The 72,089-nt window shown below is 45.1% G+C and overlaps 1 protein-coding gene across 3 annotated transcripts; it reads right to left on the bottom strand.

The window, feature by feature from the left end:
- Window positions 1–19,152: 19,152 nt before the first annotated feature.
- Window positions 19,153–56,457, bottom strand: Bach1 (BTB domain and CNC homolog 1). 3 transcript variants are annotated; one of them, XM_050138574.1, is made up of 6 exons: window positions 39,699–42,039; window positions 38,488–38,623; window positions 36,624–36,917; window positions 32,259–33,605; window positions 29,755–29,961; window positions 19,153–22,835 (listed from the first exon to the last, which is right to left on the bottom strand). In XM_050138574.1, exons 3-6 carry the CDS (start codon window positions 36,855–36,857, stop codon window positions 22,407–22,409), a joined length of 2,217 nt encoding a protein of 738 aa, XP_049994531.1. In that variant the 5' UTR covers window positions 36,858–36,917; window positions 38,488–38,623; window positions 39,699–42,039; the 3' UTR covers window positions 19,153–22,406. The 3 variants fall into 3 exon arrangements, with proteins under 3 accessions (XP_049994531.1, XP_049994532.1, XP_049994533.1); XM_050138575.1 differs by lacking the exons at window positions 38,488–38,623; window positions 39,699–42,039 and adding an exon at window positions 56,326–56,457; XM_050138576.1 differs by lacking the exon at window positions 39,699–42,039 and having other exon boundaries at window positions 38,488–39,180.
- Window positions 56,458–72,089: the final 15,632 nt, after the last annotated feature.

The raw sequence follows: 72,089 nt of genomic DNA, 5'->3' as shown, positions 1-72,089 counted from the left end.
GCCCATATGTCACGTGGAAGGAAGTGAATTCTCCTTCCTCCACTTCCTGTTCAGTTCATGGCACTGGTAGGTCGACTGAAGGCCCCATTTGGTCAGAGAAAGTAGTCTAGTTTACTGAGTCACTCATCCCACGCTCAGGTCACCTGTCAGCGTCCTCACAGACATACGTAGAGACAACATGCAGGGGGTGATATGACCCGAGCATGAGCAAATGCAAACGACACATACAACTAACCATCATAGTCTCACCACATGCCAAGTTAAAGTAGCCCTGGCTTGCATAGGTGAGAAAGAGGGGGGGCAGAGAGGGACAGCACCATGTTCTTGGTGAGTCTGTGCATTTGTTATCCACTTCTAGTCAAACGGCCTTTGCTGGGTTTACACGAGTAAGAAAGAATGGCCCACCTATAGCAAGAGGTGAAGGAAAAGTAAAATACTCGGCAAGGACATACTGTTTAACATACCACTAGTAATTCTCATTCTGAGCCATTTGCTTCAGAGATGCCCAGTCACCCTAAGTCACCGCTATAGCCTTGCTGTGCAATCAATCCATGTTCTGGTCTTAGCTAAGAATAATAACAGGTAATAATAACTTTACTCTCAAAAGTACAGAAAATACTTGATGCTCGTGTAAAACAGTTAACTAAGTGTTTGATGATAAAAAAAGAGGATTATAGTAGAGACCAAGAGCAAACTCAGCACAACCATCAGCCATGCCCCTTTACTGGCTTTTGACCCATTACTTCCTCTAGCCCAGTCATGGCCATGTACCACCACTATACACCCTCCAGTCCTTCTAAGAATCCACCACTGTCTCACCCAGAGGCAATGCCCTCATAGCAATACAGGTGTGCAAGCCTTCACACAGTGTGCTCAGTCCTCCTAGAAAGCTTTATTCATAGCTAGTTAGCACATGTGGGTCAGATTTTTGATTCTAGGAGGGGTCTTTGGCATCGTGTAAACAGGGGACTTGTTAGACGATTGGTAATTTCACTGAGAGGCAATGAGTGTCTCCTGTCTCCAAAAGAACAAATTACAAGGAAGTTCAAAATAAAATTTTTCTACTTCACACAAGAAGGAAGGGAGGGAGGTGTGTTCTATGTGTATATATGAATAAAATGAGCATTTGGGGGAGGGATCTTTATACGTGATTTAGATATTCATGTAAGTACAGATTTACACGGTGCCATAGGGATATTTCAATATTTTATGTAATTCCTTAATTAACATAGTTAAAGACGGCATCTTAGTATGCTGACATAATTTGTTACAGCATTCTCGTCATTGGCTGTTTCCCTTTAGTGTAATGAATGAGGTTATCATAAAATACTTCATGCATATGGATCTTGCTTCTATTAGACTGTTTTATGGAAACAAATTCCTAAGGATAAAATTCCTGGGCCAAAACTATGATTATTTTTACCTTGTACTAACTTAGTTTATATCTCTAGTCCCAATGTATAACAATCATTTATAAATATATAATAACTTTAGATGTGTAACATTTTTTATTTTATTAGCCCAGTTTAATTTGATGACAAATATGTGAAATATGGGTGATGTTTTCTTCTAACATGAAAGAAATTATTCCCCAAATAAACTTAAAAGCTTTGCATTAGGATGAGGAGACTTCTTTATAATATCAAAGTGCTATTATCTAGAAACAAAGTATGAATGGGTCATAATCCTTTGTCTGCATTTATGCTAACTTATGAAAGAGATAGTCCCCTTTCATTGTTAGCTTCAGCTGCCAACTTGATAGAAACCTGAAGTCACCTATAAGAGGGAGCCTCAGCTAAAGGATTTCCTCCATCAGCTCGGCCTGTGGGTGCCTCTGAGGTATTAGTTTCTAATTGATAAAGGAGAACCCGGAGAACTGGGGCAGTGCCATTCCTAGGTACTGGGCTCCAGAAGAAAGCTACCTAGCAAGCCAGATGGAGCAAGCCAGTAGAGCTGCCCTTCTGTTTTCTGCTCCAGATCTCTGACTCGTCTTGGCTTCTCTCAACAATGGCCTGAAATCTGTAAAATGAAATAAACCTTGTCCTATTCAGGTTTCTTTTGGTCATATTGTTGAGCACAAGAATAGAAACCAAACTAGGACCCCATCACAAAGCAAAGAAAGGTGATCAATTATACCTCAGAAGGAAAGCTGACCAACTAGACCTGAGAAGTAAAGCTGTCTGAACTCACCAATGGTGTTCGGAGAATTGGGGGATTATCGGATTACAGTCTCTCTACAGTATACATGGAGTTCATTCCTTACAGCTCTAGGTCTAAGGAAGGGGGCTATGGGAAATTGGAGGACTGGTACCAATCTTCCATTCTTCTACAAGGCTACACTCTACACCCAGAGCCTTTGGGTGGGTGTCTTGGCATTGAATTTGTCTATATGACTCATGTCAATGACACATGTAGAATCATAATATGTCATGGTCGACCTTGCAAGTTTTCACAAGTTCTCATGGAATGTTGATGGAGCTGCGGGCCTGCTTTTCATTTCGCCCGGCTCCCGCATGGCTAGCTTTACACCAGAAATAACAATATACAAATTGTATTCATTTAAACACTGCTTGCCCATTATATCTAGCCTCTTCTCGGCTAACTCTCGCACCTGGACTAGCCCATTTCTAATAATGTGTGTAAGCACCCCAAGGTGTGCTTACCGGGAAGATTCTAGCCTACGACCATCCTGGGTTGGAGCTTCATCATGTGTGTCCTGCTCTGAGAGGAGCTGCGTGAAATCTGAGCTCACTTCCTCTTCCTCCCAGCATCCTGTTCTGTTTACTCCTCCCACCTATGTTTTAACCTATCAGGGCAAGCAGTTTCTTTATTTAATTAACCAATGACATTCCTCCATCAATGGAACACACCCTAACCAGTCTGCTGTACGGCAAGAGGAATATACAAGAGAGACACAAACCTTCAGTGTAGACTACAGGCATGGACAGCCAGGCTTCCACAACTAAGCCAACCTATTGTCATCTTATACATATGTAAGTAGCATTGCTGAGGCCAACTCAGCCCAACCATAAGATCTGCAGGTGCGAAACTGACACCAAGATCAATGCAGTATAAATGGGAAGAGCATCCAAGGAAATGCCAGTTCCAGAGGGAAGGAGATGCCAGCTCCCGCCTTAGGAGAGGCCGCGTCAGTGAAACCTAAACACCCCAGGGGACTAGGTAAAGAGAGCCTTGGTAAGTAACCACCTGGTACCCTGAGAAGAAAGTCCGAAAATCCATAACTTTCAACTAGAAAACAAATAAAAATCACTGCTACCTGTCATTATTTGGGAAGGAGTATTTTATTGATACATGATCCCCACAACCTGTTCTTGGTCCCAGAATGAATTTAATTAACCTGAAGATAATTGTGAACTCTGGAGAAACAATTGGGTTAGAGTTATCACAGAACAAAGACTGAAAATCCTTTAAAATTTTAGCTCCTAAGAAAATAACGTCACATCTTTATAGCTACAGGCATATTGATCTAACTTTTGATATCTGTGGTAGGAAATGGGGTTAAGTGCCAAGAGTCTTCCCTTGCTTGTTTCATTAAAAGCAGTTAGGACCACTACAAAGTGATTCCACTTTCTTTGAATTAGTAAGAACAATGGACAAGTTCTCATATGTGTATGGAAGGCTTAAGCCTACAAATGGTGTGCAAAAATATATATTTCACTGTGTATTGAATGAGAAAAAGATTATTTGGGAAATGAAACTCAGTCAGGCTTGGCCACTCTACCAGAACGTTTTCTATTACTGCCACAAACACCTAACATAATCGGTTTGCTAAAAGAAAGCGCTTGGAATTGGGGCCTGGAGAGCTGACTCAGTGGCTAAGAGCACTGGTTGATCTTGCAAGGGACATTGGTCCAATTTCCCACCACCCACATAGCTCACACGCATCTGTAATTTCAGGCCCAGAGGATATGATGCCCTCTTCTGGCCTCAAGGGCCATTGCACATATGTGGTAAACGGATGTACGGGCAAAACATCTTCCAAACATAAAACATTAAAAACAGGTACACAAGCACCTGAGTCTGAACCTCGGAGCCCACAGAAAAGCTGAGCCCCAGAGCACCCACAGAATGGGAAGTGGAGACAGAAGACTCTCCAGAGGCTTGCAGTCCAGCGAACCTGGAACACTCAGGGCACAGCAAAAGAGCCTGCCTCACACAAGGGAGAAAGTGAGGGCTGATGCTGAAGGCTGACCTCTGACCTCTAGAAAATACCAATATGTGCATTATATTTTTATAAATATATATCTTTTACAGGTTCAAGTATCTCCCAGTCACTCCCTGAGGCTACAACCAAGCCCCAGTAGCCTTTAGGGTTTTTAAAATTCAAACCATAACAACATGTAACTCATACTTGGGGCCCACTTGACATATCTGCTCGACAAAACGTATTGAGACGCATGTGTTCGCTGAGCCCTTGACAGACACCTGTTCATTTGTTGAGAATGGACTTGCTGCATTGTTCTCTGACAATGGCAAAATTAGCTATGCAGGTCACCTAGAATGTGGCATCTGGATAGAGCAGAACCCAAACCTCGCACCTGCGTACTTTTAACAGCGCCAACTTTCATCAGCCTAGGTGCCAATCATATTTAATGGATAAGATCTTCCTTCAGCTTAGAACACAGGGCACAATATCATCTCGAAAGAGTGGCTTCTTTTTGCAATTATTACTTTCACTTACCTTATGTGGGAAAACAGAGGCAACATATGGAAAGCAACTTTTATTAATAATTATATAAGAGGAGAACCAGTCCTGAGGGGGACAATCTTGCACATGCGCCCTGCAGATAAATCACCAGGCCCACGGTGACACTACCTAAGTGTGGCCGGGCTTTAATTTAATAAATCCCTTGAGTTATAAATACCCTGACCTTATTTATAAAGGAAGCGGGTTTGTTCACTCAATGAAGACATCAATTTGCCATTCAGCTTGGGCTGACTGCTCATTATCTGCTTACCCCACCCCACCCCACCAACAGCTCTGACTTAGCAACGCAGCCTTTGTAGACACCGTAGGCAGTGGTGTGCTGCCACCTATAGTCATAGAGGAAAAGATGCTGTTCTGCACCTTCTGTGCTCAGAGCCACAGCTACCGACAAGAATACAGTACAGGATGCCACTGCCGATGAAGATGATGATTAAAACAAAATATATACAACCCCATGTTCACGACTGTGGTCCTTTCACCATGTTAAAATCAGTGTAAAATGCTGGTTACAAGTGCAATGAAACAGATAAACCAAGAAATATCTAATTGCAGCTGCAAAGTCTTGCCCGGTGACCATAATACTGAGAACTCAGATGTCACCAGAGCTGCAAGAGTTATTTCCAAGTAGAACCCTGCCTTGTGTTTTCTCTGAATTCATGCCAGGGATTTTTTTTTTCTCACTTTCTTCAGTGTTTTCCCTATTCTGGGATGCCACTATCAGCAACAGTGTGCTGCCTAGTTTTATGCCAACTTGACACAAGCTGGAGTCATCGGGGAGGAAGGAGCCTCAATTGAGAAATGCCTCCATGAAATCTGCTGCAGGGTATTTTCTTAATTAATCCTTGATTGGGGAGCATTTGGCCCACTGTGGGTGGTTCCATCCCTGGGCTGGTGATCCTCTGCCACTTAAGGAAGCCGGCTGAGCAAGCCTGTAAGCAGCACTCCCCCATGGCCTCTGCATCAGCTCCTGCCTCCAAATTCCTGCCTTTTTGACTTCCTATCCTGACTTCCTTTAATGATGGATTAAGGTGTAGACATGTAAGTCAAATGAAGCCTTTCCTCCCCAGGTTGCTTTTGGTCATGATGTTTCATCACAGCAATAGAAGCCCTAACTAAGGCAAACATTCACTGCCTTTTTTGAGACCTTCTTGGGTTCCTGGAATCCTAGATACCAAGATGTAACATGGACAAAACAATTCTCTTGCTTTTGAGATGCTTATATTTACTGGCATCAGACAGATCTACACAGACTATGAACTGTACAAAATAAAACACCCAATCTATAGCATGCAGAATAGTGGGAGACATCATGGAAAGACAAGGAAGTGAATAGGGCTGGAGGCAGGACTTCGTAACAATTGAAGAATGGAGTTGTAGGAATTCATTCCGCCAATAGCTTTGGGGTAATGGCCTTAAGGCATGGTTTCTTATCTGTGGTTGTGATCTCTTAAAGGAGAGAAAGAAGTATGTGGGGGGGGGGGTGTTTTCTTTGTGTTTTGCTACGTGGAGTCTTAATCAGGGTAGTGAGGAGAGCTTTACTGAGAAAGTAACAATGTACAAAAATCCCCTGGAAGGCAGCAAGTGGAATCTGCAGGGAAAACAAAAGGTCACTGACAAATGTTCCATAGAGAGACTGTACCTAGAGTGCTGGAAGAGCCTGGAGTCCCTGGGGGCATAGGCTTGAGAGACAGAGAGGAAGCCTGTGGCCTTGGAGGTCACTGACAATGTATCAGCTTCTAGTTTAGAGAAATGAAGCTTGCTTTTAGATACAGGCAGATGTACCTATAGCCTTTTCTCATTTTCTAGAACTAAATGGATACTTTCATTAGGATGTCTCAAGAATCACAAGCACACAGAACACATTTTAACCAATCAGTCTATTTGTGGACTTTATTTCAACACACAGATTCATAGATAGCTTGGAATGTACCTGGTTATCATCACACTGGATACATAAGCATCTGGATTTTATATTTAGCATTTATCATAGTCACTTATCATGAGCATTTTAATGCTATTTTGTGTTTGTCATAAACATTTTACTGACTGCATAAGACTCTTCAAGAGGGGCATTTGGCTTTTGATGTTACTGTGAAAATTAAGTGAAAAAAAAAAAACAGGAGTTCAGTTCAGTGTTTAGTATAAGATGAGCCCTCTATAAACCATAGTAAGTGGATGTACAGTGATGTGCTAAAAGTTTGTGGCCATTTGCTATGAGAAATGATACTATAATGAAAGTCTTGGTAGAAAAGCATTTTATTGATTAATCTTCAATATACACTCCAAGGATTATGGTTCCTGGGTTAAGAGATACAGTAGTTGCATTATTTCACTTTTTTGTGGCTGTGATAAAATACCATGACCAAAGCAACCCAGAGAAGAAAGGGTTGCTTTTTGAAAGTACTTTGGGTTATGATTCTGGAGGGTTAGAGTCTGTTAACTGAAGTTTCTGTCCTGCCTGGTCCTGTAGCCATTCAGTCCCAAATAAACACATAGAGGCTTATATTAATCAGAAGCTGTTTGGTCTATTCGCTCAGGCTTATTATCAACTAGCTCTTACAACTTAAATTAACCCGTAATTCTTGTCTATGTTTAGCCATGTGATTTGGTACCTTTTCTCAGTTAGGCATTCTCATCTTGCTTCCTCTGGGTCTGGCTGGTGGCTGACTCTCTGCCTTTCCTTTTCTCAGAATTCTACTAGTCTGATTGATCTACCTTCCTGCCTGGCTCCTAGCCAATCAACATTTTATTAAACCAATATGAGTAACAAATCTTTTCAGTGTACAAGAACATTATCACAAGAGTATAATGGCAAGGATAGCATGGCATTTAGGTAGGAAAAGGAAGCTCAGTGGTTATATTTTTATTCACATACCAGAAGCAGAGAGAGAACAGGAAGTGGGGTGGAGCTATAAACCCCAGAGCCCATTCTTAGCAATGCACTTCTTCCAGGAAAGCTCTACTTCCTAAATGTCCCACAGACTAATGAAAACAGTGCAAAAGACATGATGTTCTGGAATTTTCTCTACTAAAAAAAAATCAATCTAGTACATTAAATTTAGCCTCAGGCAGGTTCTCAGGACATGAGCAGAACTCATGTAGATTGTCACAATATCACACAAATGGCCCCCAGCGCCATTGTTAACAGAAATCTCTCTTCCCTTTGAAACCTCATAAGCCTGGCCTCTGCTTTCTGCATTACTCATACCACCGTCATCTTCTAGGCTTCTACTAGAACCAATAAATGGGACTGATTGAGTCTGAAAAGCTCTACATGATGGGGAGGGGGACTGATCATTGGAATTAGAAACAATCCACAGACAGGAAAATGTCTTTTAAAACTTCATGTAAGACGGTATTAATGTAGTCAGTTAGTGCTCTCCATGTAAGCCCAAAGACCTGAGTTCAGATCCCTATCACCCATAGATGAATGAGCTACTGCAGCATCTTGTAGTCCCAGCCAATACAGACAGAGGAAGAGAGCCACAAAAAGTTAACATACAATGCCCAATCCATCAATCAATGAGTTAATAGAGTAAATAAAACACTCTCTAAAGAAGAAATACAAATAGACAATAAATACTTTTAAAAACTGAATATATATACATATATATAATCATTAGCCATCAGGAAAATGCACAAACTTTTTTTTTTTTTTTTTTGGTTTTTCGAGACAGGGTTTCTCTGTAGCTTTGGTGCCTGTCCTGGAACTAGCTCTTGTAGACCAGGCTGGTCTCGAACTCCCAGAGATCCGCCTGCCTCTGCCTCCCGAGTGCTGGGATTAAAGACGTGCGCCACCACCGCCCGGCTCACAAACTGTTTTTATATTCATTAAGAATCGCTATCATCAAGAAAACAAATGACAACAACTGCCAGTGATTATGTGGAGAAAGAGTGGTCTTCCGTACCACCGATGGGAGTGTAAACTGCACTAAGGAAGTCAATGTGGCCACCCCTCAGAAAACTCAAAGTAGTAGCACTGCTGACCAGCTATAGCGCTCCTGGGAACAGTCAATGTACCTCAAAGATGCTTGCACCTCCATGATTACTGCTATAGTATTCACTAGCATATGGTGTTGTGTAGTATTGCACTAGGAAGTGCAACCAGCCTCCACATCCATCAGCAGGTGAATGGATAAAAAAAATGTGGACAGATACACAATGGAATTGTGTTCTGCTGAAACAAAAAAAAAATGAAATCATGATATTGGCAAGAGAACAGGCAGAACTGGAAACCAAAATGCCAGGAACAGAAAGACAAATCCCGTGTGTTGTCTCTCATAAGCAGAATCTAGATTTAAATTGTGTGTTTGCATGTGCATGCATACATGAGTGTGTGTGTGTGTGTTGCGTATGTGAGTGTGTGTGTGCAAGTATGTTTAGGGGTGTACACGGGTGTGATAAAAGCATGGAGAGAGCTACACATGGGGAGGGGGAGACCTCCAGGAGGCGGTGGGAAGGCATTGGAATCAGTGTGACACGGAAGCACTGTTTGTAGTGAGAAAGAAGACCAGCAAGAGTGAGTGCACTGGAGAATGGAGCTGTAAAAGAAAACCATGATTACGTTTATATATTAAAATGTCATGAGGAAACATCACCTTGTATGCTTACTTTAAAATAAATCAGTAAAGAGGAAGCTAAGTCCAGTGTGACAGGCTCATCATCCTAACACTCAGGAGTCTGAGGCAGGAGGATAGTATGTTTAATGCCTGGATGGGCTTTGAGTTCAGAGCCAGCCTGTGTAACTTACCTTCTCAAAAGAAAAGGAAGAGGAGGGGGGCTAGGAATATCGTCAGTGGTAGAGCACTTTCCTACTATGCAGAAGGTGTGGGTCCAGTCCCCACAGACAAATTAAGAATAAACCAGTCATGAGGGTTTGGAGAGTAAAATTAAAACCTAAAGAATATTTAAACACATTGTTCTTCAACATTCCATGTAGCTAGGCATAACTGTCCAATCTCCGTACTCCTAAGCAGAAGGACAAAGCAGGACACATGGTCACTAGTGGTCCCAGCGAGCAATACCGCTCTTACTCATTCTTCATGCTTCTCAAGTCTTTCCGCCCACTGCAAAGCCATTTGCCTCACGCAGCCACATAAAGGGGGCACAGAGAACTCACAAAAGGGCCACTGTGTTATTTACTAGCTATGACTTGAACATGTTGACCCTTCGGACAAAAGAGCTGCAGTGTGTGACAGAAATCTTGGAGTCTCAAGTGAAGAGTTTAGCTCTGAATCTTCATAGGGTGCCTAGAACGGCAGACACACACATGACCACAGTTTCTCCGCTGCAGTCGTTTAGCTGCAGCGTGCCACACGGATATCCAAATCAGCTAATTACTACACCTAGATCATCCTGTCCACACTTCACTTGCTTTCTCCTGGGATCCTGCCAGTGAACCCATCCCACCAACTCCCTAAGACCACAACTGTATGCTCACCCCTAGGTTCTGATAGGGACCTCAAAGATGAGGCTCTGAGTTTGCAGCCAGGCTCAGTGGGTATTGTCAGTGGGTGGGGTGCATACACATGGCCCTTCCACATGGCTTTCTCACAGCATGATGACCTCAAGACATCCCTGCTTGCTCATCATGACTCAAGGTTCCAAGAACAAGTGTTCTGGAGCGGAACAAAAGCACGAATAGCCTTCTGTGCCATCTCTCCCATAGGACTGCTCCCTACCGATCAAAGCAGACATGAGATAGCCAGGATATGGAGGATGGAAGGGCACCATTGCCTCTAAAGTATCTCAGGCATCAAGCCGGTGAGGTGCAGACCAGAAGGCCAGGAGTTGAAGGCCAGCCTGGGCTACACGCGACCCTGCAGGGGGTATCCCTGCATGTGATAAAGAAAATGGGAAAGATTCCTGAGTTTAAGAGGCTTGCTTCATGGTCAGCCTAGAGGTGTAGCTTACAACTCCAGCCACTTCAGATCCTGAGGCAGGAGGATCCCAAATTTGAAGGCTGCTAGGCTACAGAGTGAGTTCAAGGCCAATCCAGTCTACTTAGTAAGATACTCTCTACAAATAAAAACTAGAAGAAGGACTGAGGATAAAGTTCAGTAGAGTATTTGTTTAGCAAGCAGAACCCAGAGTTCCATCCACAGTACTGCAAGAAATGAAAAAGGAAGGCCAGTGGAAAGAAGGGAGGCCAGGCGGGAAAGGGAAGAGCAGCTTCATATGAGAAAGATCAGGCAGAAGGAGACGCAAGGCAGCTTAACTTGCAGTGACCTCAGACTAACAATGCACACGGACACTGAAAACAACGTTTGTTTTACGCTGCATACCTGGCCGGTAAGATCAACCAAATGCAGAAGATACAATGAGGTCATGGTTTGGTAGATAGTCACTTCCTGCCTCTTGGGGGGTGTAGCTGCAGCAAATCTCAAAACCCCAGCTTTTAATAAGTGTGTAAGGACAGTCTTATTTTCAATTCATTAAAAACACAAAACAGGATGTTTAAAATACGCGCAAGTTTTGGAAATTGGATCGCGTCCCATGGAAACTCAACATTCCAGCTGCCTTTGAAATTCTATTTTTTTTTTTTTTAACTACAGCAGATATCTGGAGCCCAGCAACACACTGCACACCTGTTTTTCTCCCTTTGTGAACCCCATTCCCTTCTGCTTGGTCTCCGGACCCTGGGATCAGCCCAGGGACAGCGCGGGGTCATTTCTCTCTGTCCTGGCACCACAGTCCCCCTTCACCAGTCAGTCTCAGTCTTTGCTGCTGTTGATCCCTCCTACTGAGGCAGGCCATCGAATGACACCCTCTGCTGCAGCACAGAGAGGCATCTTGTAACCGACATCGGGCCATTCCGCCCAGGCTCTTACCTGTACAAACACAGACTTTGTCCCTTGACATTTAAGGCAGGTGGTTTATATGGCTTTGGACTGGCTGGCCCGTGAGGCACACTTACAGTTCACTTCTCTGTGGGCACCTCCAGAGTGCTATGCATGGCAATGCAGGCTGCTTCTCCACCTGCCTCTCCTCCACCTGTTCCCACAGGCCGCTCTGCCGGCCTCTCTGATGTTACATTTCTCCAAGAATATGCAGGATTTCTGGCTCGGTAGAGACCTGTGTCTCAAATTACATATCGGAGGAGGTAAGGAGAAGCTTCGGCAGGTCAGGAGTGCTTGCTCTGCACGCATGAGGATCTGAGTTCAAATCCCAAGCATTCACATAAAGTGCCAGGCATAACTCTGCATGCCTGCAAGAGGAGGGAGGGCAGAGACAGGCAAATCCTGAAAGCTCATTGGCCAGACAACCAGTCTGAATCCCTGTGTTTCCAGTTCAGCAAGAGATCCTGTCTCAAAGGAATAAGGTGGAGAGCCACAGGGGCAGACACCTTCCATCCTTCCTTGGCCTCCACACAAGAGAGGAAGATAAGATAGTCTGTCCTCCTCTGCTCTTTGTTTACACCTGCGTGAACATATGTAAATGTATGCAACACACAGAGACATGCACATGGGCCAACATGAACACACACACACACATGGAATCACATACCAGTCTCATCCAAGGACCACTCAAGGAACAGAAGGTTCACTCAAGTTCACCGAGATCACACAAGTCTAACAAAGAGTAAGATGCCAAATTCCTGTCCCTAGACAAGGCCTTCTGTGTAAGGGGCTCCCTGGAGGTGGCTCTACTATTACTCCACAGACTCTCTACTCCTAGGAACCCAGGTAAAACTCTCTCTTCCTCCTTCCCTCCCGCCCCCCTCTGTGTGTGTGTGTCTGTATGTGTGTGTGTGCACACGCACATGCCTGTCTTGTCTGTCACCTCCCTTTCCGCCCTCTCCTTTCCTTTTTCTCTCTGTTTCTTTCTGTTTGTCTCACTCAGCCACCAAAGCTATCCTGGAAGTCTCTATGTAGTCCAGGCTGCCCGGGATCCTGTGGCAGTTCCCCTGTCCCCATGTCTCAAGTACAGGGATTGTAGGTGTATACCACCACACTCCACTGACATTTCTAGAACGTGGCGACACTTGTCTCCAGCTGCCCAAAGTTTTGAGGCTTGTACTGAAATTCCAAGGTGGTGGAGCCCCAGCGCACCTCTCTTCTATATACAATTACATTTCCTTGATATGGCAGTGCTACACATCCTAATCAGCGCTGCCAACAGAACTCAGCACGGTGATGACGGTGTTCTCAGTGTGGATGCCAGCGGGACTCAGCACAGTGACTAGTGTTCTCAGTGTGCACTGTGCACACCAGAGCCCTGTGAGCTCTTGAAGTGTAGCCAGCAACACTGAAAATTTATATCATGTTACCAATCTTAATTAATACATGTTTATTCTTCTTAGGTAACTCTTATCATCCAATAGGTGCATGATTTATTCTTCAATTAGTTGTTCCTCTATCTCAGTTACAACATAAGATTGACGAAGACATAGATTTTGTCTTTCTCTAAGGCAGTGCTTCTCAATCTCCCCAACCACAAAACTGTTTTCGTTGCTACTTCATAACTATAATTTTGCTTCTCCACCTGCCTCTCCTCCACCTGTTCCCACAGGCCGCTCTGCCAGGCTCTTTGATGTTACATTTCTCCAAGGAGATGCAGGATTTCTAACTCGGTAGAGACCTGTGTCTCAAATTACATATCAGAGGAACTAGGGAGAAGGTTCAGCATGTTAAGAGTGCTTGCTTTGCACGCATGAGGATCTGAGTTCAAATCCCAAGCATTCACATAAAGTGCTAGGCATAACTCTGCATGCCTGCAAGAGGAGGAAGGGCAGAGACAGGCAAATCCTGAAAGCTCATTGGCCAGACAACCAGTCTGAATCCCTGTGTTTCCAGTTCAGCAAGAGATCCTGTCTCAAAGGAATAAGATGGAGAGCCACAGGGGCAGACACCTTCTGTCCTTTTTTGTAAATATCTGAGGTGCAGGACATATGATATGTGACCCTGCTCTATATTTTTGGAGCCCAGAGTGACTTTTGGGGGGGGGGGGATAGACAGTGTCCTTCTGCATGAATGACTAAGGTATTCTACAGATTGGGCAGGCACTCCAAGGAAGGAACGCCAAATCCTCTGAACCCTGGGTGGATCTCTGAGAGGGGCCTGAAGCCAATGTCAGAGGAAAAGGGGAGGTGCCAGTGTGTCAGCACACAGCTAAGGCAGCGTGTGAGATGGGCAGACCACGGAGCCCCTAATGCAGCAGCATTCAGATTGAAGCTGCCTGAATTGCTGAGATGTAAACACAGTTCTGCCCACATTCTCCGTGAGTCTTATCCAATCAGAGAATGACCTCTTTACTCACCTAATCTCCAAGCACGTGATGGAGAGGCATGCCCCCGCCAATGCTAAACATAGAATGAGACAACTGAGAACCTGAATGGGTTTGATGGAATCAGGGACCCAGACACTCAGGGTGGCCATGGCACGCTAAGCCAGGCATAGTAATAACACCCGTACGTGCCACAGAAATATCACCTGTCCTGCCTCCAACACTGACAGTGAACATGGAAGGAGACTATGTCCTAGAGAAATGCATTTTCTTTGAGCTGCACAGCTGTCAGGCACCAGACCCAGGCTCCAGAACCCCGTGTCTCTGGAGGCCAGGACCAAGCCCTTTTATTCCTCACAGTCCCTTTAACGGGGACTTGGACTTATGCCTGAGCATTGCCTAAACCCGTGTCATTCCTTGAGTTCTTAAGCACATAACTTCACACTGACTCTATTTCAAGCATGCCAGAGCTGTCCGCCCTACCAGACCCGGATGAACACAATCTCCTGAGTGCTTTGGCTGGCCAGCGTCTCCCTCCTTATCAGAGCACCAACGGGCTCCACTCCTCATTCCTATAAAAATCACAGACTCGGTGTGCGGCTGCACCCTGAACTCCACTCACACATGCTACTCCTCAGCGAGGCTGAGACAGAGCAGTCTGAGCAGACTTCCTGCACTCAAGGAAAGATGTCTTGCAGAATAAACTTCCCACTGCTCCCTGAAAGACACCCCTCAAGTGCTGAGAGCTTGTAGACACCAGATTAAAAAAAAAAAATCAAACAAGGCCAAAACAGGTTTTCCAAAAGTGCCCTTCTGCAGAAATCTTTGCATTAAAGGCACTAATGGATAACCCTGTGTCCACCATTTAAAGCTATCATTTAAATCAACACAAATGAAGCCTTCTGCATGATTGCACCACAAAGCAAGATTCTAGCAGCATCTCCTTTTGCATGATGAATTTCACCATGCTACTGAGACAGCAACTAGAAAATTGTCTGGGTCCCAGTGCTCAGAAGGGAAATTAACTATTCAGGAAAGCACCGACTTTCTAAGAACAATTAAAAGTAAACTTAAAGCTGCAAACAGTAAACGCAGAAAAGATGGCCATGTTTAAATGATGAAGAAATGCGCTCTGCTTGGTTCTCACCTTTTCATTTAGACCCGAAGAGCAACATCCATAATAGAGATGAGAGAGACGGAGGTAGTGTCTCAGAAGTGAATACTTTGATTTTAAACCTTTCAGAAGATGGGAGGGTGAGTTTGGGGCTTTTATTGGGGTCTACCCCTCATGAGGGTACCCTGCTGTTTCCCTCAAACTTCTTGAAGCTTCCTGATTTATGACTCCATGTAACATAACCTCCCCCTGACCTCCAGTCTTCTGTAAGTTTCCCCTTAACCTCACTCCACCTTGAGAGGTGGAGTGCCCCGGATAACCGATGAATAAGGGAAGAAAGCTGGCAGCCCTCATGTCTCCTCAGTAACTTCCCTCCTTGGAATAATGTTCCTCCCACCAGAAGCAGTATAGACCATGCTGTGCTGATGAGAGGAAACCTTCCCTCCGCGAAAATGAATACAGGGAAATTATTCCCATCCAACAAGAAGCAAACCACTACTGAATGTCTATTTGCCCAATTCTGGAGCCCGCCACTCGACACCTCCTGGCGCCATCAACCAGGTTTAATTTGGTCTTTCTTCTAACATCATTTTCTGTCTCTAACTTTAACTCCAGAGTAGGAATATGAAAGACATTTGAGAGGCACTGCAGAGAGGTGTGAGAAGCAGGATTTGGAAAGCGAAACATGTATGACTACCATCTGTGAGCCGTTGCGTGCTGGGCTAGCTCAGAGCAGGCGTGCGGGTTGCTTTGGTAATGAAGTTGGGCTAGGTGTGCATTTTTAATCTGGAAGGTTGCCATAGTGTAGTGTTTTAGCCAGCAAACGTGATTTCCTGTAGTTATTGCTTCCTGCCTTCCTTGGGCCTTAGAAAGGACCATTTAGAGACTTTTAAGCCTAAGCCACTAGAATCTCAGCAGAAATGTGGCCGTCACTCACAGGAGAGTCCTTCAGGGGTTCCATCGTATTAGCCCAACGCTAAGAGTCTGAAGTGACTGTTAACAATGACACACACACACACACACACACAGGTGACCATAGCCCTGTGCCACCTGTGGTGAAAACATGTAAACATGCAGGAGCTAATGGCAAGTATGCCAGGAAAAGCAGTATTACCAGAATGCAGCACCAGGCATGCTCAGTACTCTGCAGAAGACACTCGACAGTGTGCCTGAAGGAAGGAAAGTCAACAGGGAATGCCATTTTATCAGCCTTGCCTTGACTTCTGCCAGCCATTTTCTTCTCTGGGGAATCTATTACCTATGGTCCTTAAGCAGTAAGTAGAAACCCTCCTCCATCTCCAACCCTGAGGACTTCAGGCCTTTGGAAAAAGTGTGCAATGCAACCCAAGTTAAAATGTGAGCAGCAGGCTTGTGGGAGTCCTCTCCAGCTCCAGCAACTGTACAAGGCACAGCAACACCCGAGCAGCAAGCTCTGTGGGGGGGGGGGGGGGTGGCGTAGATGCTGCAGCTGCAGTCCTCGAAGAAAGAGCAATGCTCGAAGACTTCTTAGTATAAATGGAAAGAATATGTACTACTTCTGCAGTTCCCACGGCAACTGGGTTCCAAGGCAGAGTACTCTTTAAAGGTTCTAGCTTCTAAGAGAGAATTTCAGGCCAGTAGGACACACTAAACTTCACATTAGTCAAGGAGTGAGCAGCGGAGATTCCAGCCTTGGATACAAGCGGCTTCTCTTTAGTAGACTTTGTGTTTTTTAAAGCTACTTAGAGACCACCCAATCCTGGGATAGCCACTTTCTTAGGCCACATCCCAGCAGCCCTGGCCTGACCACATCTGTGCTACAGGAAGTGGGCTCAAGCCCTGAGAGAGCTTGCTCAGGCCCCCTTAGCCCCCAAACTGTCCTGTTGGAACAAGAAGTAAAAATCTAGGCATCACACAACATTGGGTCTGTCTCCTAGTGTGCTTATAGTCAGAACCAAGCTGTATCTAAGTAGTCCCAAGAGAGATTCTGAGCACAGGTTCTGAGTTCCACAACAAATGCATCTCTAAGAAGTAGAAACCAGGGGCTGGAGAGATGGCTCAGAGGTTAAGAGCATTGCCTGATCTTCCAAAGGTCCTGAGTTGGCTCACAACCATCTGTAATCGGGTCTGGTGCCCTCTTCTGGCCTGCAGTCATACACACAGACAGAATATTGTATACATTATATATATGTGCGTGTGTGTGTGTGTGTGTGTGTGTGTGTGTGTAGAAACCAGAACTTTTCCCCCCATATATCATTGAATCCTCTTATTACATGGGCAGTACTAGGTACTGAGTTCAGGGACTCTAGCTCTATCTGGGACAAGTGATTTACAGCTTGGGAATTAGCTTACTTCAAATAAATATGGCTGTGGGACCACAGTTGAGATGTTATAACCCCTCATACTCTAAACCAGTGGTTCCCAACCTGTAGGTCATGATCCCTTTGGGGTCAAACAACCCTTTCATAGAGGTGACGTAAAACCACTAGAAAACACAGATATTTACATTACGGTTCATAACAGTAGCAAAATTACACTCATGGCGTAGCAATGAAATAATGTCATGACTGGAGGTCACAACATGAGGAACTGTATTCAAAGGGTCACAGCTGAGAACCACTGGCCACACCAGACATCCAGCCTTAGCCTTAACCCTTTCTAGGTTTCATCAGGAGCTTCCACAAGGGCAGCAAAGCTAAGGCTTCTATGAGAACCTCTACCCCACCGACTAAAAGCTGAGACTTTGGTTCATCTGCAGAGTATAATCACTGCAGTCTTTCACGTGCATCGTACTAACGGGCATCCTCCTGTGTGGGTATTCACTTGCTCCCAGGCAGAATCTCTGATATACCAGAGAGGGGCAGAGAGAGGAAGCAATTATGAGTGGCAGAGTCAGGAGGACACAAGGAATGTCTGGATTATTTAGTTACCAGTGTGTTGCTAGATCCACTCCAGAGCCTTCTGAAGGACCAACTATCTACCAACCACCCACAGCCCAGCACATGAGAGTCTGAAGCTGGAATCTGACAGAAGTGGCTTCCTCCTCCTGGGTGTCAATGAGAATGCCCAGAAAGCAGCTGTGTCTGCAGGCAGACTGATTAGGAGAAGCTGGGATGTTACAGGTTCAAATGCTAACCACCTATCTCAAGCTAACGTCAGTCCCTCGGATGGCCTCAACACGGGTAGCTGCTCAAAGCTCAGCTCAAGGCCTTGTCGGAGCAACAGATTTGAGAAACCTGTGACTGTGTGTGCATATGTACATGTGTGTGCGTGCCTATAGGTGTGGGTTTCATAGATAACCTAGGATGTCATTCCTCAAGATACCACAGTAACTCTCACTGGCCTGGGACTCCACAAGCAGGCCAGGTGGGTACCTAGACTGCCTCTCTTGACGATGCCATCGTTAGGCACACATGGGTCAAGCACCCGTGGCTATGCCTGGCTTTTTTGTTTGTTTGTTTTTCGAGACAGGGTTTCTCTGTAGCTTTGGAGCCTGTCCTGGAACTAGCTCTTGTAGACCAGACTGGCCTTGAATTCACAGAGATCCGCCTGCCTGCACCACCACCACCCAGCTATGCCTGGTATTTTTTAGATGGGTTCTGGGAATAGAACTCAGGCCCATGGCAAGCACTTTATCAACAAACCAATCTCCTTGGACCCTTTGTATGCCCCTAATTCACAGACTGAAATTAAGTAAATCAAATACAAGGCTAAAACCTGTGTGTCTTCCAATACCAGGGCACTGGGAGTCTTTTTTCGGACATAAGATAATCAACTAATCAAAACGTCTCCCTTACCAACGCATAGTCTGAGCTCTGGCAACTGATCAAAAGGTTAGCATTAGTAAGTTCACATGAGCAGGGAAACGGGGCAGGTACAACTCTGCTCAATTAAAGGCAGCATGAGGAACTTTATTGAACTGTCTTTCCACCGTCAGCATCTACTACTTATATCTCACACATAAAAAAGCCTATTAGGAAGAAAATGTAAATGAAATATTATAAAGTGTACTTCTAATGAAACATGGGCTTAATAGGACATGAATATATAAGTTCAGTGGTTTTATTGCAGTTAGAAAAATTATATTATGAAAGATACAAAAAAATCAATATTATTATTTGTTTATTTTACAATCAGTATGCCATCTTTTACCATTATGGCTTTAAATTTTCATTCTACCGAACAGGTGTCAAAGAATAGTTTAGTACATGCTTTAATAAAACAGTTAAAATATTTACAAATTCAAAATAGATGTTTTTGTAACCGAAAGGTTCACCTGAGAATTCACTGTGACATCGCCGTTTGCTTCTCTTTTTTCCCAAGTTGTTAACGTAGATGTGTGTCCTCATGCCATCTCCACTATCCCCACATCATTTATGTTGAATTCCTAACTTAAAATTGGCTAAGCATCAAGCTACAGTAAATTGTTATAATGCTTGCAGGTGGGCAACCAAAGTTATATCCATTTTTATTCTGAACATAAGAATTTAACAAATTATGTGCTTGCAGCTATAGGATTCAAATAAGGGGCAGAAATTTAAGAGGACATAATTGTACTGAGTCAGACATGACAACTTAAAAGAAATCACCAGGCATTGAGAAGGCTGGATCATACAACGAGGAGCAATGATTACAGGAATATGCAAATAACAAATGAAAAACATCATCAAAACTCTGCATGAAGGAAAAAGCATATGTGTACACATATGATCCTATCATTTGTCTTCGGCTCCCCCCCAAAAAGAATATTGCCTTAAAACAAATTTTCTTAGAAAAAAAAGTCTTTAAAAGTTCACGTTAAAATAGGCATAAATGTGTAATGCTATGCAATATACAGACAACTTACCCACGTCATGGCCAAAGACAAAGGTAAAATCTTTCCTGTCCATCCAATACAACTCGAAAATCACACAGGAATGAGGTAGTGTAGTTACTTGTATTATATGCTGGCTGTTAAAAGTAATGCTAAATTTTAAGAACTATTACACTTAGCCAATTACCAAACACCATTAAAATTAACCCTTAATGCTAAACGTTCAAAGGTAGAAAGAAATTTAAAGGAAGTGTCTTAAAAAGTATCTTTACCTTGAGAAGAGAACTGGGTCTTATCATGAAATGCTAAGTAACTTTCCAAAGCAAATATTTACAGTTACATTTAAAGCAAAAAAAAAAAAAAAGGACGTGTGCACACTGATGGCAGACAGTCGAGTGTACAGCGAGGTAGGAAACCAAGGACTCCATTGGCTTGTAGAAGATTTTACACTTTGTAAACCAGAGACGTTTTCATATTATTTTACGTTGTTGAAATCTAAAATTACAAGTATCAAACAGCTGCGTGGGGACATATACATATATATACACAGCTCTTTGTCACATGGGATGCTTCGTCACCGTGAGCGTTCTCTCCCAGACAAACGGAGGTCGGGACTTTTCAAAGTTTCTAAAAGATAATTCCAATTTCATTTTCTCTTCCAAAGATAAAATACACACTCTCCTCCCTCCCTCCCTGCACCCAGGAGAGAAGGGCATCATGACAACTAATCATACTGAGGCTGGGCCCGCACCTCCTCACGGCAAGCACCAGCTAGGTACCTACCGACATGATACCGCACTCAGGTGGCTCTCTGGCGTGCTCTCGCCCTCTCCTTCCCTCTCTAGAGGCAGCACGCAGTGAAGATGAGTGTCTCCTCCAACTACCTGACTTGGAGAGATGGCATCCTATTGACTGCTTCTTTAAGCACAACTCTACAAACACTCCCGGGAGCGTCCTGAGAGACCCCCTTATCACAGGTGTTTGAGAGCACAGGTGCCTCACACTTCAGATTTTCCCCGTTTGTCAAATATCCACTTCTACAGAATGTAGAAGCTTCTACAGTTAGCTTGAAGGTAAGACCCTCCCCCAAAGTCCTAATGAAGTTCCCATGTACCTTACACGTGTATCCTAAAGAAGCTCTCAGAAGATTCTGAATATCCTCTTTTGCCTGTGGCCCACCTCATGAACTCAGGACTGGAATATCCCACGTCTGCTATCAGCTAGGTACTCAGAACGTTTCCAATTTTAAGGCATTTCACATTCCTTGAATCGGGATATTGAACTTGTATATATGATGCTTTGTTTCTACTGCTGAGGTCTATAGTGTGAGATTCCAGAACAACTAAGAATCACTGCAAAATGTTATGGAGTAGATAGATGCTCAGATTATTATAAATTCATTTTCTACCAACATTAAAATAAGCACAAGACTGACTTGTCCATGTCCAAGTCAAAGTGATGCAAGTGCCTTTACACCATACCAAATTGGGAGGCAGGGATAACAGGTTCAATCTGCTTCGCAAGTGCGAGCCCGTAATGGACTGAGCACAAATTTTATGGTTTCAAACGCCAGCAGAGCTGTGGCTCCACGCTTGCTCCAACAGAGCTTTTTACAGACCGCAGCTCTTCCTTAGGATGCTAACGAGCTGCACCTCTGGTCAACATAGATATCCCCCCCCACACACACACACACATATCCTAGTGCCCTCTTGGGCATCGGTGACCGGCAACGAGACTATGAATGGCCTCGTGCAGTGTGGTCTCCAGATCCGTGGCAACTGTGGTTCTGTCCAGCTTGTGAACACTCAGGCCACTCAGCCTAACTCCCATTTCTTCCTCCAAGGGACAAGAAGGGAACAGGAAATCCGTGACTGGCCTAGACATGGCAGGAACTGCAGACGGGATCAAAGGAGAGAGCAGGGGAAATGACAACTATCTACTGTTGGTGCAGCCAGAAATTCTAGTCAGTATTGAGGAGGGGAAGCCTCCAGCACAGGCCGCTGTGGCCCTTCACTAAGTCCTGCCGGGGCAGCCTCAGGTCACCGGGTCCAGTCCAGGCTGGACTTTGATAGGAGCATTAGAGTTGGAAGATAATTTCTTTTCCGCGTGACAGCTCTACACAGACACTCAGCGCTGACACGCCCCTTCTGGGTAGATCGCCACCGCACTGCTTGGGGAGAACTTTTTTTCTGATCAGTATTCTGAGATTACTGAGCTTCCACAGGCCAGGAGGACCGGGTGCAGATGTTGCCAGCTGGTGAAGCAGACCCTGCGGTTTTCACTGTCTTAGTTATTTTGAACACTGGGAGATTATTACTCTACATTTTCACATGTGATTTTTCGGCATCTAAGAGGTAAATCATGTCATGTCTCCTGTGAAAACCAAGGAGAACTCAGGGTCACCTTAGAAGAGAAATTCAATTCCCTCTCCAGAAAGCTACCGGGGGAAGCAAGGCTACTGAAAGCAAGAAGACACGGCCATGCGTGACTCTCAAGACAACGCCAAAACTTCAGTAGGAAATCCACGGCTGGAGGACGCTCACGGTTCACTCATCAGTAGTGCACTTGTCAGTCATCTGCTGGCAGAAGTCTGAGATCCCGCCACTCTGCCGGCAGGATTCCAACAGTGTGGCCTGCTCCAGGGCGGCTGCGGTGGTTGGCGCGGTTGTCTGGGACTCCTGCCCCGGTTCCTGGCCTGCCTTGCTGCTCCCTGGTCCACAGGGGAGTGGCCCATCAGACACGCTGAAAACTGAAGGAAAAGCAAGTTCACCATCAGTACTTTTTCCTTTCTCTGAAATTAGAAAAGAAAGTGGGCAGTCTGAGGCCGAGTACTTGGCGAGGATCTGAATCTGCTCCTGACTCAGAGCGGCTTCCTTGCACACTTGCTGGCAAAGTCCCGTCAGGTTCTGCTTTGTTTCACCCAGCGTTGACAAGATGAGATCTCGTTCCTTCAGCAGGCTCTCCTTTTCACTTTGCTGTGCAGAGGGGAGAGAGAACACAAGGGCTCGTGTTTATTGGATCCACCGACATTTCTAAGGCAATCAAACATTCCACATCCTTCAGTAAGATCACACGGGATGCTCTCAATCAACTCAACAACACATGCATGTCAGCTCACCACACAGACACCTGCATACTCATGTGTCCCACAGCACTTTCACAACAGCTAAGTCACGGGACCAACCGAGGTGTCCGACCCGAGAAAGGGAGGATGTGGCATAAGCACCCCATGGAATTTTTCCCACCATAAAGGAAAATGAAGTCGTGTGATTTGCAAGAAAATGGATGCAAACTGAAGTTTGTATTAAGTGAGTTACACCAGTGTTCAAAACACAAATGTACCCTCTGGTATGTAGGTCCTAGACTTTCAGATAGACACATAAAAATCACATATGATAGGAAAGCAGAAACAAAACAAGTCTAGAGAACCAGAGGAGACTAAACAGGTAGGGGAGAGGAACGTCCTCAATAGATAACATGCACTTGTACAACAGCATCCTCAGGCCATGTGGTGTAGCACCATGTACCAGGAATATGTAAAATTTAAAACTGAACACACACGTTAAATATCAAAAGTTCATGATCCTTCATCCAAAAACTCCTAGAGACAGACCTATGCTGGAATTCCTAACTTTTCACACTATAGAAAGATAATACAGATGTGCACACAAGTGCTCCATCGTGAGCAGAGTTAGCATCATCGTTAAACATCTCTATACTTATAAACAAAATACTAAAATATCAAATAAGGCAGAAAGTGGGGGGAAACTATGTATAGCTGGTTATCAAATTTGGATGGGGTCTAGCCAAAACTCTAAGACAAGTTCCCTGCTCTGAGTGTCTGAATCTAAACTGTGGAGAAGTGTGGACATGACCTTGTACGGACACCAAGGTGGTGTTCCTGGTTTAGCCACTGTAAGATTCAGCTAATGCCTGCTTTCCTGAGATGCAGCTAAGAGCCCAAGATTCTGGCCTGCAGGCAGAAGTTGGCACCAGATTTTATTACTGGTGGTTGTGAGCCACCATATGGTCGCTGGGAATTGAACTCAGGACCTCTGGAAGAGCAATCAATGCTCTTAACCACTGAGCCATCTCTCCTGGCCAATGCTTTCCATATGCAATCTCAGCTATATGATCCATACAGTGACTAAGTAAACAGGAGGAAGATATTAGCATAACACAGAAGGCTGGAAAGAGCTTATACAGTGAGTATAAGGATTGAAGGGCTTGGTCTGAATTTATTGCTCTCACTAATGTGATTTTTTTAATCCCTACAAGAACATCTGCCACAAGACTTTTTCAGGTTTTCCTGTCCCTACCTCCTCTGCCCACATCAGGTACCATCACAAACAACACATCCCTTCCACCCACCCATATCCTGCCTCCTCTTTCACACTCAACCATCTCACTTTTTAACCTGCGATGAGCCAGGCAGCCTAATCATCAGGTAAAGTGAGAGTGAATGAATGGCTTCACCTGTGAAACGAGGGGACCAGTGTCTGAGGGACCAGGGCCGCCTCTGCCTCCTGCCTGCCCACTGACTCCACAAGGATAACGTCTAACTGCCATAGTTTACGTCCCTTTGGGCACAAACATAGGTTCAAAGGTCGTAAGGATTTTGCTAGATACGTTAGTACCATTACAGCTTTATATAAAAATATTTCTACAAAGTTATGCAAGAATTCAATTATTGATGATTTTTTTTGGAAATACTAAGATTATATAAATTTTTAAAAAAGGAATTCCTTTATATAAATTTTTATATTGCAAAGTAATTCTCCAATTTGTTCAGATTTCTAGGTTTGCTTTATAATAAAAAAGAACAGATCAAGAATGAAGGCACACTTCCTGTGTGCACGCTAGGTCTACATTCAGACATTTTCTCCTATACAGAATCTGTCAGTTACAGGCTTCACATAAAATCAACCTATGGGAGCCAAGGGGACAAGAGCAGCACTGACTTCCACCCCTGAGAAAAAGCACATTCATAGCATTTGTATCCTCTCTTCCTTGGACGTCTCAGAAGTGCACCTAACAGAAATGAAAATGAAGACCTCGGAAGAAGACGAGAGCCCTCTTTACCCAGCTACAGCCATACGCCTGTCTCGGTTCTTCTATCGAACATGAGATGAAGCCATTCTGAACAGCAATATATAAAATGCCAAGTGATGCTGGTCTTTGAAACTAAGGTTAGCTTTAACAGCGGGCATCTGGGCTCCTCCCACAAATAGGAACCACTGCTTAGAGATGGCACGAAGATCACAAATATCTCACGATGTCTGTACCTTCATGTAAACATCTATCTATCTGACCCTCCATATTCACGCTCCTCCTGCCCCACTAAGTAAGAGATGACTCCATTCATTCAGAACATCCAAGAAGAGTCTGGGGAGATGGCTCAGTGGATCAAGAATGCTTGCTGCCCAAGTATAAGGGCATGAGTTTCAACCCCCAGAAACCTCACTAAAACTAAGTGTGGCCATACACTGCTCCCCAGTGCTAGGGGGAGAGGAAGGAGTCAGGAGGATTGCTGAGGTTTACTGGCCAGTCTAGAAAAAAAAAAAAAAAAAAAAAAAAAAAAAAGGCAAGCTGCAGGTCTGCTTAAAGATCCCTATTGGTGAGGGAAGTCCTTCTGTATATGTGTTGCTTTTATTGATTGGTGAATAAAGAAGCTGTTTAGGCCTCTGATAGGGCAGAATAGAGCCAGGCAGGGAAACTAAACTAAATGCTGGGAGAAAAAAGGCAGAGTCAGTGAGAAGCCATGTTGCCCCACTGGAGACAGACCTGGGGATGGAACAGGCACAAGGTCCCAGGTTCAATACCGGGGGTGGGAGGCATGACGTCTCAGTACCCCAACCTCAAATGCAAGCTAACTCCTTAAGATTATAGTCATGCATGGTCCTCGACAGCAATATGTTCTAAGACATGCCTTATGAGGCAACTGGGCCACTGTACAAACATCTAAATGGTGCCACCCGCAACACACGTGGGCTGTTAGCTCCTGGGCTACAAATGTGAACAGCGTGTTCCTTACTGACGCTGCAAGCAGCAACACCAACTCCCAAGTGTTTGCATATCTGCGCTTATCTAAGCACGAGACGGGCACAGTAAAGATATGGTTCAGAAGGCTAAGAATGTGCACTTGCACAGGCGCGTGCGCAGTGGCGTTTCCAGGCCTGGACGCTGTTCTGGGTGGGAGGGCGAGCAAGCGAAGAACCTGGGACAGGTCTGTGTACACCAGGGCCCTTGCAACTGCATGTTCACGCTGTACTAAAGGTTTCACCATGTTGGGGTTTTTCTTCAGTAATATACTTAGTTTATTATAAATTGTTTACGTTACACCTTAAGTTTTTTAAAATCTTTTGACTCTTTTGAAATAACACTCAGCTTACAACACAGGAAGAATAAAGTAGTGAAGACGAAGAGTCCAGGCTTGTGCCTAAAGTAAGTACTAATACTGTGCAGCCGCACCAAAGTTGTTTTCTCCGTCCTTAGCCTTTCTTGAATATTTTCCCCTTTCCTTTTTTAAAGTGTTTCACCCACTGGCCCAGCCTGCAATGTACCAGCAACATCAGTGTCCCTGATGACACCTGCACACTCTGCCTTCTAGGGTCTTCAGCTGTGTGACACACATGACCCTGTCCCCTCCTGTAACTGCTCCAGGCTCGCCTTGCAGAAACAGGTGCAAGGTGGTGTGTTTGCTTTATGATCTCCATCATATCTGCAATGAGTGGATGACGAACACTCGCCTCTGTTAGGGAAGCCTTCGGGGGGGGGGGCACTTTTCTATTACATGTATTTACTTGGGGGGTGGGTCATGTACCATGTCACGTATGTGGAGATCAGAGAGCACTTTGTGAGAATTCTCCTGACCCACCACGTGAGCCCCATAGATTAAAGCCAGGCTGTCAGGCTTGGCACCAAGCTCTTTCCTCACCACAGCAGGTTGCTAGCCTGCGAGTCAGCAGCGGCCACTGAACCCTCCAAACGTTCTCCTGCAGCTTCCCTTCCCCCACCTCATCCTCTGCAAGGTGACAGCAACCCAGCAGCTTCTCCACCGCGTGGAGGGTCAGCTTCGGTGGAGCACTAACAAACCACTGTACACTATGGGTCTGTACTTTAACATTACGTCTTGTTTCTTCCGGCAGTTTCCTTATTCTTATTTGCTAAGAAGCACACCTTCTGACCATCTTTGTCTGAGAAGAACATCAGTGGCAGGGCAGACATTTATAGCGTGCCCCTTGCCTCTGCTACTAGGGCTTGTGCAAATTATTAGACTGAGAATGGTAAGTACTGAGTGGGGTGCAGGGACGGACACCCACAGCCCTGCACCACACACAAGCCAACAGGACTCTTCAGGCTGGCTTTACGGATGAGGCCAGTGGCAGAACTGAGCTGTGGACACAGCAGCCCCACCGGCGGCCTGCCTGGCCTGCTCCGAAAGGCAGGACTGTCATCTCCCTGCTATGGTCTCTGTCCTCAGTCATACACAAGAACATCTAAGCCGCTCGAGGCCGGTCCTCCTTGTTCCTCCCAGACATTTAGTGCTGACCATAAATGTTACTTGTCCTCTTGAATCCCTTCGGAATTGGGGGCAGCCCACTCATGGGTTTCTGGAGGCGTTCTAGTTTCTGGTTCCACGTTAGTCACGAGACGTGGCTCCTTTCTCTGGCCTCAACCACAGCAAATTATCCCGTCCACTCTGCAGATGGTTCCTGGATTTTGTAGCCAGAGTCCAAATCAATACAACAGGTAAATAGGAAACTTGCCAATTTGGTTTCTGAGTTCACAAAAAGGTCTGAGAACTACCAGTCTTGCTCTGGAAAACCATCTTTCTGTTGACCAGATGAAAGGAGCTCTTCTGGGCTGAGAGGAAGGGAGAGGAGGAAGCCCTACCAGAGCTCACAGCTGTGCACAAGCTAGGGCCATCACAGAAGAAGGCCTCAACTGAGAACCTATTTCTGACAGAATGGCTCATAGGCCAGCCTGTGAGGCACTTCCTTGATCAATGATCCCTGAGGAAGAACCCTGCCCACTGTGGGCGGTGCCACTCCTGGGCAGGTAGCTGAGCAAAGCCACGGAAGTCAATAAGCAACACTTCTGCAAGCTCTCTTCCTCAGTTCCTGCTTCCAGGTTCCCACCTTGAGTGCCTGCCCTGAGGTCTCCTGCTAGAAGACTGCAGTGTGGAAGTGTGAGCCAATTGAACCCTTCCCTCCCCAAGTTGCTTCCGGTTGTGGTGCTTATCACAGTAGCAGAAAGTGAGCTACGATGATAGAGGACAGCAGGGAGGAAGCCAGCAGAGCTAAGAAAACTGAATGTGAGCCAATGATGATATGGCCGTAACAAGAAACACTAGCATTTATTGAGGGCTATGCAGTAGTTAATTGTTGGGACTTCTTCTGACACATTAATCCATTTGCTCTTCGCGAGCGAGCGTTGTAACTATAAAGTGGTCAGTAACATTATCCCGCCCATGCTTCGGCTGCATCTCCTGTCCTCCTCATCACCCTAGATATAAAATCCTGCAACCCAGCTTCTGCATCAGTCCCCAGACACAGGACCTTCGAGCCTAGCTACACTCAAACACGCAGCACATTCCCTGTGTATAAAACAAAGTAAATCTTCATCAGCCTTGTTTATTTTTAGGAAAATGAGAAAACTGGTAAATGCTACAGATGACTATAAATTCTGACCAGCTGAGGGGAAGAGAGCAATGCAGGAAGCAGAAAAAGCACTCTAGTACAACCCTACACCAGCTTCAAATAGTTCCCCATAGCCCAAGAGTGTGAAAGCATCTAGCACAGCACCTAACAACGAGCAACACCCTACAAACTCACCCTTCACAGGCATGAGCACTGGAGTGGGCTAATACGGAAGATTACAGTTCATAAGGTGTGCGTAGGCCCGGCTGGCCGTGAGAATGTTGTGATCCCAGGAACTCTAGTTACTCTGCAATCTCATCCAATTTCTCCTTCATCGTTTTAGTTAAACTATACCCTTTCCCTAAAGTATGTGCACAGTGCATACATAATAAAATTTTATGTTTCAACTTCTGTTAAAGCCACACAGACATATTTTCCATTATACTGTTTCTAGTCTCACCCAGAGCTTGAAGATCAGTTGCAAACACAACTGGTCTCTTTTTTTTTTCACCCATGATTAGCAAAGACACAAAAGTGAGTATTTGAGGACTCGTTTTATTGCCTCCAGGCTGCTGCCCTGCTGGCCTGGCCCACATGGAGCCCTCAGCTGGCCTGGGACTGGAGCTTCCTCTCACACAATACCTCCACCAACCACAAGCGGAAACTAGAAATGGGAGCAAATTAATATGTCTTCCAATTAGTTTATGTTCTGAAGCTGGAAGAGATAGGTCCGATAAGCAAGAACCCATCTCACGGAGGATCCTGCTGCATCTCCTAAGTTTCTATTCAAAGCACAACTTCACATCAGGATTTTTCCCTTGGCAGGGAGACACTGGCTCATCTGCTTGGTTTTGGTATCAACCCAAACAGGTAATTCAGGTCCACAGTTCTACCCAACTGGAAAACAAGTTTTTATAGACATCAAACATCATAAAGGACTGTATAATTACTTTAATCTTTATTCAACTACTAAGGATTAGCTAGAAGAGTCATTAAATTGGAAAATCATTTTAATAAACCAACTCAGAAATAGTTCCCCACCTGCACATCTCAGCATCTCATGCTAAAAATGCAGACTGCATACATAAGCAAAGCAGTCAATGAAACCTTGTTTCACATCTTCTAATCTTTCTGCACATCTTCATTTCTCTTAAAATGGTATTTGGACTCTGAACCTTCCTTAGAATTTAAATAACTATCTATAAAATGCAAGAGCAGGGCTTTAATAACATTGAGAAACCCGCCCACTTACCAGCTTCTCGATTTCTGATTCAAGGTTCTGAATACAGTCCAGTTTCCTCTTGCGACAGCGCTGTGCGGCAATTCTGTTCTTACTCCTCCTGCGGATGTCATGGATACAGTCCAGCTGCTCTGGGGTCAGTTTGTGCATCTTCAACAGGGACTGGAAGTCATTCCGCGAGAGCGAGATTATTCGTTGCGCATTAAATGGCAGTTTTACCTGGGATGTGAAAGAAACGTCAGGAACCATGACTACTGTGAAGACACACGCTGCACATCGGTTACAGATGAAGATACACACTGCACATCAGCTACAGACGAAGACACGCACTGCACATCAGCTACAGATGAAGACACGCACTGCACATCAGTTACAGACGAAGACACGCACTGCACATCAGTTACAGACGAAGACACGCACTGCACATCAGTTACAGACGAAGACACGCATCACATTCCTCAGAGTTTAATGTGCTTAACGTGTTATGAAAAGACCTTGGGGCTGGAGCAATACAGAACTTCAGAGTGCTCCCTACCCTGGCAGAGGAGCGCCCGTCAGGTCAGGCAGCTCACCACTGCCTCTGACTCCAGCTCCGGGGGATCCCACCCTCTGCTCTCTGCGGGCACCAGCACACATATGCACATGCCACACAGCCAAACAGATATGCACCTAAGTAAGATAAATCCTTAAACAAAGGCCTCTGCTTTCCAGTTTCTACAGAATCCACCCCAGTAAGAACGGACAGTTTCGCTGACGACTCCTGGCTGGGAGAGCATCCAGAAGCAAACACTGCAGTGAACCAGACACAGCCACCACACAGCACCGCATTCAAACTGGAATTCATCTACTGCTCTACGGTAATATGTACTTTACTGTCTACTACGTTAACAACTTCGAGAAGTTTCTCCCTAACGTATTTTTAATGTGCAATAAAATCCCCTTTATCTTTGAATTCTACCACACAGCAATGGCGCTGTGCAGTCCTGGAGTAATTGTGCCAGTCATCTCTACAGCACTTCAGAAAACTTCTGCCAGAAATGTAGCTGCATGCGACTTACTTAAACACTTGCCAATGGAGACACTGTGAAAACGAGTTAGGAATACTTTTTCCTGGACTATTTTCTCATCTGTTTTAAAGGCTCCAATGACTGCACCCCATTGGCCTTGCAATCCATCTCCTCCCAAAGGCAGGGAAAGGCAGCCTCTTCAGACTAACACCCTCGACTCGCTGCAAAGCGAAAGACCACGATGAAGACTGGGCATGGAGAAATGGCTCTTTGTACACGGCTGGCGGGGACCAGCAAGCTGCTACAAAAGCCACCATCAAGCTCTCGCAGAAATGAAAACTGTGTGCATGCCATGTGGCCCGGAGTCCCCTGAAATCAGATCTCCAAGTGACGTCTGTCTTTCTGCATTCACTGACAACGGCCAAGACAGACAGACTGAGGTGAGCGGATAAAGAAACGTGGCATACACGCACACTGTGACCTGTTATTACTCAGCCTTATAAGAAAGTCTGCTTGAAGAACACTATCCTAAGTAAAATCAAGCAAATTCCGGCGAGCAAGCCCTACTTATCTCGCCTACTTTAGGCAGTAACTGTAACAGGCAACCAATAGCGAGAGCGGAACAGTGAGCTATAGGCTGGGAGGAGGGAAATGGGACATAGGTGTTCAGTGAAGTTTCGTTCCAGAGAAACGCTGTTAATACAGCAATGAGCGCTAATACCGTTCTGTGCTCTAGGACCCTCCCGAGGACAGACCTTGGGCCATCACAGACTAAAGAGCAAGTAAGGCACGCACAAAAAGAGAAGTGTGATTAAGAATTCCTTATAAAAGCAAAGTTAGAATGGCCACCGTGACTTTTGCAAACTAAAGAAACTTAATTTCTAATGCACAGGTCCCTACTTACTATTACTGAAGCAGAATGTTACACAAAGCTGGTATTAAGTAGTAAATATAAACTTATATACACCAAATGCATGGGGCAAGCTTGATGTGGCTAATTTAAGTCAGTAGCTACATGTAACCAAGCTGAATTATTGAGATATTCATTAAACTAATGCCTAAAATGGATAAAGAAGAATAAAATAAAATAATAAGTAAAAGCAATGTATAAGAAAAAATTAGGTCTAAGAAAACGTCCCTACATGCCAGAACCCGGCAGCTCCTCAGAACCCACCATGGCTCACATACCAGACTGTTCTCAGGTTTGACGATCTGGGGCTATGAACATGTTTTCTTCCAAAAGTTACCAGTAACCACCAATGACAACATTGCTATCCTTTCTCCCTGCTGGGCATCTGATTACAAAAGTTACACAGCCCATGTGGGGGTCTCCCCCATGATCTATACACATACCATGTGAAACATACACACACACAGTAGTCTTTCAAACTCCATACATCCGGCTCACCACGCCTCATCTGTCACGTGGTCCCCGCTCCCTCCCTCCACCAGGCAGGAGCGCACCTCTTAAGGAAGGCGCCTGCGCAGTGAGAGCACGCGTCCACTCACCTCACATTCCTGCTCCCTGGCAGAACAGGACTCACTGTCACCTTCTGTGTCGGTCTCAGAGTCATCGCCCAGGCTGATCACGCAAGCGTACGGACAAGGCTCCTGCGGAGGCTCCGCCACGTAATCGTAGTTTCCGATTTCCAAGTTGCTCGAGCAGCCTTCGGAACTCAGAGTACTTATAAAGGGGCAGTTGACGGAACTGAGAGTTGTGAAAGTCCGCTGACCTGGCTCTGGGCTCTCGCTGATCCTGATACCCAACCAGGGACACTCGGAGCGCCTTTGCGAGAAGCCCTGTTCTGAGCCCTCTTTGGCCGCAGCAGGTGACAACTGCGTTTGGCAAGTGGAGTCCGTGCTGCAAATGTCACTCCAGAAGCCTTTGGCCAGGTGCTCCGCCACCTCCCTCTCCACGCTGCTCCGATCACCAGAAGCAAGGCTGCTGCTGTCCTCTTTGGGGCCCGTCTCAGATTTCAGGTATAAATCCTGATTCTCACCGAACGGTTTCTCTTCCTGGGCATCTGGAGCTGACAAAGGTTTCTCTGCTTTCACTGTTTTGCTTTGCACCCCAGCAAAGCCCAAGTCACCCGACTGGTCGTAAGCGTGTAAGAGTGGCAGGGAATAGAGCCCGTGAGGGTCTGCAGAACTGTGAGGGAAAGGAGCCGCTTCTGTCTGCGCCGCGGGGCACTGAGGGGTGGGGTCTCTGCACTTTGTCTCCTCACTCTCCAGGGCTGGCTTCGCTCCTTCACATTTTAAAATCACTTGTAAATCTGCACAGCCTTGTGCTGCCCCCAAACACTCGAGTTCAGACGTCTCGTTCGGTTGGACAGAAGCGGCATGGACATCTTTGATGCCACATTCTAGAGTACGGATCTTGTCAGTTCCAAACGCTTTCTGGAATTTTCTGTACTTGGGACACAAAGATGGCAATGCCAGGGCTCCATCCTTCTCCAAGCACATGGCCTGGCACGTCTGACTGGCACTGTCCTGGAGAGAGGGCGATGCTTTCACATTGCCCTGACACCTTTGCGGGTCACACGGAGGGGCCTGAATACTTTTCTTTTCCAAGTACTCCTCTGCTTCAACGATCTCTAGATCTTTCTGGTCTGAAAGTGAGATTTTAAAGTCTGCTTTCTGACAGTGGGGGGAGAAGCATTTTTTCCTTGCACATTCTTGCTGCCCCGCGGTGGAGTCCAGGAACTTAAACTTGAGAAACTGAAAGCAGGACTCCTCGATATTGTGCACGCTCAGGAACTCCGCACACCTGCACACCTCATCCACGTTGTCTTTGCTTAGGATGAGCTTGGCAGTGTAGGCAAACTGAATCAAAGGTTCAAATCCTTTAACTGTCACCTGTTAACACACAAGACAAAAATAAACGTGTCACTCACCGCTGACTAGCAGCCTAACAGCTATGTAGCCAGGGCAGCAGGAGAAGGAGCAGCAGAGCCACGAACTCATCTGTGGTGGCTGGACAGGTAATTTGTAAGAAAAGATAGCCCCCGGAATGCAGAAGCAAGGGAGACTGGCAAAGTAGGGCCCACCCCTATTCAACAGGACTGAACCTCGCTATAGGAATTCTACATACTCCTTAAGACATAACCGTGATTTCTGCACTTGGAAAGAAGTCATCTATGAAATAAAGCAGGACAGATCCACTCATAGCCCCCAGGGGAAAACGGCAATGGCTTTGCCGGGTGTCTGAGGCTAGTGCCGTTCCCAAAGGCCAAACAACACGAGCAGTAATAAACTATAGAGTGGAATTTTTAAAAATGAGAAGTACTTATAAAATACTTATAGAAATACCTTAACTATCAAAAACAGCACAATACACCAAAGTATTGATTGGCGAGAGGGGTCAGCGATCATGGCACTGGCTGCTCTTGCAGAGAAGCCCGAGTTTGGTTCTCTGCACCGACATGGGGAAGGCTCACAATTGCTTGTAACTCCAGCTCTGGGGATTGGATGCCTCTGCCAGCACCCGCATTCACACACACACACACACACACACACACACACACTAAAAAATAAAAAAAAAATCTTTAAAAGGCGAGTACCGCCTTGTGCCAAATATTTCTAAAAATATTTTAATGATCCAGATGCAGAGGTTCTAATCCTGCCTCTGTACGGCTTCAGCAGAGACTCAGAGCTCTGGGAGGCAAGGCCTCCGAACACACCCCTGTGCCCTGTGCATTTACACCAAGGCTGTGTTTGCACGGCTGGGGTGGAAAGAGCCCGCAAATGTGCACAGAGCGTTCATCCTGGGTTCAAAATACAAACTGCACTTAAAACTCTGACCAAAGCGCTAAGACTCTCCTAAAACACGCTACTCTCACAGCCCTTAGCTCGAAAGTGCTAAACTAAACACCACCGCATTCTTCAAGAACAGCGAAACTGAGTCATTCCCAATGCTGGTAGGGAGGTCAAGTGGCCAACACTTCAAAAAGTCACTAGGTAGTTTCTTATTAAATGTGCAAAACTACCTTACGACCAGAAAAACATTCTGGTTTTTATCCCTAATTAATGAACTTTTTACAAAAGAACCTAAAACAACTTTTATCTGTAACAGATAAAAATCGAAACTAATATTAGTTCCTTCAATGGGTAAAGACGTTTTGAAGAGGAAAATTAAGACGTGACTGTTATACAGTATTCATCGGCAACACAGAGTAAACCATTGGTACAAGAAATCTGAATAATATCAAGGAAATTATCCTAAGTGTAAAAAGGGCAAAACACGGTCACATGGCCCTGCATTGTCCCACTTCCACGGCTCTTGTGAAAGGACAGAAAGTGGTGGCCAGCATCTAGAGTCAGAAGAGGGGAAGGGAGAATGGGGCCCAGGCGCGAGAAGGAATTAGCGTAAGCAGCATGCAGGATCCGCTGGTTCCAGATGGTAACTACGAAGAATACCGGAACCTTCACAGAACTCACAGAAACTAATTAATGCTCGTAACACTACAGCCATCTCATCAACATTCCTGCTGGAACATTACTAATTTTTCAGAACGTTACTGATGGAACACACGAGCATTATTCCTTAAGACCATACAAAATTTATGACAATCTGAACAAAATTTTCAATTAAACTTTTCCAAAATATGCTAAAACAACCAAATAATATATGTAATGTCTTCAACTTGTCACTGCGATGGAACAGTTCAAATATTTGAAAACATGATTTATACATCATCAGAATAAACATAAAACATACAAATATACACACTGTACATATTCTTATATATTAATATATACATCTTCTCTTAACAATCCATTAGAGAAACTTTGTTCTACCTCTAAAGACACATTAAATAGCTTAAACATGAACTGTAGAAAGCATGCCACCATTGGGATTCATGTTCTTATGTAAAACCAATGGTAGGTACCCTTGAGCCATCCCCCAACCCTACAGACACAGATGAGATGCAGCACTAGCCACAGGCTCCACTAGGGGTCGGTTTTCAGATTATCCAATTACACCCAACAGGGAACATGACACACTATGCCATACACCGGAAGTTCTACACACTTCCTCCTAGCCTCCTTAAAACCCTTTGGGTCCGATGTGAAAATATGCTAAGAGCAATAACTGCCCAAGCACACGCCGATAAACAGAGCCAGGAGAATCAGTGCAAGCAGCCCCACCTCACCGGAGACAAGCCCCCAGAAGCTAGGAAGATGGCAGAGACCCTAGTATTTACAAGCTCAAGTTACACAGACTGGGGATGGGAAGGTGTATGTAAAACAGGGCTAGGGCTCTACAAGGAAGACACTAAACTATTTTAGTTTTTAGCATTAATTTGTTTGTTTGTTTACTGGGTGGGTGTGTGCCAGCAAGCATGTGCAGGCTTCTGGTCTCTCCTTCCACTATGTGAGTCAGGGAACTGAACTGCGGCCAACAAGACGCCTTTACCAGCTGAGCCATCTCAGTGGCCAAGACAACAGGTCATGTCTTTCCTCCCAAAGAATAAAGACAATCTCAGGAAAAAGTATATCAGGGAGAAATACATGTACAGGGTGCCTGCTTTTCATGGGAGACGTCTTGAGAGAGAACGCACACACCCTGAACCTGTCACGGCTGTCCCGCCATGGGACAGAGTCACACAGCCAGCACTCTAAGCGAGAACCCTTCCAAATGGCTACCATCTATCAGGGAGACTGTATCCACATAGTCCACTGTCCAACAAGTATGAACATCCAAAGGGAGAACTTTACACGTCAATATTCCTACAACAAAAGCCAGAGAAGGGCTGCTACGGAAATGCTCCCCGAGATGTCCGTCTCCTCAGGGAGACTGGAGCTTGTGCTCAGTTCATAGTCAGAAAGTAGCTGGGTAAGAGTTGGTTGTGACGGCCAGCGCCGGCCCCTCACCTCTTCAGGCAGCGTGATGGTGAGCTCAGCATCAGTCTGGCCTACGATTCTCGAGTGGAAATAGCTGCTGCACGCAGCCAGCACCGAGCGGTGGGCTCGGAACCGCTGGCCCTCCACCACGACAGTGACATCGCACAGCACGTCCTTCTTCCGCTGGTCATTGAGGCTGAGCAAGACGTTGGTGCTGTGCACGGAGGACTCATAGGCAAACACTGCGCTCTCACTCACAGACATCCTGGGTGGCAGACGGGATCAGGGAGAGCAGTGGAAAGCATGCTTCTAACTGTCACCGACCTGCAAACACACAGGGAAGAAGTCACTTAACATATTCGGGGAGGGGGGAGAGATGAGTTTTAAACAACAAACTGTCAGCATGAAGTAAAATGTGTACTTGTTACTAACACAGAAATGGAGACAAAAGTCTCCGGAGGGACAATCTAGATTCATTCAACAAACTTCAAGCAAAGCGGGCTGATGACAGTAATTCTAATTTTAAGGAGTAAGAGCTTCCTAAACCCAGGACTTCCTAGATGTTTGAAAAATACTTAGCTAAGAGCCAAGGGCTGGCCAGAACCTTCAGTCCAAACCCACCCTCTACTTGGAGACAGTTCATGGGTATGGCCAGGTCACACGTTGGGATGGACACCCTGTTCACCCACAATGAGGAGCGATTAGGCACAGGCTTAGATTCCCATCCAGAGGCTCCAATCAACACAAGGTCAAGTGTACTCCGCAGCACAGGAAAAGCGGTCCTGTGTGTCAGGACACATCTTAGAACTCACTTTCCACATGCTGCACTCTGGGAGGTAAAAGTAAGGAAAAGCCGTGGTATCACCAAAAGCATGGTTTAGCCTGTACAGAAAGCCTTGGTTTCCTCAAATGTTACAAAGTAAGACAAAGTATCACCATTTGAATATAAAGTGGCATTCAAACAGTTTTTGAGCATGTGCACAATACCAGCCCTCAAAGAAAGGAGGTAACCCAAATCCATGTATGCTTATTATATCTGGCATGACCATTCTGATATATACACCCTGAGACACACAAGAAACTGCAATAAGAGTCTAAGGGATAGCATTTTCATGCGGTCCCCATGGCCTGTGCATCCCACAGATGACACCCATAAGCCTCTCTGCATCATTCATTTCCTCTGCCATCTAATTCACCATCTGATCCCCACTCTGGGGGTTAGTGAAGGAGAACTGCCATACAAGACAAGAAAGGAGAAACCAGAACCACGCAAGTTCACTCCACCTCAAAGCCCTGGTGTTCTAGTTACAAACACACACACACACACACACACACACACAACACACACAAAAAAAGGAGCGGTCAGATTCTTCTTAAAATGGTTCTTCTTGATTCCATTAGCAACAAGGAATTACTAAGAACTGCTAGGGATAGTTGAGACTAGCTTTCCCCAATCCTGTTGTCTCCTATAGGTGGGAGTTCCTTCAAGGCAGCTGCCCACACTGGCCTGCCGGCCAAGGCATCATCATAGCTACCACCCGCCCCATGATGCACCCAGGCTAAAAACCTTCAAAGTGTGTTAGTCATACACTTATCACGATCATTCTAGTGAACACCACACAGCCAAGTCAAAGTGTGAAAGCTTAGAGACTGATGTCATCAGTGTGCGATGTCGTCAAAGTTCTACGCGTGCCCTTGTCTCACCTCACAAGGGCTTTCCAGCTTGCCACGTTTCTCTTCCCCTTGGAAAGACAAACGGCACAGCATAACCTAAAGGTTCTTTGGATCCCAAGGTAACTCCCATGAAACACCACCCCCACCTCTGGCCTCGTGGCCACTGCTTCTCTGAGGTACAGTGGATCACAGCTTACTTCAGACTCAGAGAGAATCATACCTGGTTTATCACCCCTGCTCGGGCATCTTTCAGTCACAGATTACACATCATAGGTTCACGTCCCTCAGGAAGGACATGAGCATTCACACAGCCCCAAGTGCTAGGAATCCCAGCTGAGAGCAGCAAGCATCAGGAGCTGGAATAAAAAATGAGGACCCACTAAGGCCAGGGTCCCTATTGGTGGAGTAAGTACAGCTCACATTAGGAATTTCACTGTGGGACCCACTCCTCACACTTCTCCCTGCCAGACGCACATATACAATTCTATGCTGAGTCCCGGTGACTCTGCCTTACCATTGCGCTCTACACTTCTCTCCAGCTCTAACAGGAGCACTCAAGTCCTGTTTCTACAAATGCTTATCCTTCTACACACCTCCCAAGTTTACATGTGTGCCAATGTAGTTACATAAAATTAAAATATGAAAACCTTCATATATTAGCATTTAATTCTTACACCCATACAAAGTACTCTGATGTGCTCTTCATTTAAAAAAAAAATAATGCCAGGGCCTGGAGAAATGGTTCAGAGGTTAAGTGCTCTTGCTATTTCTTGCAGAAGGCAGGAGTTTAGATTCCACCACCCACTCTGGGCAGCTCACAATTGCCTGTAACTCCAGCTTCAGGGTATAATGCCTTTCCCTGGCCTCTGAGATCACCTACACACTTGTGTGTGTACACTTACAGAGATGCTCACACACACAAAATTAAAATTAAAAATCTAAAAGGTATAAAAAAAAACAGTTGTGATCGACTCAGTTTAAAGATTCCTGAGTGTCTCAGCACTAACAGTTGGGGACTGAGAATCTTAGATTAACTGGGATCAAACCCCAGCTCTTCCACAGCCGCATGGCGGCTCAGACAAGCTGATTAAGGAGTTGGAGCTCAGCCCCTCCCTGAGAGGTCGTGATATTTCTGTGGGATGACAAGGGAAAGGGACTGAGCACAGGGCCTGTCTCCCAGCAAGCTTTTTATGAAGGGCTGACATTAACAAAGCTCACACCACTCAAGTGATTTTGTCTCTGCCTGATCTTCCTTGCTGAAACCCTTAGAACTCTTCAAGTTTCTGAAAGTCATACCCAATTTCTTAGCATGTTCTTAAAAGTCGCGTGGCTGGAGGGCTCTCGGGGCACTCGCCAACCCTCTGCTCTCTCAGATCACTTCCACTTGCCCAGGCCACTCTCCTGTCACAGCCCTTCCCACCTGCCACTCACCTGCAGAGCCCAGAGCCTCCACTCTCCACATGCCAGCCACTTGGACGACTGCGGGCAACCGACTCTTCACCTATTCGGCCTCAGTCTAAATGTCACAATTCTGTCTAGACTGCACTCTGCCACAATCCAAGTACAGAAGACGGCACTTTGTCCAGCTACAGGTACTCGCTGCTGAATGACTTGACATTTTTAAGACAACCCAAACCCAGACCGTGGACACCTTCCGAACGTTCCACCCGTGACTGGAAGCGCACTGATCAGCCCTCACAGAATGAAGCACTTAGATGACTTTTCCAGAACCACAACTGGCCCAAAGGATCCCAGCTCAGGCCTCTGGGAGCTACGACAAGTGGCTGAGTCAGAGAACAGCCAGGACTGTAAACACCCTCACTACAGTGACTGGCAACAACAAAGCCACCTTGACCTCTGTCCTCCTTACAGCTGGGCAGTACCCAGGGGTGTCCCGAACTAAGCAGTCAGAAATCCTTTTACCTAACACCTTAACTACGTGATCTACGTGATGACCGTGCATTGCTACTAACATCCACCAGGCACCAGCCAACACTTCCCGAACCTAACAGCAAACGACCACACTCCAGCTGCTCACATCTCTAACTCCCGGGCAGGCACGGGTGTCTCAGTTCTAGCAGAGGTGCCGGCCTTAAACTGCTGACTCATTCCCTCAAGCTGACGAAGGATGAGCAAGCATTTCAGAGCTTCCTGGAATTCGGTTTGGAGATGTTCTGTTCTCTACCCTTGATGGATGAGTTACACTTTAATACAGTTGCTGTTTGGCTGGTGTTTTCACTTTCCAAACGACACCGAGACTAAGACAAAAGGCTAAGATTCATCACATCTTAATCTTCAGATAATGTACAAACCAGAAAGCTCAATCTGAGATGGCCTGAGATGGCAGGGTCAGGTCTGTAAAGCCTCACAGAGCACAGGTTTAGGGTGTGGCTTTATGGGGCCAGGAAGCTGCAAGAGGTACAAGGAACAGTTTGCCACAGTCTCAAGACAATGATGTGCGTCAGGTCTCAGTGCAGGGGGTACAGGAAACAAGACTGCCATCCAAACCTTCGGACTTCACTCAACAGTGACACAAGTTCTCTCTGTGCACTGGGTACCACAGGAACACAAAGGAAAGAAAGGCCCACTCAAAAATGTGACTTAGGTGCTCAAAATGAGCGCGAGGATCCAGGGTAAATAAGGCAGCAATTTAAGATACCCAAAAGTATTGATGGTAAGTATCAAAATAAAAGCTGGCCATTTTTCATTTAATTGTACTATTAATGTATTAATGAGAAAAATATGTATTAATGAGAAAAATATGTATTAACGAGAAAAATATGTCAAAAGAGTTTTGTTAATCCTGTGTGTGTGCATGAATATCCATATGTCTAGACAAGTACTGACGAAGGACATCAGAAATCATATTTAAAAACAGTCATCATGGCTTTTCTTCATAAATGACACTCTGGATCCGCAGCTGATCCAGTCCCCTGGATGTGTCTTCTCCTTGACACTTCTGTCTCCCCCATCAGCATCTCCTGCTGTGACTTCATGGCCACCTAACTGAAAGGCAGGGGGTTTGATGGCAAACTCCTGGACCTGGTATCTATCTTGACCCTTGATAAGATTCTAACTCCCCAAGTTAGTTCCTGTATCCCACACCAAGCTACCCACAATGGGAGTGTCCTGAAATCTGGGAGCTGGCCTTATGTCAATCTTTCAAGGAGGTGGCAGACAGCTGACAGACACACTATGGTTTGTACACATTTAGTCGTTTGGCCTTAAGGGCTTTCTTTTATTTTTCTTTAAAATGTTAAAAAATTAAGGTGAGGCTGCCCATAGAAAAGAATCCTCAAAAACGTGATTTTATTATTATTAAGTTTAAAAAAAGAACCTTAATATCAAAAGTTTGGTGGAAATTTAATCCAGCACTGTCTTCCTGAGACTTGGCTCACAGGCCAGGAAAAAGCCAGAAGGAGGAATAAAGCGGTAACAGAGAGCTACTAGTTCCTTTACCCTCTCGGAGGCTTAAATATCAGTCACCCACACCTGACAGCACATCTCCGGGTTAGCTCCCTTAGCCTCAAGGAAACCTAAAGTGGAACTCGCCAGGGAACACCGGTAAACTTATTTTTTTTTAAGCTCAAAGGAAGAAGAGTAAAGCAAAGGTGCCAACAGCACCATTCAAAGGGGCAAGTTTCAAAGGCCGGTGCTCAGGAAGACCCGGAGAGCGGGATTCAAATGCTCTACAGTTAAAGACGCAGGAACTTTTTAATATTCAAATTTTAAGTCAGCATAGAAAGCAGTAGGCTTCAGCACGTTGGTCCTGGCCCTCTCCGCTCCGGCCTCCCCCACACCTCTCCTCCCCCTAGTTCCCCTTCCCTCCCCTGTGGTGTCTTCCTGCCCCCCCTTCTGCTTTTGCAGCACATGGACTTTCTAAACGCAGAAAACGTCCCTAAGAACCTTGCACTGAGGTACAGCTTGATTTGGGCTGGGTCTCTCTCTTTTCCCAATCTCAGCAGTTACAGAGTTAAGTAATGGCCAGTCTTGTTTTGTTTTCTTGGTTTTTGTTTTCTTTGGGTTGTTGGGTTTGAGACAGGGTCTCTCTATGTAGCCCGGACTGACCTGGAACTCACTCTGTAGGCCAGGCTGCCCTTGAACTCAAGAGATCTCCTTGCCTCTGCCTCCCAAGTGCTAGGATCAAATGTGTGCCACCATGCCTGGCCTGTCATACATTTACTGGATTAAATGTTGTATATGAAATTGTAAGACAGAGTTGGGCTTAAAGGCGAGGAGCTGGAAGGTTAGGGAGCCTGGAGAGAGAGAGAGAGTTAAGTCTCCCACTGGGACATCAGCAACAGAAGGTTTCTCATATCCCAAATCTGCAGATTCATCTTTGCCTGTTCAGGGTCTTAAGTTCAGAAAAGCCTGGAAGACAGTTCAGAAACAATATGAAAGAAAACAACAAATTAAAAAAACAGAGGTACAAGCTGCAGAACTGAAAACCAAAGACACCCCATCGCTTTACCTGCTGCGTTCTTCCCTCAGAGAACTTAGGAAACAACCGGGTCTTTTGTTTGCCCAGTGCGCTGGCCAACTACTTAAAGTTTTACAAGGACCGTTGCATCTTTTATGAAAATACGCACAAGCCGCTAGAACCGGTCCACACCAACAAAGTATCCTTCCCGAATCCAGACTTTTCATCAGCCATCAGTCACCGTTATCAACCGTGGCCTTCACGTTACGCAAGATGAGCTGCCTGTGTTTGAGCTATGTACTTCAATGAGCTTTTATTTTGCTAAGACACATCTCATTACGTAACCCAGGCTAGCCTCGGCACTCCAAGTTTCAAGAGGCATGGAAAACTGTATATACACGAGGCTTTGAAAACTGTATATACGCGAGACCAGCAACGAGGCGTCTGGGTTTCTGAGGTCCCACAGAATCCACATGGCTCTCCCAGGCATCTCCTCCGTGCGCGTGGCTATGCAAAGCCGCTGGCCCGGGGTCTGCCACCATCACTGTACGGTAACACAGGGCTCCCTTTCGACATGCAAATGGATTCTGTCCTGTGATCTTTTTCCACACACACTGATGCTAAGAACATCTGATGTTTCTTTCTGCTGCTGCTGTTGGCAAATATTCCATTATGCAAATGTGCTACAATTTGTTCACCCACTTAACTGGTGACAGAGACAGATAAGTGACTGGTCTCAGCTGGGGATGATACTAAACTTAATAAAACAGCGTGTGCCTAGACACACACTCGCTCCGCATTCCCAGGGCATGGCCTAGGAAGACAAGAGCTGAGTGGCAGGGAGGAGGATGCTCCTTAGCAATCACACAATAGTTCCCTGATGGACTAATGCTGTTACCAGCAGTGTGCGGCAGTTCCAGTGGCTCTACACCAGCACTAACCCTTGGCGGTGCCATCTTCTGAATCTTGGCTATGGTTGTGTTCAGAGTATTTCACTGCGGTTTTTATTTGTGTTCCTGGTGGCTAGGTACCCTTGCATGTGCTTGTGTTGGCCATTTTTTATCTTCTTGCATGAAATAGGTTTGATTCTTCCTAGACTTTTTTTTATTACCTTTGAGTCAGATGAGCTAGTAGAATTATGATTAGGGTTGCAATAAAACTATTTATTTAGAGAGAACAGCTAACAAATTGAGCTCTCCAGCTCATCAATAGGGCTTCCCTCTCCATGTTCCAAAGACTTCTTTAATGTCTCTTAATGTTATAATGATGATGTCTGGAGCAAAGGAGGTTTGTGCATCTTCTGCAAATTTATTCCTATGCATTTTGTGGTTTCTGTAGCACTGTAAATAGATTTGAGCTCTTATACTTTATTTTCTAGGTTTACCATGTAATTGCAAATGTATTTCTGAGATATGAACCAAAATTCAACAACCTGAGCTAATTCATTAATTCTGGCAGCTTCTTTGTAACTCTTTACTGGTTTTTCTGTGCATAATCACACTATCTGAACACAAGCGATTTCACTTCTTCCCCTGGCTTATGCCTCCTCCTTTTGTTTCCTCAGGGCAGTGACCACAAGTGGTGACAAGGATGTCCTGACTCGCTCATCTATCAGGAAGTGTGCCCCGCCCACCTCCAATGCGGTAGCTATAGGTTTCTTTTTTAGATGAACAGCAAGTAATGGACAGAAAGTGACCACCCCAGTTAACTTAAGCCTCCTACAAAAAGTTCAAGGGGGGGGCTGAAAATCTCCCAAATTGTGAAATTCTGGGTCACTCTGCCTCCCCAAAGCCTGTATCATGCCTAACTTCAGACATCCCAAGATCCACAACCAGATGTCACTAAAGCGAAGACAAGAGAATTCCTAGAATGGAGCAAGGACTCCATCAGAGTCTCAGATGTGGGGCAGTGGCCACTCAAGGGACAAAGTAGCACTTGGTGTCTTCCCAGCCAGCTGAGCACGTTACTTCCTGTCTCTTACTGTTAGAATCAGAAGTTACTTTTCTCAGAAAAAAAAGAGATGGTATACATAATATGTTTAGGAGAATACCTGACGTATGATTTGATTTTTAGGCTATGAATGTGTGTTGTTGTTCTTTAATGCTCAGGTTGACACCAAGACAATGAGGAAAGAAATGCATTACCACATAGTTTAGTTCACACCCAATACAGCGCAGTTAAAATCATATAAGCACTGTTAACTGGTTCTCATGGTATGGCATTAGTTCACACCCAATACAGCGCAGTTAAAATCATATAAGCACTGTTAACTGGTTCTCATAGAATGGCATTAGTTCACACCCAAACAACACAGGTTAAAATCATATAAACACTGTTAACTGGTTCTCATAGAATGGCATCATGCTAGAGGACGGAATGAAAATATTACCGGCCTTGACAAAAACTGCTGGAGAGGGGACAGAATCCAAGAGCGCAGAAAGAGTGGTAGCATTTCTATGTGACTATAAAGCAATGTTCAGCTTAAATTAATGAGAACAAGAAAACAATAAAAAAGAGAAAACATTCAGAGTTGAGTGGGACAGGCTTTCAATAGCAGAAACAAAACTAACAAGATTAGTAGGGGGAGGGGACACAGGAAATGAACAAAGTGTCAGGTTGGCACATAAACATCTTTCAGACACAGAAGTGGTCACCAAAGAGTTCAACACCAGACGTGGATACTACATCTTAGCAGAATTACAACAGAGAACCAGACTGTTCCCTCTAACTTTTTAATACTTCAAACAACATTGTATCGATTTCACTAAAAACAAACTTGAAAGGTTTTCATAGAAATAGTAGCAATACCCAGCCCGGTTCAGTTAAACAGAAATTGCTGGTAAATTGGCTGTGAGAACAGATAAAATGTCTAAAGATTTTTCAAATAGGAAAGGTGTCTTAAAGAGAAATCAATCTTAAACAATGAATTTAGATTTTAACAAAAGAGGAGTAAGGGAAAGTGAGGAGATACAGCAAGGGGATGAATGGGAAGATCCTCTTGAAATTTCTTGACGCCCCCCATTGCCTTTGTGACAGCTAACATGGTCAATCTGGCAAGATCTGGAATCACCCGAGGCAAGCCTCTTCACTCCTGGGAGGGCTCTTCTCAATCAGACAGCCTACAATGGGACTATCCATTGGTGTGGAAGGTCCTTCTGACTCTGTGTTGCTTTCATTGGTTAATAAAGAAACTGCCTTGGCCTGTTAATAGGGCAGAACAGAGCTAGGCGGGGAAAACTGGACTGAATGCTGGGAGGAAGAAGCCATGGAGGCCCTGGAGACAGATCTGGGAATTTTATCTGGTAAGCCACAGCCATGTGACAATATACAGATTAATAGAAATGGGTTAAATTAATACAAGAGTTAGCCAATTAGAGGTTTGAGCTAATGGGCCAAGCAGTGTGTTAATGAATACAATTTTTGTGTGGTTATTTCGGGGCTAAGCTAGTAGGGTGGCCAGGACGAACAAACGAGCCCTCCTTCTATGCTCCATCTCAGCAGGGACAGCACCATGCAGCAGCAGCTGAATCTAAGGAAGCCCAATGGGAATGGCTTTCCGCTCTTTGCCTGCTTTCGTGTCTTACTAGTTGCTGCTGCCACTGTCACCGTCTCTCTGCTGCAGCCACCCCATGAAGGTATCAGAACTCAGATTTTCAGCCTTCCCACACGGAACGAAAACCAGTGGCTCTCGAGGAATCCCCCAGGCCTTCGGCAAAAGATGAGGACTGCTGAGGCGTCTGGCCTGGTGCACTGAGCAGCTCTGGTTCTCACTCGGAGTGCAAAGGTCACTGTGGGGCCACCCAGGCGATATCATGTAAACCAATCTAACTAACCCACTTTTAATATACAGCAGTTCTCGTGGTTGTTCCTCCGGGGAACCGTGGCTAATACACACTTGGGGTTCTCTGCTTTTCTCTCCCAGGAAGAGCGATCCACACTCACACTGTCTCTACTTCCCTCTCTGTGCAATCTCATGCCAGTCTGCCAAGGACCAATTATCAGTTTTTGGGCACAGCTACTTCAGCAATACTCCACCTTTTCCAGCTTCTCCCTACAGTCCTTAGGCTTCCAGGACCCCACAGTTCATGGACTTCCAACCAGCCTCTCTGGCACACTGCTGCCAGCTTTCTTTGGGGATCTCTGTTGATGACTAGTATTAATTATCAACTTGACAGACTCTAGAATCATCTGGTGGGGGCAGGGTCAGATTCTGGGCATGCCTCTGAGGGTGTGTCCCGAATGATGTGGGAAGACCTATCATTACTGAGAACAGGACCATTCCCTGGGCTCCCTGGGCAGAGGATCCAGTGTGGGAAAACTGAGCTAGCACTCTGGGCACATTCATCTCTGTTTCCTAATTGTGGATGTGATGTAACTAGCTCTTAACCTCAACGTCCCAGGCAGAATGTGGGGATATTTTATTTATGCTATAACAAATAAAGCTTGCCTGAAGATCAGAGTGCAGTACTAAGCCATTAGTTAGCCATAGAGGTTAGGCAGTGGTGACACACATCTTTAATCCCAGCACTGGGGAGACAGAAGCAGACAGATCTCTGTGAGTTCAAAGATACCCTGGGCTACACAAAATTGAATCTGTTTAAAAGACAAACGGAGCTCACACAAAGGTGATCCCAGAATTTGGGATCACACGCCTTTAATCCCAGCACTAGGTAGGTGGAGATAGGAGTGGGTGGGTGAAAAGAGGACTATAAGAGGGGAGGGGTCAGGCACTCAGATATAGTCTGAGGATGCAGTCTGAGGATTTATAGATATGGATGCAGTCTGGGATGCAGTCTGAGATGCAGTCTGAGGATTTATAGAAATAGATGCAGTCTGGGATGCAGTCTGAGGACTCATAGGGACAGAATCGCCCCTTTGGTCTGAGCACTGGCCGAGGAAAGAACTCTAGAAACTGGCCGCCCTGCTTCTCTGACCCTTGAGCTTTCACCCACAATAGCTGACTCCGAGCTTTTCTTATCAAGACCAGTTAGAATCTGCGCTATGGACCGGTGGACCTGAGCTGCAGTCCAGGACAAACCCTTTCTCCCGCTAGCTGATTGTCAGAGTGTTTTATCACGGCGACAGGAAAAAAATTAAGACAGTCCACCTCTCCCCAAAGCCCCCAGCTCTAGAGGGCCAGGCTGAGTCCTCACACCTCAGCCGGTCTCCCCACCACATTCAAGGGCTTATCTAAGGCCACAGCAGGAACATAAACTCAAGATCACACCAGACTTCAGTCTTCAACTTCAGATACATGTGCCCAGATGTATACTCAAATTATTATATGCATGCCAAACAGGCATGGCAAATTTAGCTTGTGCAGTAATACGGGTGCCATCCGTCACCACACTCATTAGGTGAGTGTTTTTCTTTTACTTCCTTCAGTTTTGGCATTCAAATTCTCTGCTAGAAATACATATTACTCTATAAATATGAGGCAATTACTACAAGCACAAAAGTAGGCCTTAGTTTAAAATGCTGCTCACATTTATTTAAATGTCGATTAGATTAAAGGACAAGTAACATTTCCGTCTTCACAATGGGATTTTCTGTGCTCACCAGCAAAGATGCAATCAACACTGGAAAATCCACCACTGACTTTAAGACACAGAAATCCAGGGCTATGGCCTCACAGTGACTACCAAAATACATAGTTTCATTTTAGTGGGGGGGGGGGGGCTAGGGCGGAGCCCATGCTAAGTGCTCGCTCTGCAAGAACGAGGATCAGAGTTTGGATCCCTGGGCAACATAGTGGCAGCTCCCACTCAGGTGCTCAGCACTGGCAACATAGTGGCAGCTCCCACTCAGGTGCTCAGCACTGGCAACATAGTGGCAGCTCCCACTCAAGTGCTCAGCACTGGCACAGTGAGAGGAGCACTGGAGGCAAAGACATCACTGGACTGGACTGACCAACCAGCCAGCCCAATCAACAAGGTTAAGATTCAGTGAGAGACCTTTTAACACAAGAGAAAACAACAGCCAAAGGGGTGGGAGTAACCGAGAAAGACATCTAGCTGCCACATACACAGAGGCATTCCCCATTAAAGCCAATCAGAGGTTCCGTTCATTTCCCTTGACACTGACATCTTTATGTCAGCAGTGGCTTAGAGGGCTACTGACATAGAGGGGAGAAGGGAAAGTTTCTCACACTGATAAAAAGCATCCCATGGTGGTGGGGGGGGGGGTGCGGGGTATCTGTCTCCTTGCATCCTTGCAGAAAACTTAGTCACTGAGATAAATATGCTTGTGGCGGCTATCTTGCCACCCAAAGGGAACAGACGCTGTTGGTATCTCCAACCTTGATCCCCAAGCTAAACCTCAACTTGCCAACGCAAGCAGTATCCTCCACCCAACCAAATCGTCATCTTAGCACTCCCAAGGCTCTTCTGACTTCCCCAAAAGGAGGCTTCTCTAATCTATGATCGCCTGGCATATCTCACAGCAACTGGCCATCCTTCTATAAAGTTCTGCCAAACCTTGAGAGGCTCCAGGTATAGAAAGCCGTAAGTTTACATTGCATGCAAACCCAGTATCTGGCAAGCTCCGATGTCACAAACGTTGAGGTAAATTTAGCAAGCCACCCTACTATCTACCCAGACTTATCAGATGCGCCTGTGAGTGTGTGAGAGTCGCAGCATGCATGAGGAGACAAAGAACAAAGCATCATTAAACCCAAACATGCATCACCCCCACCCTGACCATCACCAGGGAGAGCAGCTGCACTGAACAGCAGAGGACTTTGGGGAGAGACGAGCTCCTATGTGAGCTCTTCAGCCAAAAACAGCTCCTCATGTCAGCCCATTGTCGGGATGGGTGCCCTAGATGCCAGAAGCCTGAACCCAACTAGAGCAGGGATGAAAGTCCTCAGACACAAAACACGCCTCACAGAAACTCAAAGACCTGGAGCTTGATCAGCACTTGGGGAGTCCTTTACCACAAACACTAAAATTGAGTATCGATACTCGGCAATGGCCACAGACTCAGCATCAACTGGAATTTCCTTTGGTTTCTCTCCATGGCAGCTACAACTGAAGGCATGTCAGCAAGGATGACTCCTTGGCAGGGTGGCAGGCTTTCCACCATTAAAAGTCTTGCTAACCAGACACACCTATGACCCTCTCCTGGAGGGCTGTCCTGCCTAGTAACAAAGACTTTTACTAGAATGAAGAAACTATTCTTAAGAGAGACATAAACTAGTTTGCTGAATCTTCTCATTTAAAGGACGGCTTGTACACAGTGGGAAACGGTGTGCTGTGCCGAAAAAGACACCTCAGGAAACTACAGGACGTAAACATCAGTACCTTGGAAGTGACACCTGAGCCAATGCACAATAACAGCTTCTCATTTCAAAACCAGGAGCGAAACTCAAAATATACACTAATATAATTACTGTTCTCACCGAAAACCACTTTGGAATTCCAACCTAATAAATGTATTAAAAATGTTAACAAATGTTTATAGCTAAGTATTTTATATTCAACTCTCTGAGCAGGTTGAGCTGACTGGTAAAAGATGCTGGCATCCTCAGCAGAGGGAGAAGACATTGCACCAGGAGGACACCAGCAAGAGGGGAAGTCGGTGGGTTGGTGGGTGGGTGGGTAGGTGGGTCTCCCTGCTTCTTCAGGTGGACACTGAAGACTTTGCCTCCTCAGACAAGAGCGCCTTCTTAGGGCACCCGGGAGGTAGCAGACAATTAACCAGATTGATGGAGAGGAGTGAAGGGGGGCAGAGACCTCACTCTCTAATCTCCAGCCTAGGGAATGGCCCGCCGCTAAGATCCAACCTACAAAAGGACAACCATCAAAACAGACTCTGCTCTAAAGAACTTCTGAGCAGAATTCAAGCTCACAGAAGTATGAGAACACAGGGAGCACCTGCCCAATGTCACTGACCCCACCTAACAAATTGCCAAAAGTAGTAGGGCTTTTTTGGGAAGGGTGGCTGCTTTCTTTTGTTTTTGTTTTTCAGTAAAATAACTTTATCAGATAGTTTGATGGTTTGAATAAGAATTGACCCCTATATGCTCACAGATTTGGAGGCTTGTTCATTAGGGAGTGGCATTACTTGAGAGGGATTAGGAGGTGTGGCCTTGTTGGAGTAGGTGTGGTCTTGTGGGAAGAGGTGTGGCCATGTGGGAGGAGGTGTAGCCATGTGGGTGGGCTTTAGGGTTTCAAAAGCCCAAGCCAATCCCAACATTTCTCTCTTCCTGCTGTCTGCAGATTCAGATGTACAACTGTCAGCAACTACTTCTCAAGCACCATGTCTGCCTATGTGCCGCCATGCTCTCTGCCCTGATGAAAACACACTAGACCTCTGAAACTGTAAGCCAGCCCCAAATCAATGCTATCTTTTATAGGAGCTGCTGCGGTCATGGTGTCTCGGCACAGCAATTAAACACTGACCATGGCAGACAGAAAACAGGAATAATTTCTTTTACAAAACTATTCTTTTAAACAAAGAATATCCTAGGGCTTTTAAGAAAATGCATTTAAACGTCCTTTTAACAGAATATAATTTGTACACAACTTCAGCGCATTATGAACATTTTCAAGCTCTCCCTACACTGAGAAGAGAGCCTGCGGCTGGCCCGCTTCGGGGCAGTCTACGGTGTCCTAACAGCAGTGGACTGCTGGGCAGTCCCTGTTGCTTTGCTCCCCAGGTTTGCCTTGGGGCTGGTTTAATACTGGACAAATGCACCCAAAACTCTGAGGTTCTCAGTGGAACTAAGAAAGATCTGAAGAGGGATGAGTTGAAAGGAAGTGTGAGGGATACAAGATGGCTAACAACTCCACAACCCAAATTATATTTGCTCACTCTAAGGCAACTACAGGTAATAAAATTAATCCCAAGGTTAGCTTCCTTTGTATCTCAAGAAGCAGATTAGAACAAGGAGTCAATTGCAGCTACCTCCTCAGTAATCACAATGCCTGACAGCAGAAACTCCAAATCTAAGTGTCTCAACTTAATACACAGCCAACAAAGACACACAACACCCTCTCCGTCAAGCTGCTGAAACATTGCCAAGTTTCAAAGCCCACAGAACCAGAACTAGCCCATATTGGATAACTCCGAGGCAAGTCAGCAGACCTCCTGGTGAGCCAACACAGCCAAGGCACACTGAAAGGCAGCTGTTCACCAGCAGGAAACTCACACTGGGTGGAAAGCAAATCCAAGTGTTGGACGCAGCTTCCTAACTATCACAGGTACAACTACAGCTAAAAACACGCCCAACCCACTGTCTCTGGGTCCCTTACCACGGATAACTTCTCTCCAGGCTTGTTGTCTAAAGAAAATACAGGGCTTACAAGCTGCGACCGGAAGGCAAACGTACATGTTATACGTGCTCCCCATAGACTGGACAGAGGCCAGGAAACAGAACTGAGAGGCCAGTTCCAGTCCAGCACTAATAAGCAGAGAGGGAATGGCCAGGCTGCTACATCTGATGGGTCAGAGCATCCTCAGCTAGGATGCCAAGGAGGAGCCAGACAGAGAATTCTAAGTCCTTTTCATTTCTTCACAAACCAGTGACATTTAACTGGCATGACAGCTTAGCGTGCTCCAGAGCTCTGCCAAGGCTGAGAGCCCAGAAGCACCAACCTGAAAGCTGCTACCGACTTACGGCTAGTGTTCTCTTGAGCTGTATATCTAATAGTGATACCTACCGGATGGCATGCAGCCAGCTCACCATGGTGGTGGCTGCAACTTCAGCTCCCAGAAGCCACCAAACGAGGCCATGTAAGTCAGAGTACAACCTGCCTCATTCTGGACACCAGATAATAGGACCTACCAATTTATGGTATGTCCTGACGACTTGGTTGACAGTGACACACGAGATCCTCAAAGCAATCAATGATGGACTATCACGATCATCATCATCAATACCATCTTCATCACTACCATCTTCATCACTACCATCTTCATCACTACCATCACCACCACTTTTCAGAAACACAAGTAAGTTAAAAAGCTAGCTAGCCTCAAGCCTAAAAGATGACAACTTAGCCAGACCTGATCTTTAGCAGTACAGGTCTACATCTCCCACCCAGAGTGTATGGCTTCTCTGTCAACTGCACAGGTACCCCAGCTTCAGATCTATCAATGCCATACTAAGGCAGAAGCCGGGGGGGGGGGGGGATGCAAGGTGATGTGAAGTAGTAATCTGTCTGCTGTTTTGAAATGTTTACCTTCTGCAAAGGGCCTGGATTTAGCAAACAGCAGTCAGATTACCCAAACTTTGGACAAGCTGAGTCTCTCACTTGGCATATCTTTCTAAAATCAAAAGCATGTCATAGATCATCCATCCCACCACCTAAAACAATCCCTTCATTTTGCTGACTCTTCAAGAGATACAGGGGTCAATGATCAAGCAAGTGTCCCATTAACAGAAAGCTAAAAAACTGAAGGGGTTGGTTGTTTAAAATTTCATGCTGTGAAGATTTCTCTGCCATCTGGGTGGTTTCAACAAGTTTTGTAACCATTGTTGTGAGAGTTATTGGCACAGGACAGAGGTACAAACGCACAGGCCTTGAGGTGGAACTCGATGGTAAATAAGTAGCCACACCTCGTGGGCCAATGAGTCAGTTCAGTGGGTAAGGGCACCTGCTGCCAGGCCTCAGGACCAGAGCCACATAGTGGAGGGAGAGAACCTATTCCTATAGGCTGTCCTCAGACCTACATGGTACCCGAGTGCCCACACACATCAACAGAGAGAAAAGAATAAATGAAAACAAAAAAAAAAGTAAAACAAAAATTAGTAACCACTCCTAAGAGGCTGACATTTTAAGAAATAGAACGCCACCTCCCAAGGGATTATCTAAATGCACAGTTTTAATAATTCCCACAAGACTATAAAAAGGGGTAAAACCTATGGGCTCTCAAAGGGTAAGAGAACACTATAATTTTAAAGACTTTATTCTAAATATTACTCAGTTTGTAAATTATCAAGCACTATTCCTGCTGTCCTCCTGCTCTGCAGATCACACGCATCCACCCGCCCACTAGTCTCACCTCCAAGCTCAATAACACAGTATTTAGGCTAACTGTACCATTTCTTATTGCTATCACTAACTTCAACAATGTAGCAAGAAATTACCATCCTCTATTCTTCCTCCTCCTTGGTTTTTCAAGACAGGGTTTCACTGTGCAGCTTTGGAGCCTGTTCTGGAACTAGCTCTGTAGCCCAAGCTGGCCTCAAACTCAGAGATCCACCTGCCTCTGCCTCCTGGGAGCTGGGATTAAAGGCGTGCACCACCACCACCTGGCCCATCTTCTAGTCTTTCCAATGTAAAAACTACATATGAAGTGAAAATTAAATACTAAGAATATTTTTAAATCTCTCGGGAAAAGACTGGAAATTAAAAACAACCCTGTTGCAGTTTCGGAGTAACAATGGTAAGTGAATTTTGTATTCCTCAGAAGAAAACAGGATGAAGCGCATTACTTAATACACAAGCAATAATGTCACTCTGCTTCTTTAACTTTTTGTCTTTTATTTTTTAAAGCAAAATTTGGGTATTTTCATCTCAGAAAAATAATTTTGTACAGTACCTGAAAGCTCCTAATTCCTAAAAGATAAATGATTGATAATCCCTAAATTCCTAAAGCAACAAAGTAACTGCTTTCCTGCAACAAATGTTTTAAAGGAACTGACCATCAGTAATAAAGAATTCATCATCACTCTTGGAACCCATGCAATGGTTGATGGATAAAGGCACTTGCCACCAAGCTAGATGACCTGAGTTCAAGCCCCAGAAAGCACATGACGGAAGGAGAGAACCACACTGCAAGCCGTCCTCTGACCACTACACAAATAACTGCAGAAAAAAAAAAAATCAATCAATAAATGTAAAGAAAATTTACAGGAAAAAAAAAGAAAACTTCATTCTTTCGGTCAAAGTGGAGAAGCCAGCTCTCCCCCGCCTCACACGCGTTTCCATCTCTAAACTTTGCACTGAGTGACTGGTATGTGTACGTACTCATTTTTCAAGCAAAAGCAATCACACACAATCCATAAAATCACAAGAGTAAGTCGGACACATGCTGTCTTCCCATAGACCCCTCTTTCTAGGCTTGACCCAAGAAAACCTGCTGGCTCTCTCCTTTACCAACTCTCTGACCCTAGAAACTAGCTGTGCAGGAAAACCTAAAAGCCCTGAAAGGAAATCCCCTTTGTGACCTCATCAAAAACAAACTTTTATAAAGAATAACTTAAGCATGTATTCATCACTCAGCATCAACACTAAAAGCGAAACGATTCATTTAGGGCACCAAGAGAAGGAAACGCTTCGTCCCAACACTGCTGAATGCCTCACTTCTATCTGAAATTTCTCCAGCACAAATTATTATCCGGCAGTAGGCCACGAGGCTGCTGCTTAAACACCACCTCGGTGTTATACTTGGCCCACGTCCTAAGCGCGCTCTCCACGTCACTCACTGATTACCTGTATCAAAACACACAGCCCGCAGCTGGGCCCCCTCCGGCCTCGTGAAGCAAGCAACCTCTCCGTGTGTGCTGCTCGGCCTTTTATAGTGGAGGCATGTGATGCGCGTATCTGCACCAGCTGTTCCTAATTACCTCTCAGACTGGGGGGAATGACTCAGCAACACAAACTCTTTTAAAGAGTCACCCTACCTTGTTATCCAACCAACGGAGCGAACAAAGGGAAGCCACTTGACAGATCCGTCGGTTAAACAACAATACAAGAGGCGATTGCTCCTCCAAAGCCAACGAACTCCAAGATGACTCACTAGGAGTCTTTTTTCCCCCTACACTACCTTACGATGTCTAAAGCCAGAAGTGGCAAGCGCCTTCAAGCCCAGCCCAGAGCCTGCACCACTACCACAAGAGCAGGAAGAATAGGCCAACCCATACCTCTTCCCATTTCTCTGAACGTGTGTAGCACTCAGAGGCTCAGCCACTAACAAATCTAGAGTGTCCATCCTTAAATCTTTCCGAACTGCCTTCCACGCAAACCCAGTGGGCTGAAAGGAGCGCTGAAATACCTAAACAAAGACCCAGCAGGGGCAGCCTCCATAGCGGGCAGTCACAACTCTATACAAGTCTCCAAAAAAAGAGCAGCATCCTGCAAAAACAGCCTTTGTTCTTCCAAGCCTGTCGCTGGAGCTGGATTTTTCCCACACACGTTCTTTCAGAATACTACAGCGTCTGCCCTGACTCAACCCCATGCTGAACGTAGAGAGCTCACTACATAAAAGCCATCGGCGCAATTCCACTAAATGACACCAAAGTGCCTGAGAAGAACGAAAACGCGTTGGCCCGGGCGCTACCGGACACGAACACAAAGCGGGTGTCGTTATCATCGAGACCCACTCTGCCCAGGCAGTGTGAGTCTAAATTACAAACGTGCGTAAAGCTGCAACAAAGGGAAGCCCGGACCCCGAGGAGGTCCTGGCGTCCGGGCTGGCTCGGCCTTGCCCCGGCACGCAGGCAGATCGGGACGCGGCCCGCGGAGCTCGGTGCAGGGCGGCGCCGGCTCGGCTGGCCCGAGAGTCCGAGCAGCGCGTAAACAGCGCGCAGCCCGCCGCCCCTTCCAGGCCCGCGCGGCCGCCCGCCGCGAGCCCGGATGACCCCCGGGAAGGACGGAAGGACGACAGCCCCGCACCGCCCGAGCCACTCACCGGAGCCGAGGCGCGGCGCGGCCCGACTGCAGGCTGCAAGCGGCGGTCAGGTGACTCACTCCCTCGGCGCTGCCGGCCGCCCGCTCGTCCCCTCCCCTGCGCTCCGCTCCACTCTGCCACGGCCGCCAGCGCCACTCGGCGCTAAAGCCCCGCCCCGCCCCAGGCCCCGCCCCGTGGCTGGAGCCCGGCCAGGCTCCAGGCCACGCCCGCGTTGGAGCCACGCCCCGTTCCAGGCCACGCCCTCTACTGGTAGGATCCATCCCCGTCCTGCCTGGAGCGCGGGTACCCCAACCCTCGCCCCCAGCAGGTCAGATAAGAATCTTCTGTCCCACGCCCCCCACTCCCTCCCCCGCCCCAAATAATGGAAGCTCAGTTCAGCCAAGCTCCTGGGCTGCTTTCCAGAGGGGGCGCGAGAGCCTGGTGTTTGAATTTGCCAAAGGGGTGTGTCAAGAACTTCGATCTGGAGCTGAGCAGGACTTTTAGGAACAGGTTTGAGAGAAAGAGGCTGTCCCGCCCCTCGCCAACCCCCTCCCCCCCCAGCCATGGTCACTTACTTCCCTTCAAGTTGTTTGTGTCAAATGAGTCCCTTCCTTGAAAACCACAAGGCATGTGACCTGGAGCGGTACTTTGCTCATTATACCCCACTTATATGTATAACCCACTAATATGCATGATTCCCTGATCAAATCCCTTTAATGCTTGCACCCGGCACAGGGTGCTCTGAGAATTATTCCTGTGCCCTTCATACTTGCCTGTGTAATCTGCACACTTTTTTTCTTTTTCCTTTTGTTTTGTTTTGTTTTGTTTTGTATGTTCTTCAAGACTGAGTTTCTCTGTGCAACCCTGGCTGTCCTGGAACTCACTGTGTAGACCAAGCTGGCTTCAAACTGGGCTATACCCCTGCCTCTGCCATCCAGGGACTAGGATTATAAACCCATGCTTCTTGTCTGCTCGCTGCGTTCACATTGTGCTGGGCTTCCCATCCGGAATAGCATGCAAAGGGTCTGGCAGCCTACTTTGGTCTGTCTATGCTGTAGCTACCGGGAAACACGGACCCAGTTTCAACGGCTGGCAGTGCCAGCAGCCATCCCCACCAAGCGCAACTCATGCTCTCATCCTCAGCGGCTTATTCAGGTATCTACCCAGTTGTTCGCTTTTATTTTTTATTGTGTTCACTGTTGTTCAAAGCAGCGTCTTTCCGCAAGGCTGCATGCACTCGTGGCAAAGCGTTATCAGTCTGCAGAAAGAGTGGGCTTTCCTGGACAACCTGATTAGACATAAGGAAGGAATAACCACCCCTAAGGCCTATAGCCCCGAGACCTGTAGCCCTGGGAGGGTTTGTGGAAAGGGATAATATTGGTGGCTTTTGAGTTAGCGTGAAAAGGTGGGGGGAAATGGGTTTCTAAGCACCAGCAACCCCCAAATGTATTTACCCCTTAAACACAAACGGACAACCCAGGGATTTCAAGAGAGGGGTGGCTAGCAAAGAGTCATATCATCTACCTGATTTCATCTGTTCAGTCCATAAGCTCTTGTGGACACTCAGTTACCTCCAAAATCCGTAAGAAAGTGGCGTAAGTGGCATGAGATAGCAATGTAAGTGTTGAAGTGATGGCTTCATGAGGAAGGAACAGCAGAGCAAAAAACTGGGCTTAGTTGAGATGAGTGTGGTCCATCAGGCGATGGAGGGTTCAGAGATGGAGGTGGGCGGCATTTTCAGATGCCTGAGTTCATGATGCAGGTATTTATTTCGAGGGAAGACACTTAGAGGGAGACCATGTTAGAAGGATGAGGGCTGTGACAGACACTCGAGAGTGCCGAGGCTTCATTCACTCCCCTTCCGTTCTGAGCAAAGGGAACTGTCATCTGCTTTCTTTCCGCACCTCTAACATGCATTGCTTCGATAAACTGCCTTCTGCTGTATGTATTAGCTCTCCCAGAAGCTCCCTACAAACCTGCTTATCCTGACGTGTCCTCCAAGAACACCTCTCCTAGCATGGGCTGCCCCATCACTGACTCTGTGACAAGGAAGAAAGAACAACAAAGAAGAACAAAAGTGAAAACATTGTGCCTTTGAGAACAACGAGGTGAGCCACTTCCAACAGAGGTTACCATTGCTTCTGTGATGTTACAAGGTCTACTGCAGAATTATTCTACAGAATAGTCAGTCCTTCTGAACACTGTGAAGATGTGTTGCTCTTGTTGTTAATAAAAACCTGATTGGCCATGGCTAGGTAGGATTTTCAGAACAGACAGAATGCTGGGGAGAAGAAGATGGAGTCAGAAGAAACGTCTTAAGATACAGAGAGAGCAAGATGGGAAGTACGAACATGAGGTAAACAAGCCTCAGAAGCAGCACATAGATTAATAGAAATGGATTAATTTAAGGCATAAGAGCTAGCTAAAAACAAGCTTAAGCTATTGACTGAGCATTTATAATTAATAAGTCTCTGTGTGGTTATTTGGAGTGTGCCTGGCAGGACAGAACGGATCAGCAGTCTAGACGGAAAATGCTGTCTACAATGGCACCCACCATCACGCAACATAGATCCACATAAAACCTGAGAAAGCTTTAAAAAGGGTTTCAAACATACAAAACCAGACAAACATGGCTTTCTAGTGTCATAGTTTCATGCCAGTCACAGTGCAGAGACGTGTCTTCTGGCAGCTGCCTGCTGGATGAAACCAGCCACCAACCATCCATGCCCTACCACCATGCATTAAGCTGAGCAGTGCAGACAGCTGACATAGCAGTTTAAGATTTGTCTCACACGATCAGAAAGCAACATAGATGACCAGTAAGGACAGATCCAGACAATAAAAACCTCTAACAGGTTACAGTGTGTTTGAAAATATACATAGTCTTGGGAGAGAAAAGAGAAAAGATATATATAGTCATAGGAAAAAATAGTTTAAAATCAATAAAGTCTTTAAAAAGGAATAAAGTAATAAAAATATAATAAGCCACATAAAGATGGAAAATACACAGAGTCTGGATTCTGCATGTTATTGTGTTATCTTTAATTTTTTTACTGCTGATGAATGAGGGGCAGCTGCTAAAATACATTGGATTATGAAGGCTGCTGTGTTAAAGCGACCTATGTATTTTGAAAATGTCTTGGATACCCAATACCACTCCCCCACCTACCACAGCCCCAGTGACCAGGCAGCAGCATCTTCCTTGCCCCCTCAACCATCCCCCACTGTCTCAGTGACCACCAGAGCGACAGACCCACCTGCACCTAGAGGAAGAAGTGAGTGCCTGAGCTCCTGGCTGGACAGCCCTGCACCTGGGTTCACATCCTGTACCCCTCCCACACCTACCGCAGCCCTGGTGACTAGGAAGCAGCATCCTTCCCAACCTTTAACCATCCACCACCACATGAGCAACCACCAGAGCCACAGGCACCACCTGCACCTGGAGAAAGAGCAACCACTGAAGCCACAGACCCCACCTGCACCGACGACAGGAAGAGATGGGTAGACAGCAGTGGAAGATACATTCAACAACAGAAAGACCAATATGGCAGCACCAGAAACTAGTGGTTCCACAACAGCCCTTAAAGAGGAAATGAAAAATTCCCTTAAAGAAATGGAGGAAAACACAAACCAAAAAAAAATGGAAGAAATCAACAAATCCCTTAAAGGAAGTCAAGAAAAACAAGTCAAACAAGTAAAAGAAACTCCTACAACTGATAAACACCATCAGTACTGTAGCAGGACACAAAATTAACTCAAAAAAAAAAAAACCAGTAGCCATCCTATATACAGATGATAAATGGGCTAAGAAAGAAATCAGAGAATCATCAACCTTTATAATACCCACAAATAATATAAAGTATCTTGGGGTAACTCTAATCAAACAAGCAAAAGACCTATATGACAAGAACTTTAAGTCTTTGAAGAAAGAAATTGAAGAAGATTTCAGAAAATGGAAAGATCTCTAATGCTCTTGATAGGTAGGATCAAAATAGTAAAAATGTTAATCTTACCAAAGCAATCCACAGATTCAATGCAATCCCCATCAAAATCCCAACACAGTTCTTACAGACCTCAAAAGAGCAATACTTATCTTCATATGGAAAACTAAAAAAACTCGGGATAGCCAACACAATCCTGTACAATAAAGGATCTTCCAGTGGCATCACCATCCCTGACTTCAAGCTCTATTATAGAACTATAGTAATGAAAACAGCTTAGTATTGACATAAAAACAGACACGTGGGCCAATGGAATTGAACTGAAGACCCTGATATTAATCCACACACCTATGAACACCTAATTTTTGACAAAAAAGCCAAAATTATACAATGGAAAAAAGAAAGCATCTTCAATAAATGGTGCTGGCATAACCGGATGTCAACATCTAGACGAATGCAATTAGATCCATAACTATCCCCATGCACAATGCTCAAGTCCAGATGAATCAAAGGCCTCAACATAGATCCAGTTACACTGAACCTGGTAGAAGAGAAAGTGGGAAGTAGCCTTGAATGGATGGGCACAGGAGACCACTTCCTAAATATAACACCTAAATACAGACACTGAGAGCAACAATAAATAAATGGGACCTTCTGAAACTGAAGAGCTTCTGCAAAGCAAAGGACATAGTCAATAAGACAGAACAGCACCATACAGAATGGGGAAATATCTTCACCAACCCACATCTGACAGAAGGCTGATCTCCAAAATATGTAAGGGACTCAAAAATCTAGACACCCAAATACCAAATAATCCAATTTAAAAATGGATCTGGGGTACATATCTGTTGTGGGATAATGCTCTTATACACTTTAGATGTAAAGCAAAGGATAACCAGACTATACAATCCACAACCCCAGAGAAGCCAAGTAAAAAAGGTTGTTCCTAAGAGGGACACACATCCATGGAAGGGAAAATAGTTAAGATCTCCTGAGTAAACTAGGAGGGGGTAGGGGTAGAAAGGAGAATGGGGGATGGGAACATAAAGGTTCAAAATGGCTAAGTTTGGGGAGTGACGAAAGGGGAAAGCAATAAAAGAGATATCTTGATAGAGAGAGCCATTATTGGGTTAGAGAGAAACTGGATGCTAGGGAAATTGCCAGGAATCCACAAGGATGACCTCAGCTAATGTTCCTAGCAATAGTGGAGAGGGTGCCTGAACTGTCTGTCCTTCCTCTGTAATCAGATTGGTGACTACCAAAATTGTCATCATAGAACCTACATCCAGTAACTGACAGAAGCAGATGTAGTGATCCACAGCCAAGCACTAGATTGAGCTCTTGGAGTTCAGTTGAAGAGAGAGAAGAGAGATTATATGAGCAAGGAGGGTCAAGATCGTGATTGGGAAAACCACACAAAGACAGCTTACCAGAGCTCGTGGGAGCTCATGGACTCTGGATTGAGAGATGGAGAACCTGAATAGGACCAAAGTAGACCCACTGAATGTGAGTGACAGTTATGTGGCTTGATCTATTGGGGAGAGGGGGCTGACTGAGGTTCCAGGAATTATCCTGGGTACAGGAACTGGATTTTTGGAGCCATTCCCTATGGGGAGGGGCTTGGTCCTGCCTTAGGGGATACTTCCTGCCTCAACTTTGTTTGACAGACTTTGTTGACTCCCCTCAGAAGGCCTTTGAGGAGTGGAGGTAGAGTGGCACTGAAGAGAAGGGGATAGAGGGGGAACTGGGGTTATAATGGAAAATAAAAAAAAATAAATAAAAATTTACAAAACATCTTAATTTCTAAGTGGAAGTCAAAAGACACGTTGCTTTGTGGAAGAAGTATGCTTTTCCCCCACAGAAAACAGAAGGCTATGGATTTCTTCAAGGTTAAAGATGATCAGGTTTGATCAAGGAAGACCCCCTGAAAATCCTGACTACAGATGTAAAGAAATAAATCTAGATGAACTACAAGACATATGATCTATATTTTACCTGCTTAAATGTAAAACAAAAAAATCATCTTTGTTTAATTTGTGTATAATGCACAGTCTATACTTGTATTAATACAGATGTATATGTTAACCTTTAAAACTTTGTGTATTTTCAGAACAAAGAGACAAGACACCAATAAATATGGATGGTCCAGTAGTTTCAGCATCCAGAATAGTTTCAACGCTGCTGGTAACAATGATCTAGCCTCACAGAATACTCCAGCCAAAACTTAAAAATTACCCTGATTTTCTCAACATTCTCCCAAAGATGCCAACACCGCCAGACAACAGGAAGCAATCAAGAAAAAACAGTGACTACACTCCCAAAATGGTTGTCAGTCATAGTCAGAGAAAAAGTGAGATGAAAGAGTTAAATTCAAAGATCTCTTTCTAAAGGAAAACTGGAGATATGATATAGAAATGATGAGATAAAAGGTAGACTATTGAATCTATTTCAATTCAAAAAGCAACTCAGTCTCAAAGATATTTTATGTTGGTATGGATATTTGTTTATTGATACAAATTTAAAGTTAATTTTGTTACACTGTATGATGCCAGATGAAGATGGATGTTATAAAATAATCCCACACTAGCTCAGAATTGAGTATAATAAAGGGTTCTTTATTCAGGGATAGACTCACAGATCACCATCCCCTGAACCAATGGGGAACAGGAACCAAATCCAGCAGCAGAGAGAGAGAGTGCACACACGCTTTAGAGCTGCATTTATAATATAAGAGACCACACCCAAGTAGGCTGGTATCTTAAAGGCTATTGGCTGAAGGAGTTCCCAGGGCACACTGTATGTATGTTTCTACTCATGTTTGGGGTATTGTGCTTACACAGCTCATTTATAATTATAATGTATAATTAAAAATACAGATTCAGTAGTTAGTCATCTATAATAAACTTGTAATCATGTTAGGTATGTTTTCAATGTTAAACAGATGTATTTAGATAGATAGATAGATAGATAGATAGATAGATAGATAGATAGTCTTCAAACACTCCAAAGGCCTACAGAATATTGCATTAAATATGCTTGATGACTGAAAGCTTTTTATGACAATGAGACAATACCAGTCTACTTCAAAAGAGGATTATGGGAATCAAAGAACCTCTGTATGGTGTTTGCTTTCTTTATGTCAAAAGCTAGCCATGTGGGTAGAAACTGTCCTTGCCTCAATTGCTGACAGTATACTGTCCAAACTGGACCAGCAGGATGCAAAAGAAAGTAATTGCCAAAGTTTGCCAAGACGAGGTAGAACAGTCCTTCATAATTCCCTCCTCAAAAGTGTCTGCCAGATAATACTAGGCAAAGTTGGATGCCCCAGCATTAACAGAAGAACTTTGGGTGACTGTGCAGGCAGTTGGATGTCCCTGTTGTTGGGTAACATTACAGCCTTCTGGGGTATTTATTTCATCGAGTCAAAGAATAAATAGACTTAAAGTTTTTCTTAGTTATGACAAAAGGTAAATTAGATATAAAACTTTAGACTCACAAAAATAAGATAAATAATAGAATATTTTCTCTGATTTTGCCAAATATAAATAGATGGATATTGTAGATATAATTCTTACTTGATAATTATTTTTGTTGCTTATAATCTTACTATGTTAAAGTTAAAACATACCTTTTTAATTAAACAAAAAGGGAGAAATGCTATGGAATAATCCTTCTGCACACTGTGAAGACGAGTGACTCTCATTTTTCATAAAAAGCTGATTGACTGACGGTTGTGCAGGAATTGGGTGGCAGAGAGAATGCTGGGGAGAAGAAGGGTTGAGTCAGAGGAGACGCCATGAGACACAGAGCAAGCAGGATGGGAAGTATTACATAAAGTCAACAAGCCTCGGGGCAGCACATAGCTTTATAGAAACAGGTTAATTTAAAGTAGAAGAGCTAACCAAAAACAAGCTTAAGTGATCCATGGAGCATTTATAACTAAGAATAAGTCTCTGTGTGGTTATTTGGGGAGTAGCTGGTGGCACAGAGCTGATTGGCTTTCTAGACAGGAAACTGCTTAGACAGTGGAAAAAGAAATCAGGAGTTCCCCAACCTATTTCTGTTGGGTATTATCAGTACCCAATTTTAGATCTATTAATCTGTCCATCTACTGCTTTCTTTTTATTCTTTTACTTTGGCTTCTGTATACTGAATAAATTTACTCACTCAAAACCAAAAATGTGGCTATTATTGATGATTCTCCAGACCACAGGGAACAATACCTATGCAGTCTTTCTCTGGCAGGTTTGCATATTCTTCTCTCGTCTAGACCATGACTTCAACATTTTCTTCTCCAATAGTGATGGCCTGTATTCTGATCGATCACATGGAACTTCCCTACAAAGGCGTACCGAGATGTTGAGACTGTGGGGACTGTGAGGAGCAACTCGAATGTCAGTGAGTAAGAATATCTACAGGACATTGAAATGCTGACTTCTGGTCCTGCCTCCCTGACAATCTAATTCCATAAGACCCAGTGAAGGATCAGCATTTGTAATATTGATTCAAGTGGGCTCCAGGTAACCATTGAGAAACCCGAACAGAGAATGAAAGATGCTTCTGAGATAAAAATCACACCAATGGGAAGGACCGTGCACTGTGCCGGGAGCTGGACTTCATCCCTAGACCGACGAGAAATCTTTAAGTTGTGAATTAGTTAAGTTAATTCTAAAGTTGAAAGGACTAGAAAGGAACAAGTGTAGGTTGGATAAAAGAAAGGATGATAATTTTTAGGATGCATTGCTTTGAACCAAAACCATGTTTTTTGTTTTGTTTTGTTAAGAAAGAAAGGAAGAAAGGAAGGAAGGAAGGGAAAGAAAGAAAGAAAGAAAGAAAGAAAGAAAGAAAGAAAGAAAGAAAGAAAGAAAGAAAGAAAGAAAGAAAGAAAGAAAGAAAATATCTTTTAAATCTGGCTTAATCATCTGGCTATTAGTACAGAGATTCACAAATGGCTGTATGGTCTGAGTCCACCTTCTGGACTCCCTGGATTAGCATAGTGTGTTAGCTGCTAAGCCAACCAAATTTGGGCATTTTCCTCAGCTGCAGGTTCACCGTGATCCAGTTTTCCTCCCACCCTGCTGAACATGTTTACAAATTAAAGTACACAATGTTCTGTGCTCTTATGAGAAAGAGTCTGTTTCATCACTTCGGGTCAACTTTTAAAGATACCAGTCTCGGAATCTTTTGTATTACACATTTGCTAAATATTAATTTAAAAATTGCTCAAAATTATCTTTGACTCTAATGAGGTTTGGTGCTTCTTCCCAGTTTTTTTGTGGAAAAAACAATTTAACATTATGGGGAGGCAGCTAGGGAGATAGCTCAGTGATTAAAGCGTTTGCATTGCAAGTGTGAAGACTTGAGTTCAAATCCAGTACACACCTGTAATCCCAACACTAAAAAGATAGAGACAGTGGATCCCTGGAGTTCTATAACCAGCCAACCTAGCCACATCATTAAGATTCAGGTTCAATGAGAGACCCTGTCTCAAAAACAAAAAAAGGGAAGAATTATCACGGAAGACAGCAGGGTTGACCACAAGCCTCCATATGCGTATTGCGTATGCACACATATATATGTGCACAGGCACATGAACATACACATGTCCCCCTACATACATACATATGTTCCCCTATACACACACATGCACACACGTGCATGCACATGTGCATGCACACGCGCGCACACACATACACACAGATAAAAGGAAAGTTTGATTGTTTTCAACTAATGTTGACCATCAGTTGAGAAAATCACCCTGGTGCACAACATAAAAGATTCTATGCTGCTGGTTCAGTTATTTAACAGTTGGTGCTTCTTCGCTTCATAGTTATGGCTTCCTAGTCCCTAGGAAGGCCTACCTCTGAAGCAGAGACATCCTAGCCTGTTGACCACTTCTGCTCCTCAGTTAGCAAAGTGATGACTAACTCGTCTGTGTGAGTGGCTTTTGTCCATACACCATCCTTCTCACATATCATCACACATATGTATTATCACACTTATTCCAAGAATAATACTCTCTTTGCAAGCATTTCTCGTCTTTATTCTCTTTTGGGGACATTATACTAGCTTTGTCACAAAAACAAAATTGTGACATTAACAATGAAAAGCACTTAAATTACTCCAAGGCATAAGCCAAGAAGAAATTTTTCAAAGAAATCTAAACATACCCACCAACATTTTCTCTTCCAGGGACAGATTGCCTTGCACGGCACTCAAAAATGAAAAATCTAAATCCTACTGGGAAGCAGCACGTGGTGACTGTAAAAGGGAGAACATGACACAATATTTGGATGAAACATAATCCCATACCACATGACAATTGGGCTCCTCCTTTTCCCCTTTCCTAGCATCAGGGAAGACTGCTCAGTGACGTTCAGTACTCATCCCGCTCAGCTCTGTGTCTGACTTCCTAGGACAGCTCTACGCATCCTCTAACTCTGGCCCACACATCACTCACGTAATCATGAAGTTGAATTCAGTCTGGCCTCTGTAGTAGTACACTTCCCCAACAATAGTTTTCCAAACACCTAGATAGCAGACAACGGAAGGGGAGTGCTGGAGCCAGAGAACTCCCTGTGACAAGGACCAAATCCGTGAACAAGATGATGCAGAGACAGATTTATTGACCACCAAAGTGGATCAAACACAGGAAACATCTGCACTTCTAAACTCCGGCAGAAGGCTGTCACAGGCTAAAGATGGCCACAAAATGTGTCCTCCTCCCTGTTGTCTCAAATTTGGTGCTGTTCTGAGGAAAGTAAGGCTGGATCTAATCTTTCAAAGGCTTGGCAGCCATTTCCTCTTCTGAAATGCTCTCCCTTAAAATGTCCTGCTGAAAACCAAGCCACTTTGCTGTTAGAAGGTCATCATGGAACATATACCGCTTCTCCCTTCTAGCTCCAGAAAAGTCATGAGCATCAAATCCCAGCCATGTGAGTGAGCCTCTACTGTGGAGTGCTGTCCTCCGGGCATAACAAACCATCACTAACTTTATCAGAGCAGAAGTGAATACCCCCAAAGAGACCTTCAAGATGGGGCCTACTGATGTTCCCTCATAGAAGAAGGGGAAGGGGCTCTGAGGTTTCCAGGACTCCCTTCCTGCCAGCTGCATGTAATTCTGCCCTAGGTGCATGTTGTCTTTGGAGATGCTAAACTAAAGCATAGAACATTTACTGAAGGCTTGAACTCCATCCGTGCCACTATGGAAAAGTAGTCATGCATGCCAGGTTGATATCTTTCGGTTGTACAGCTGTTCTAGGGTTTCCCACCCTCTGGTAAATAATCCCCCACTCATGATTCTAGAAGTATATTGATTCACGAAGACAGGCAGAAAGAATCATTACTCTGATGGATCATCAGTACCCTATCTGGAATGAAAGTAGAAATATATATCCTTGACAAACTGGGGGCCAGGTCAAATAGGACTTGAGCTTTGGAATGGGATGGCCACAGGCAGAGTGAAAAGTCCTGAAATCCCAGAGAGGGAAAGAGTCATAACCACAGACCCCCATCACAGCAGCCTGTGTCCTGAACTGGACTGCTATGGGTAAGAGATACTTTGAGTAAACCAAAGATTACCTCTGAGATTTAGAATCTATGAATAAGATCCGCGATATAAGAGGAGAGATGTCTAGGCTACAGAGACAGGGAGAATTTAATTAATTGGAAATAGCTAGTTTGCAGCACTAGCTATTCCAGATTGCTCCTTCAACTTCTCCATCTTGCCCTGTGTTCTCAAAGACACGCCCCTTAGGATGTAGGGTTTCCCTGATCAGCTGTCTATCAACAATAGCAGGAGACATTAGCATTAATTGCTTCCCGGCCTCACCATGGATTGGTTGTGCCCATATTCCTTTCTTGAAAACTTCACTTCCTCCCAGGCAACTCTCAACTATAGTTAAAGTCAAAAACAACATCACTTTAGGCGTGGTGATACCTCCATCCCGTTTTTTATCATCTTCCACGTAGAATGCTTCACCCTCTACGGTATTTTCTGTCCTCATCCCTGGAAGTGGTCTCATCTGGTTCTTGCCAGTTTCCTCACTGACCATCAGGTCAGGAGTTGGGTGAAAGTACTGTTACTATATTAACACATCTAAACAAGAAACGGAGCCGTAGGGTAGAGAAGTTAACCCCTGAAGCCAAGAAGAGAAAGTCTAAGGTACAGCAGCAATCCTGTACGCGGCCTAGGGGTGCAGATGTGTGGCCATAGACATAGCATTTGATCCCGGGCACTCCTACCTGGGATGGCAGGAATGCAGACTGCCGTGGTTTGCAAAGTCTAGACCTTGGCCATCAAAATCATTCCACCCACATTCCTCTCTGATTCCTTCTAATGACACCTGGCTTTGCAGGTAGCATACATTTGCCTACGGAGATAGATAGAAAAGTAATAAATAATGCTATTTGACATACATGTCAGTAACAGTCTCACTGTGAATTACCCACCTTTCCAGTGTTCTCTCTGAGTCCACAGCTTTGTGAGCATGCCTTTGAAAGCTGAGTCATCACCGATATTTGCAGGCCAACGGTCAGAATCAGCAAGTTCAGAGTCATGGTGAGTTTGATAAGGCAAACCCTGAGTCATATGACCTGGTCAAGGTAGTCCCTACTGCACAGAAACATCTTTTGCATTCATCGCTGGTGTTTTCATGACTCACCTCATTCTCCACTCATGTTACCTTTCTCTGCCTTCCTCTATGTTAGACACTAGTGGGTACCTGCTCAGTATCAGTTTCTCCTTCCTCCTCTCTAATGTAATTCTGAGGATGTGTGCCATAGACCCACTAAATACCTTCCCGGACTCCTCCACCACACACCTAGTTCTGTTCAGCAAGAACTCTGTGGGATTTTCAGGAAACCTCTTGCTTTCCTGAAGCATAAGACCAAATCAGTTGACATACAATTTTGACCCTGGCCTTCCCTCCACAGAATGACCAGCAGGGGAGTCACTTCAGTCAGTCGGAAGTGTAAAAGTCACCGTCTGGGGCCAGCGTAACAGGACATGTTAGCTGCAGCTCTGGTCCTCAGCTGCTGCCTTGACCAGATGACCCATCATGCTTTCTTATTCAAGGAAAGAAATCCTCAGTCTCTCAAGCTTCTACATGCGAGTTTCCATTGCAACCAGCTAGAGAGCACGCCCCTGTAATCGCAGAACTTAATCTCAAGTCCCCCATAATTTTCTGATACATTCCAGGATAAGTAGGGGTAAGTAGACTATTAAAAAGATGGATCAGATTGAATTTTCAGCACAGCAAGATTTATTTGTTGAATTTTACCCCCACCTTATGATGATAAGAGGATGTGGAATCTTCAAAGACTGGAAGGTGACAAGGATGGAGCCCCTGTGACTAGGGTTAGTGCCCTTGTAAAAGGTTCCTGAGGATTCCCTCACTCTTTCCACCATATCGGGCAGAGAAAGAAGACAGTCAGCTGGAGGGCAGAAGAGAGCTCTCGTCAGAACCCTGGTCTTAGAACTCTCTCCTCTGCGACAGTGAGAAATAAATGTTTAGCCACCGCAGAGTCTGGCGTTGTGTAATGGATGTAAATGCTTGAGGCACACAGACCGTGTGTATGATCAGGAAGCTGGCAGGTGAACCGCAGACGGTAATGATGACACCAAGAAAGGAGCAGGGAAGTGGATCTGACTGTGGAGTTATGCAGACTGTCATTATTGACTTCCAGATTGCTGCTTCCTCTTGGGTCTAAGTAGATCACCAAGAGGAATGCAAAGATGTCAGTAAAAATACCCTAAGTTTCAGGAAACGGCTCTTTTGAGACATGGGACAGCTGCCAGAGAGAGAAAAGGGGAAGTTACCGTTCTTCAAAACAAGCTCACGAATTTAAGGTCTTTGTAAACACTGGGAGAGCTTGAGAAATTATACGCAGTTATCCTGGCACTTCAAACTCTTACCCCATTTTGATGCATTATAGAACAGAGTAACTAATGAACAGCATCATAACCGGCAGATTACATCACCTGCAAAGTGGGCAAAACTTTAAAAATAGGACACATGTTAAATCCTTATGGTGGACATGAACCCACAGAAAGAGGAGACATTGAAACTCATTAAGTTAAGGGAAATATCTTTCTATACTAAAAACCTGACATTTTTATATAAGTCAAGGAACATCCAAAAATTTACATTAGTCTTAATAATTCTGAAATCATCAAGTTGAATTAATTAGAACACCAGAAAATGGTTCATTGGCTAAATAGAAATACTTAGAGACGTATTGGAATCTAAATAGAAGACAGAGGGCAGAAAAAACTCATAATTGTTGCTATGCAAACATAGACACTTTAGAAGAAATGCCACCACTCCATGAAATCCTTATTAAATACCTATTTTTAAGTTTGATGCTGAAAATAAGAACACATGAATACATTACTATGAGAGGACAAGGAAAGACGTTCTGAGGACAGTGCACACCGCGGGAAGGGTGTAGGTAGAGCTTTAGCCCATTCGACGTTCTGAATGTGTCTCTTTCACACCAGCGTCTTTACAGCCCCTCTCCAGAGACTTTATTCCGTGGATATGCCACCTTCTAACACTGCTTTCAAAGGACACAGCAGGTGCCGTGTCATCTTGGAGCTCATTGGCCAGGAGCCCTCTCTTGCACCAGAGATCTTCTCCAAGGACCTCGTAAATTAGCGCAGATAAGCGAACTCCACCCATTTAAATGTTATCTGTGGTAACGTGATGTTATGATCATTGGCTCTTTGGGGTACCACCACTCAGTTCCCAAATGAGTCACACACGGAGTCTTTATTTGTAAACGTCCAGCCTTAGCTTGGCTTGTTTCCTGCCTGTTTTCTTAATTTATATTATCCTGTCTACCCTTTGGCCTCGTGTTTTTCCCATTTTCTTACTTCTTTCAATCTTACCCCCATGGATTGCTGTGTAACTGGGTGGCTGGCCCCTGATGTTCTCCTCTTTCTCGGGCTACTACTCCAGACCAAACCCCTCCTCCCAGCTTTTTCCGTCTATATATTATCTCTGCCTCATCTGTCCTTTCTCCTACCTCGCCATTGGCCATTCAGATCTTTATTAGACCCTCAGATGAGACAGGTAATGTATCACAGCTTCACAGAGTTTAAAAAATGCAACATCAACAAAAAATAATGCACCGTAAAATAATATTCCCAACAGTTGTCCTTTACACTGATTGGCACGCATGGCTGAAGGCTTCACGGTGTGTGCCCTGTGATGTGGCCGTCACTTCCAAAGCTGCGCCAATTCCTTAACAAAGAGGATATTCTAGGAATTTTACTGAGATGTTCCATAATGACAAACCCCTGACCTCTGTGGCGTGCAACCGGGAGGTCATCTCAAGCAATCTAGGGATGATACAGAAGTGGAGACGGGAAGGCGTGAAGTTGGACTTTCTACTACTGACTCACCGAGTTCAGAGAGCAAGAAAGGGTCCAGCAGCACCATTCAGGGTGGCTGGATGTCACTGGTGAGAAGGCAGAGAGAGAGAACACAAGTCAACGCAGGCTGCTTTTAGAGGGACTTTGTCCCCACAGAGAGCCAGCCAGCTCAGAATAATCCTGACAAGAGTGGACGTGAGAGCCAGGAGGTTTGTGTGCCGGCTCCACCACTTACCACTTGTGCATATTTTTCTGTCCAGCAAAAGCAGTCATGGTGATCCTGGCTATCATTAGAGCAGAGTGACCACAGACACTGGCTGAGTCAATGCAGAGAGCACTTAGGACAACACGAAATGGTAGCTTTATAATAACTAGAACCAAGGAGGTTTTAGACAAATTGAAAACAAAGGGATTATCAGATTCCAGGCCCCGTGAGACCCACGTTTTCTGACTCTGAGGCAGAACAA

The sequence above is a fragment of the Alexandromys fortis genome, unplaced genomic scaffold (assembly GCF_014885135.2).
Source record: "Alexandromys fortis isolate MF-2015 unplaced genomic scaffold, M_Fortis_MF-2015_v1.1 scaffold_11, whole genome shotgun sequence".
In the NCBI taxonomy this organism is placed as follows: domain Eukaryota; kingdom Metazoa; phylum Chordata; class Mammalia; order Rodentia; family Cricetidae; genus Alexandromys; species Alexandromys fortis.
The sequence above is the reverse complement of the archived record's forward strand: the minus strand, read 5'-3'. Positions and strand labels throughout refer to the sequence as shown.

What these genes read in the sequence shown, in the direction of transcription:
- Bach1 (XM_050138575.1), bottom strand. Translation starts at nt 36,857, where the DNA reads ATGTCTGTGAGTGAGAGCGCAGTGTTTGCCTATGAGTCCTCCGTGCAC. An exon ending in CCATCACGCTGCCTGAAGAG is followed by an intron (nt 33,606 to 36,623) that starts GTGAGGGGCCGG and finishes GTGTGTTAACAG; the next exon opens with GTGACAGTTAAAGGATTTGA. An exon ending in AATCAGAAATCGAGAAGCTG is followed by an intron (nt 22,836 to 29,754) that starts GTAAGTGGGCGG and finishes CCCTCTGCACAG; the next exon opens with CAAAGTGAAAAGGAGAGCCT.